The 52,838-nt window shown below is 38.3% G+C and overlaps 1 protein-coding gene across 2 annotated transcripts; it reads left to right on the plus strand.

Moving 5' to 3' along the window:
• Positions 1 to 5,875: 5,875 nt before the first annotated feature.
• TRPM2 (transient receptor potential cation channel subfamily M member 2) lies at positions 5,876 to 49,200 on the plus strand. 2 transcript variants are annotated; one of them, XM_087725578.1, is made up of 33 exons: positions 5,876 to 5,974; positions 11,818 to 12,103; positions 12,496 to 12,581; positions 13,539 to 13,707; positions 15,006 to 15,186; positions 15,533 to 15,696; positions 16,258 to 16,438; positions 17,617 to 17,678; positions 19,148 to 19,348; positions 20,383 to 20,485; positions 21,822 to 21,943; positions 24,144 to 24,488; positions 25,754 to 25,891; positions 26,282 to 26,411; positions 27,277 to 27,422; positions 28,988 to 29,100; positions 30,341 to 30,554; positions 31,301 to 31,419; positions 32,061 to 32,193; positions 32,321 to 32,492; positions 33,240 to 33,423; positions 34,304 to 34,485; positions 36,712 to 36,844; positions 37,547 to 37,634; positions 38,203 to 38,290; positions 39,116 to 39,267; positions 41,655 to 41,731; positions 41,950 to 42,051; positions 42,952 to 43,038; positions 43,658 to 43,763; positions 45,590 to 45,691; positions 46,852 to 46,968; positions 48,196 to 49,200. In XM_087725578.1, the coding sequence occupies exons 2-33, from the start codon at positions 11,900 to 11,902 to the stop codon at positions 48,319 to 48,321; spliced, it is 4,527 nt and encodes a 1,508-aa protein (XP_087581704.1). In that variant the 5' UTR covers positions 5,876 to 5,974; positions 11,818 to 11,899; the 3' UTR covers positions 48,322 to 49,200. The 2 variants fall into 2 exon arrangements, with proteins under 2 accessions (XP_087581704.1, XP_087581703.1); XM_087725577.1 differs by lacking the exons at positions 5,876 to 5,974; positions 11,818 to 12,103 and having other exon boundaries at positions 12,500 to 12,581.
• Positions 49,201 to 52,838: the final 3,638 nt, after the last annotated feature.

Genomic DNA, 52,838 nt, shown 5'->3' on the forward strand with positions numbered 1-52,838 from the left:
AACTATGAATTGATGGAAGCATAAGTAGCAAAAAATGCTAAGCCTCATGCATAAATAAGATAAGTAAGAGTCTTTGAAGAATGACACAGGGATGAACTATTCAACATCTAATTGATTATACATCATCAAGTTATTTCTGATCCTTAGGAGCTTTGTGGATTTTTTTCAAGACAATAGCAATAGCAGTTAGACTTATATACCGCTTCATAGGGCTTTCAGCCCTCTCTAAGCGGTTTACAGAGTCAGCATATCGCCCCCACAGTCTGGGTCCTCATTTCACCCACCTCGGAAGGATGGAAGGCTGAGTCAACCTTGAGCCGGTGAGATTTGAACCGCTGAACTGCAGATAGCAGTCAGCTGAAGTGGCCTGAAGTACTGCACTCTAACCACTGCGCCACCTCGGCTCTCCATAGTACCCCTAATCTGTTCTTTCATATTTCCTGATAGTGCTGAGTTGGGCTGTAACAACTCAGCACTATTTGCTGGCTATCTTCTTCTTTTCTTTCCTTCTACTTGTAGGAAGTTATCACCCAGCCCTCTCCCAGAAAAATAAAATATCCTAGGAAATATTGAAAAGGCAGAATATTTCTCTGGATGTGAAAAGAAAGAAACATGTTTTAAAAGACAGAATAGCTGCCTGCAGCTTCCTGCCCATGCCCCTTTGTCAATGAACCATTAAACCCTGAGCTAGTCCACTTTACATAATAAAGAGTTCTCTCCTTCAACTCCAGAGTGATGGGATTAAGGCATGACCCTTTACCCAACTCACCACATGGCATCTGAGAACTCAACCAAACCTGGATTCAAAACGCAGCCTAGAGAGTTGCCCCTGCATGGCTTCACGGGAGTCTGACAACCAATCAGAACACAAGCTCAAGATCAAAGGCCAGAGGGGGATAAAACCAGGGACTCAGCTTCTCTTCTTCCCTTTTGCCTTCCCTTCTCTTCTCCACCAACATTGAAGCATGTGATCACCTTTTCTGTTCAGGACTCAAGCCATGTGGTCCTGTCCACCATTAAACCATCTTTCCAAGCAGCCTCCATGTCTCCAGTGTCTTTTTCCTCACTTGGAGCCGAAACCAGAAGAACATTTCTTCCAACATACATTTCCCAGCATTGGAGCCTTTTTCCAATGAGCTGAGCCTTCACATAAATGTGTCCAGAGTAGGATCATTTGAGATTGGTCATTTGTGCCTCAAGTGAGAATTCTAGATTGATTTGTTCAATGATCAAATCAGTTTTCTTGGCCGTTCACAGTATACTCAGAGGTTTTTTGAATATTCTTTGGCTTTTTTAATTAACCAGAATGCATCAGCAATAGCAATAGCAATAGCAGTAGACTTATATACCGCTTCATAGGCCTTTCAGGCCTCTCTAAGCGGTTTACAGAGAGTCAGCATATTGCCCCCAACAATCTGGGTCCTCATTTTACCCACCTCGGAAGGATGGAAGGCTGAGTCAACCCTGAGCCGGTGAGATTTGAACCGCTGACCTGCTGATCTAGCAGTAGCCTGCAGTGCTGCATTTAACCACTGCGCCACCTTGGCTCTTAGCTGTAATCTTATCTTCAGGCTTTTTTAAAGCCATCTTGAGAATCTCTCATCTCTTCTTCCATCTAGGGCCCTAATCTTAGTTGTCTGATAGTAAGCATTATTTTGCTACCATGTGTAATTAAGACCATTGTACAATAGTTTACACATCCTGCTGAGACTCCTTTTTTGCATTGGAATGTATATTGACCTCTTCCAATTGATTGGCCACTATACTGTTCGCCAGATTATCTTGATTAGCATCTTGCGTGGTTTTTCTTCTGTTGCTTACAATATTTAACTAACTATCCCATCAATTCCTGTTGCTTTCCGACTTGGTAATAACCAGAGTACTGATCAAACACCACCTTGTAGTACTAGAGATTCTTGTAAGTAAACAATATCTTGTAAAGTATCTTAGATACTTAGAAATGTTGATATATTTATTATATAGTGTTTCAACATACTAGTTCCATCTTCCTTTGATCTCTTTTAAAGCAGTTACTGTTAGCTGACATCCTTTAGCAAACGAATTTGAGGTTGGAATCTCCTGAGTTCAAAGATATTTTGAAAGACTAGACTTGTTTTTCCATGTTTCTTTATTTTTATTTTCAGTGTCTTTATACAGATGTTGTTGTAATACTGGTTCTTGTCTCTTCTGTTAGTTCTTTGAAACTCTTTAAGTTCCTAAGATTTTTGTCTTTCTTGGCTTTGACTTCTCTTTTTGGCAATTTTAATGGTTTGTTCTGACATCCAGTTTGCTTTCTTCTCTTTTGTCATTTTAGGAAGTTTTTTATATTCATCTTTAACTCATTCTTTAAGTTCCTTCCATAATTCCTTTGATTCTCTGTCAATGAGGTTCAGAACTTCAAAGCGAGTCTTGATGTTCTCCTTGAGCATGTGTTCAGTAAGTGAAAACTTACTGGCTTTCTTATTCTTCTTAGCTTAACTTGGAGCTTGAACTCAGCAGTTACTGATCTGTTCCACAATCAGCACCTGGCCATGTCTTTGATGCTATCATTGAGCTCCACACCCTTTTATCAATAATATAGTCAGTTTGATTTTACATATGCCCCATCTGGTAATATCTATGAATAGAGACATTCTTTTCATTGTTTGGATGCATTGTTAGCTGTGAAGAAATTGGAGTGACAGAAATTGATAAATTGTTCTCCTGTTCCCTTTTGCTTTCCTAAACCATACAATCCAACCTCTTTCCTTTTTCATGTTTTTAACTTTGAAAGTGGGGTATAGGGAAGGAGTTTCTTCCTCTGCTGCATGTCTCTACCCCTTTCTTCTTGCTTCCCTTACTTCCACACATACTAGAGAACACTGGCCCCAAGAGCACCCCATCACTGTCACAAGCATGGGTCCCTCTGAAGGTTGGCTACATACAGTGGTTGCTCTCTGGGAGGTCAAGAGAGAAAAATAGAGACGGTGAAAGATCTGGACTTGCATAGGGAGTGTGGAGAGGTAGGCAGTAGAGCATGAATAGCTTGTCCATAGGCCAAGAATTGTTTTTTAGAATTAAAATAAGAAACAAGATGTGCTGTACAGCTCAGGATTGATCTTCACTAGCTGCTGGATCTTTACCCAAATTCCTTTTCCTTTGTCTTATCAGTCAGAGACAAGCAGTGAAAGTTTAAAAGTGAAAGGTAGTAAAACCTCCCCAGAAAATCCAAAGGAGCCAGGAGCTGGTTGCACTTACAACAGGAATAGATAAGAAACCGATAAGAAATTGAACTGGCTCAACTGCAGTAACTATGAGAAGGGGGTCCTAGTGAACAACCACTTAAGTATGAGCAAGGACTGTCCTCCAGCTGCAATTGCCAAAAAAGCCAATGCAGTTCTAGGCTGCATCAACAGCATCAAGATTCATACTACACTGGTAAGCACGTTTGGAATACTGCGTTTAGTTTTGGTTATCACATGTTGAGACTCTAGAAAGAGTGCAGAGAAGAGCAACAAAGATTATTAGGAAACTGGAGGCGAAAGCATATAGCACTAGCACTTGGACATATACCACTCCACAGTGCTAGATCCAGTGTTTTCTGGACAAAATGGCAGCCTTTAAGAACCTTGTTTTTCAAAGATGGGCAACTTTGTGTACTCAGCAAAAAATGGTTTTTATTTCAAAAGTTGTTCCTCAGTTGTTCCATGAGGTCAAAATATGAAAGGAAAATTGGACTACTTGAAAACAATGCAATGTGTAGAAGAGCCCCCCAGAATATTCTTCCAAGTAATTTGCTGAGAATGCGAGGTGATTTGCTTTCTGTCACCATCAGGATGAAAAGCTCTCTGTTCTTTAAAGTGAAAGTCAACATGCCAGACTCTTGTTTGCCCAAAAGTTGCTTGTGGGAATAATGGAAAATGATAGGTTGCACTCAATCCTGTTTGCAGCTTTTAGTTTATATTTCATTCTTTGGATTATGTGCCTATTCTAAGTTTTAAGGTTAAATTAAAGATTAGTTTTTACCAGTGGATAATATTCAGTATAGGTGTGCAATTTTTAGTCTAAGTCTTCCAAACAGTTTCAGCTGATTAAGTGAAATATCAAGTTACATCCTGACCTTAATATGTTAACCTTTGTGGCAAAGTTTTATAGAATTGAGCACATGGATAGGAAATACAAAGGAATACTAGACTCAAAATAATAATAGCACTTACACTTACATTGCTTTACAGCCCTCTCTAAGCAGTTTACATATGAGTCATCATATTGCCTCCAACAATCTGTGTCCTCATTTTACTGATCTCGAAAGAATGGAAAGCTGAGTCAACCTTGAGCCAGTGAGAAGCAAACTCCTGGAGTGAGCAGTGAGTTAGTTTGCAGAACTATATTCTAACCACTGCACTACCACAAAATGCTTGTGTATTTGTGAAGTTAGCAGGTAGAATAACTAATCCATATTTTGATGAGCAAACCAGACTTGGAAATTAGAAGTAGTGCTATGTAATACAACAAAACTGGAGCTTGTAAAAGGTTAGGGTTTTGGTGAATATCCTGAAAGTTTGGAAATCCAGAACATTCAGTTATCAGAAAATTTATAAATTCTACTAAGTGGAGAAGTGACACACATATACCACCTATAGTATGTATGTATAGGATGAATGCATATTTGCCTCTCTTTAATGTATTTAATATTTATGTGTAATGCTGGCCATATTTTCCTATACATAGCCATGGCTCCTCTGAAAGTCTGTATATATTCATATGATATATTCTATGTTTCCATTTTTCACAAAAGCAAGAATATTCATGTAATTGTATCCTCCACATTTTGCGCAAGATGCAGATTGCCAAATTAATACAGTACCATGAAGGAAGAGAAGATAATAATGCAATAATATTTTTCATTCTATTTCTTATTCTATTTTGTCACTGATTCGTTTAAAGATTACATTGTTAAAATGTGTATGCTATTGTAGTTATTTATATAGATGTTTCTTAACGTCATATTCTTAATGCATAATGTTGTAATGTCAATCTGGATCTTAAAAGAACTTGGTCACTCTTATCCCTCCCTTTTAATGAATCATTAATAAATAGTTTTAAAAATTAAAAGACTACTTTAATTAAATATTGTAAATACTGGAGGGGAGAGGAGGGGAGTTACATTCTATCTTTTTTCAGTTATTTATGACAGTTTTAATATTTGTTTAGGCAAACAAATTTTAAGATCACAAGATCAAACAATCTGACAAATATAACAATCTATGTCCACTCTAATGGATGGAGAGGGAGGGGAATGCTGGGAATGCTAAGAGTTTAGTCTTAAAGGAGCAATTTGTCTTTCTGCTTTTTATCCTGAGTCATTCCCTGCATATTTTCCAAACTAGTTTGTCTTTTTATACAGAAGTAGCTAAACATTCATCCTATGTAGATTATTAGTCTATTTTTCCAATTTATCAAATACCAATTTAATATTAGTTGAAAAGGGAGAAAGTTTTGAGAATGCATTCAAATATGCGATAAAAATATTATCCCAGAAGATATTACATGCAAATCTGTTCCTGAGCATCTTTATAAATATTTAAGACATAATTTTATTTTATTATAATCATTCTGAAAAAAGCTACATTTGAACAACTTAAAGCAATTTGAATTTAGCCACCCTTTTTGTAATGTTCAATCAAAGAACAAAAGGATAATCTGCTTTCTCTATAAATCAAGGCAAACAAGAGTCATTTGCTATTTAGCCTAGGAAACTCAATTCACTTGACCTATCCATCCCAGGCTTCTGTGAATGACTAGGAGCAGCTTCTGCAGTATGATTTGCTGGCAAAGTGCAGCCCTCTGGATTGCTGCCTCTTCCTCCTCCTCCTCTTAACTGCAGTCACTTCAGAAAAGCTCCCGTAGACTCCTGGCATTATTCAGCAATAAGGTGATGAGTTTACAGCATGAAACAAAAATGTGTCCTTCACAGCTGACTGGCAAGGAATATGTGAGTAAAATTGGGATTGGAAGGATGCTGTTGGACACATATTTACAGCCATCTGGGTTGTTTTCTGTTGTATATTCTAAGATAGTACCCTGAAGCATCAAAAAACCCTGGGAATGTATGTCTCAGCCAGTCTAGTATAACTCTGACCCAGGCTGAACTGGCAGTGCAAAATTGCTTAGTAAGCGTTCTTTCTATACTGAGATAATTCTGCATTGCAAGGTCAGAAGAAATCCTTGTCACGGTTTAAGCAAAGCTTGCTGAGCATGTGCATATGCAAGTGGATCTATAAGCACATGCATTGAGTTATGCATTTGTATGGAATCAATAGTGCTCTTTATTTTCTCCTTTTAAGTTGTACATAAATGTGTGGATGTGTTCTGCGTTCAGTATAATGTATTCCTAAATGTGATGGTTTTGCAGCTTGTGTCTAAAGAGAATGTGCATTGTGATCATAAGGTGCTCATTTGTGGTATATCCAGGACAAAAAAAAAATCAGATTGGCTTCTGAGACATTGAACTAAGTTTTCCCGAAGCCATTCTGGAATAACTACAGGATCTTATAATAGGTCTGTAGCTTGGTACCAGAACATTTTTGTTTGTTTGTTTGGGTGCAGACCTTATTCCTAGCATCTAAATAAATTAAGGAAATAATCTTTTCTGTAACCCTGGAGAACCATTGGTATCTATGGGCTTGATAAATTAGTTAGCTTGCTTGGTCTGATGTTCTTTCCTTTATTTATGTATTAACATATTTCAAGCATCCAGCTAATCAGATAACTATTTGGGTAATTTCATTTTATGTCATTTTAACCAATGGTACACCTTAAACTACTCTAGTGCATAACATTTGTATTGATTTGAAGGGCACATATTAGTTCCTGAACATCACTTAATGCTGTGTTTTCTTTTCTATATTATAATTTGAATATTTTATCTTATAGCCTGAATGAAACTTAATCCTTGAGGGAATGTCTTGTTGAAGCAAATGATGTAATGATATAGAGAAGATTCACCAAACTGATAGCAAAAGTTAAGATTAAATTAATTACTGAAGTATTTTTTTAAAGAAAACAATGCATACAAACATTTCTCTGTAGTTAGTGGAACGTGGAACAGAAGTGTCCACTTTCTGCTTCATTGATTTCAGTCAAAAATGCCACACATAACTTTTTCTGGGTTACCATACAATATAATCCATGTTCAAAGCACAACAATACGCAGCAATACACAAATAGTTAAATATATTCACTATTTGGCTTCTTTTGATAACATTGTCCCATGTTATGGCTTCTTAAAAGATGCAGCATAAGCAAGACCAATTCTGTGTCCTGAAATCCAGTTTCATAGCTATTGTTAATATTACTATAACAATTGTTTTAAGTTATTAATTTAACTAGATATCCCTGGGAAAACTGCAATGTCTCAGCCATGATTACAGAAATACTTTACAAAATTCTTGAATACTTGGCATTTATTAATATAAATTAGCATAAATACTGAGACAACCATGCAAATGAAAATAAATCAGTGGATAGTATGTAGTTGGCTACAGGGTATTGACAATATTATACATAAAAGAAAATTTATATTAGTACAAGAGTACACACATGTTTATGACCAAAGAGGTGGCAACATCTGGTTGTCAGGGCCAAAGAATTAAGAAAAAAAATGTAGCTACTTCAGAGTAATTTCTTTTATTGTTCTTCACCTATGGACAGAATCTTGCCGGATTAAAGCAACTAATAGCATAACTACAGATATACTCTGGGAAAAATAAGGAGGGAGCCGTTTTAACCCTCTTTCTGGTAACTGAGTTCCACTGCCTTTTTGCTCTCTGGAAAGCAGCCACTCCCTCCTGGGAATCCAGACTACATTCCAGCACATGGTTGACCTTCTCTGGGTCCAGAAACTAAGCAGAGTCAACCTTATTTAATATTTGGATGAAGAATTCAAAAGAATGTAAAACCAGCAGTAGATTAGATTGGGAATTTTTAAAAAAAATAGAAGTAAACTTTGAAAAGCCATGCTCATCTTCTACTAAGACAACAGCATAAGTATGTCCATTAAGGTACCAGAAGTTGAGCTGAATATGAAGGAAATTTGCCTTTTATATGTTCATACAGTACCTAAAGTCACAACATTCCTAAAAGATTCATTTTAAATGATTTAAGGTATCCAGGTTGTCAAAAAACCCTATTGAAGAGCCTATAGGGCAGGGTTCACAACTGAAGGGCATGTAGTATAATTGTTTAAAGGTGTATAATAGTCCTATAATTTGAAAGGTTTTTCCAAAATAGTTTATGTCAGCCTCCTATTTATTACCTATTACAGTGTCAAAATTTTGTAGACCTTGTACCGTAGTCAAACAAGTCTCACTTGCCTCATAAATCCTCTTTGGACCCTATAAGAGTACTTCAGTGCACCAGCATGTATGCTTGTTGGGAATGGTTCGGTAAAGTCTCTGACCTATATGCTCCTCTGTTGTTCCCTTTACTGGGACTCTTAAGATGATTCTTATCTACCCTATCCTGAAACATTTCCAGGAAGAGAGCACAACTTTAATTTGTCCACCCATTTACAATAATCACAGTAATTGTATTTAGCTGTTTAATGTTTCTGCTAGTTGTGTATGGCAGCCCAAATCCACTGGAGGTGAGTGATCAGTAAATTTAAACAGCAACAATAATAAACTGTCCTACAAAAAAAAAAGATTAAATGAAGAATAGGAAAGAGACATGGCAAGGCAAAGAATTACATGGCCAGTACATTAAAAAAAACCACAGGCAAGTCGCTTAATAAGACCTGGAAATGGCTAAGAGCAGAAAAAGGACTGGGAGGGCGGGCTAATTCTAGCTCCATAAGGCCAAGCCTTAAAAACAAAGCCAGAATTGATGGGAAGGCAGCAATAGACAACAAACACTGGCTCTGCCAAGAAGTTGAAAGAACAGTGGACCACCTCGTTAGCTACTGCAAGACGACCACCCAGGTTGACTACAAACAATGGCATGATAAAGTAGCAACAATGGTGAAATATGATAAGAAATACCCTTTGCCTACAAGCAAGAATTGTTAGGAGCACAAAATAGACAAAATTATAGAAAATGAAGAAGTTAGTGTGCTGTGGGACTTTAGAATTCAGATGGACAAAAATTTGCCACACAAAACCTCAGACTTAATAATTGAAAGGAAAAAAAAAGTCTGCATCTGCATAGTGGACCTGCAGTACCTGGAGACAACCAAATAGAATAAATATAATCTTTATTGTCATTGTACTTAAATACAACAAAATTGGTTAGAAGAGGAAGAACTGGAGAAAATCAGAAAATATATAGACCTGCAAATAGAATGCATGTGGTAAAGAATAGATCCTTTTGCTAACATCCCAAAACAACTGGAGCACCACTTGAACACCAATGGCATTGACAAAATCACCATCAATTAATTGAAAAAGGCTGATTTACTTGAAACAACTTACATCCTCTGACAATTTCCTTTAACACCATCAAGCATCCCAAATCCTTGTAGATTTAAAAAAATGCTAAGTCTAAACAATGGCTGACTATGCAATTAAGCACAGCTTGTATTTCATTTAATCAAATTTCACTTTTGGAATGTTCCTATCTTTTACTGACTATTACCCAACTCAAAAACCAAGGGTGTTTTGTCTGAGCAAAGGTTGTGCTCTGCTATTGTAGATCATTGCCAATGAGAACAAACAATATTGGAGTGAATGGCCTATTACTATGGAGTAATATTTCAAAGTTGCATATTATTTTGACTGGTGTTTGACATGTTGCTATGCTAATTTTTAAATGCTGTTTCTCTGACACCTGCTTAATAGTCATTCCCTGCAGGGAGGGGGATGTATTTCTTGATGGAATATATTTTTGAAGTGAAATATTATATTTAGTAACTACTTGCAATAGCGTTTTAGCACCAACTGTTAAGATTTTTTTAATTGTACTGAAAGTGTTTTTATCTTCTATAAAATCCATGTCTATTGAATCCATTCTAAAAGAGGTTTAGTTGATCAATGTTGAAGAAAGAGGTATTTTACTGAAGTTACAAATGAACTACTTCTGGATTTGAAACAAGCATGGACATCTGCAAAGAGAAGAGGGATGATGTTATCACACAGACATCTTGGCATTAATATTTGCACAAGATGTTGGAATGTAAATATATAATAGTGGGTTTTATATAATGACATCCCCCTTGAGTGCCGCTTCAAGCACCTGCTTCATTTTGGCATCATTGTGACTTGCTGCAGTCATTGGAAATAAACATGTGTTTCTATTTTCTTCATGGATTACAGTGTATGAGTTACTTTTCTAAGTTTATTGCCATTATGCAACTACCTTTGGATATCTACCTGGTTTTCCATATCAAGGAACTAATGACAGCCCTATCTACTATATGAGATATGCCTTTAAAAAAAAGCTTTCAGAAAGAGGCTAGGCACAATTGGTATATTGCATATGTCAATCATTTGAATATCCACATGCTGACTCTCCTGATTGTATTGAATGAATTTAAGTAGTAGGGGAACGTAATAAAAAATAGAACATAATGCTTAATGAAACATGAGGACAACCTTAAAATTATACTTAGTTTATGCTAGTCTATGATTGTAATAAAAAATTGATATGATGTTTAGTTTTCTGATAAATAAGGGTGCCAAATACATTCTATCTAAAAAAGATCTTGAGAAATATAAGGTGTTCAATGAATTCTTTTCTTCTAATGGCTTAAGCAGAGGATATTTATTCCTGTAGCTCAAAGTGGTTTCAAAACATACAGTATTTATGTACCCCAAATATTTGGAGTAACTTTTCAAGTTGACAGGTTTTCTTAATCAGAACATTAAAATCATTAATACATTTCCTGAAACCACATGGCAATCTTTTTGGTGTAATTTGGCAGTTTATTCACACTGATCAGCTAGATAAGAATATACTGTAGAGTAGAATGAGGTCATATAAAATAGTTGTGTTAGTACCATCACTGGGTCATTTATTAGTATGCTAATGAATATGTAGCTTCAGTTTCAACTTTTTTCTTTTCTTCCACAAATTAATCATCTATTTTTAAAACACACACACGATGACTTTGAAGCTAGTAATTATTGTACTTTTATGACACTATGACTCTTTCTGGTCTTATAGTCACTGACTACCCATTCAATCTAAATACAAACAGTATTAGTGACATATATATTGTTGTTATATAGAGTCGTGGTGGCACAGTGGCTAGAATGCAGTACTGCAGGCTATTTTTGCTGACTACCAGCTGACTGCAATTTGGCAGTTCGAATCTCATCAGGTTCAAGATTGACTCAGCCTTCCAACCTTCTGAGGTTGGTAAAATGAGCACCCAGATTGTTGGGGGCAATATGCTGACTCTGTAAAAATCTCTGAGAGAGGGCTGTAAAGCACTGTGAAGTGGTATATACAATAAGTCTAAGTGCTATTGCTATTGTAGTTTTCTATAGCAGAGTCAGTTTGATCTAATGGTTAAGAATTAGAATCCAGGAGTCTGTAAGTGGTAGTTCACCATTGGGCAAAGAAGCCATGCATGTGTCCTGTACTCTTGCAAGAAGGTGCTGGCAAACTACTTCCACAAATATGGCCGAAACTGCAGATTTATCCATATAATCACTAGGGGTCAAGGTTGACCTGACAGAACATTAAAAAACAGTATTCTCTTAACACAAAAAAATATAGCAAATATATCCCAAATTCTCAAGTAAAAAGATAAGGTCTTTGTGAGAGGCTTCAATCAGGGGGACTTTAAAAAAGAAAAGAAAAGAAAAACGTGTCTTTTTGGTGTTTTATGAAATCTAGGCAGAATACAGCATTTGCAGTCCATGAAGTCTGAAATGGTAGTTTCAAGAATTTGTCTTCCAAATGTACTTGAACAACTTTGATGATTGATCTAACAAATGTAGCCATGGCTGGGCCTGGTCTGCGAATACCAATGGAGCTGAACAAGATCCACCATGATGAAGGCTACCCTCTTGACCTTGAGAGCTACCATGATATCACTCTGGTTTCCAACTTCAGAAGAAGCACCAGTCCTTCCAGTAGAAGCAAGCGCAGGGCTCACTTCTCTCCCAGCATAAATGAAAAGGCAAGTTTAAGAAAAAGGAAGAGCTAGATGATGGTTTGTTTTAGGGCTGACCTACTATGGGTTAGAAATTATAAACTTAGATCAGAAAAGGATGGGAAAGAAAAAGAAAATAGGGGAGACATTCAAATTTGTTGTTGCCCTAGAGTATAAAATGATATTGTACTTAGCCATATAAAGTTTATACCTTGTATGCTTGTTACTCTCCTTAGATGTGATAATCATTAATCTTTTAACAAATAATTGACCACATGTAATATTGAAATTGTTTTTCCTCAAAAAGCAGCACAAAAACCCTAATGTTTTATGCATAGAATATGATTTTGCTCTGGGAAAGAAATGATTTTATGTTTTCTAAGTAAGAACTGATCTTTTGCTCCCTGTTCTTTCCACAGGAAGGTCTCCGCTTCTGGATCCCTGAAAACATTCAAAAAAAAGAATGTGTTTATTTTATTGAAAGTTCACAGTTGTCAGATTCTGGGTAAGAAAACTACTCTGATTAACTTTATCACCAGGAAGACAACCAGAATTATCAGGGAGGTTTAGACTGAGTAAAGGCTGGAATGTTGGAACATTTTACCTTAGAAAGCTGTGATACTACAGACAATCCCAACAATATTTCATCCAGGGGAAAATTACCACAAAACACATAATTGGAGGCAGCTTTTTAATATTTTAGATGTTGACAGAAAAGCTTATTGCTTCTTTTTACAAAGGAATGATGTTTATGAATTTAATTTCAGGGAAAAACATGATGAAGGATTATGCTAAACTATTTTCAGTCAAATGGAAATGATTAAAAGGCTAAGGAGCACTGGAATATTTTAGAAAAATCATCTAGTATTATTTTTAAAAGTGAGAAAGGAGGCTCTAATGTGTATAAACAAATAAAATTGATATGCCTAAAATATTCAAATAACACTTGAAATGCAAGTAAATAAACCTAGTATAGGCATATTGAGCAGTGCTGATGTTTACTTTTGTAATGATTGGGAATTTAGAGAACTCCAGTAATTAATCTTCAATAATCTGATGTTTTGAATGGCATCTTGCAGAATTCCGAACCAGCTTACCACTTGCTACTTTATTCTTGCTATCTAATTAAAATGGTTATAGCACATCGGATATTTCAAAATAATTGTTCATATACAATTTGAACGATCTATTTTGTGCTGATTCTGCTTGCAAATATTGCAACTGTTAGCACACTTCAAAATATGTCGTGTTTGTCAAGATCTGTATTTGTCATGTGGGAATAGAGTGCTTGTATAACTATATTCAACATAAACACAGTATTATATGCAGCAGTGAATTCAGCTCAAGTTTATTTTAGTGATTGGAGTCTCCTTTATTCTAATCTCCATGTTTCTTTTGTGTGGTTTATGTCACTATAGCACTTTCAATATGTATTTTTTAAGTTACTTTTGCTTTTGTTTAGGAAAGTGGCATGTGAATGTGGTTATCTCAGGGAAGAGCACTTAGAGGAAGCCATAAAACCTGTCATGTTCCAAGGGAAGGAATGGGACGCCAGAAGACATGTCCAGGAAATGCCAACAGATGCCTTTGGGGACATTACTTTTACAGGCTTGGGGCAAAAAGTTGGGAAAGTAAGTTAACAGGTGATCGAAAGTGAATCTTCAAGGAAGGTAGTCCTTGGCCTGCCCTACGACCACAATTCAGCCCAACATTTCTGTTGCTAAGCAAGACATTTGTTAAGTGACTTTTGCCCCATTTTATGACCTTTCCTGCACAGTTGTTAAGTGAGTCACTGCAATAACAGGGTTGTTAAGTGAATCTGGCTTTACAATTGGCTTTGCTTGTCAAAGGTTTACAAAAGGTGGTCAAATGACCCCAGGGACCTCTGCAACTGTCATAAATATGACTCGGTTGCCAAGCGTCTGAATTTTGACCACATGACCATGGGAAACTTGCAATGGTTGTAAGGGTGAAAAATGGTCATAAGTCACTTTTTTCAGTGCCATTGTAACTTTGAATGGTCACTAAATGAACTGTTGTAAGTTGAGGACTACCTGTAGTTGGTTTTCTGAAATTGTATATACTGTTGAACTTTATGTACTTATCAACTTTTCTGAAGTTATAAGACCAAACCACAGATGTATCATTTCTGGATTTATTACCTATAATTTAGGGCTATGGTATGTAGTGCTTCAGATTCATAGCATTCACATAGCATTTGCATAGCATTCTTGACAATGCCTTAAAGCAGACCCATTTTGTTCCAGATTCATGCAGTTTCAGTGCAATCCTAGGAAAGAATGCCTTTGTTTTAAAGCAAGGGAGTCCAACCATGTCAACTTTAAGAGCTGTAAACTTCAACTCCCAGAATTCCCCACCCAGCCATGCTTATGCTGGCTGGAGAATTCTAGGAGTTGAGTAGGTCAAGTTGCCAAGGTTGAACACCCTGTTTTAAAGAATTACTGAAATATATGTCCACACCAATGCTTCTTCCAATTCGCTGTTTTCCCTTAAATCTACAGTAGAACACTGCATATCCCAACTAGAATATCCTTGATTGTATCTTTAAATAGCATGTTCTATAAACTCCCTGCCACCCCATTAGAATGAACTATCTTATCCTCATTTAGACCTGCTGAGAGAAATGGGAAAGTAGAAAGTGAAGAGTTGCCTCTAATGTGGATACCAGACAAGATTTCTCTAGAAAGTTTTCAGAAGATTCCCTCTATTGTTTCCTATTGCATCAATATTCCTTATACACTGCAGTATCTGTTTGGAATATTGCATTGATTGACAAGATTCAAGTCATTTTGAATAAGAAATCCCACATAGCTCCGTTTGGGTCTTAGATGGTTCTGGATATGATTGCGTCGTGACCACTATCTGAAATGTTCATATATTCCTCCTATGTTTTATTTCTTTTTTGTAGTATGTGCGAGTCTCTTCCAGCACTTCTCCAAAAACACTTTACCAGTTGATTACACAGTACTGGGGGCTTGATATACCCAACCTCTTAATATCAGTGACAGGAGGAGCTAAAAACTTCAGCATGAAGATGAGACTGAAGAATATATTCCGTCAGGGACTTGCCAAAGTAGTACAAACAACAGGTAAAGCAATCACTGGCCAAAACTAATAGTGTATGGTGAAGTTTTATGTCCTTATCTAAACTATTGTAGCTTTCAGCTCAGATAGGATCCCAAAGCAATCTACGATAGTTAAAAGCACACAAAATACAACATTAATTAAAGTGGAAATCGGAAGCTAAGTTTAGATTTTTTTTAAAAAATACACAGCGGAGGGTCGAAAATTGCTGACCTAACCTAAACCAACTTTGGCACAGATTCTGCTTTAAAAATAAATAAAATATTTTCTCATGGTCCAGAGAGAAAAAAAAGAGAAATAAAGCATCTTGTCTGTTTTATACACTTAGTTGTTGGGATCTTTGTTCTACAGGTGCCTGGATCATCACAGGTGGTTCTCACACTGGTGTGATGAAGCAAGTAGGGGAAGCACTCCAGGATTTTATTATGAGCAGCACCTATAAAGGCGAGATTGTCGCTATTGGCATTGCATCTTGGGGGACAGTACACAACCGTAATAGCCTCATCTGCCGCACGGTGAGCCAAAAGGGTTTTCAGACCATGCTATTAGAAGAATTAATTCATAGTACAACTCCATATGAATTTATCTTGAAGAAAAGTGTGTTGTAGGTAGATTGAGATGAGAGATAATACATACAGTACAGTATCTCTTGTACAACTTTGTATTTCTTTATACTATTAAGGATGTGAAGAAAGACAATGGTGAGATACAAACAATGCTTGTAGCTTATATAAATAAATAAGGAACAAGGTTTTGCTTTTTTGAATTATTTGAATGAAAATTTGTGTATGGAAATTCTAACTCAAGCAAATATAGAGCCCCAGCTGGTGTGGCAAGTAAAGTGTTAGGTTGGCGTCAGGAAAACCTTGATGTCAGGTTGTCATCAGCCATTGATACTTTCTGGCTATCTTTAGGTCAGCCATTCATTCTCAGTAAAGAAAAACAGGGTGATTGTGGGGAAAAGTAGGAGGTGGGAATGGTATAACCCCGCTTTTTACTGCTGGAAGATGGGATATAAATCTGCTAAATAAATATATAAATTTGTGTCGTATTTTTTCCAACCTGTTTATTTTTAGGGTAGTTTCCCTGCAGAATATATTTTGGATGAGGAAACTCAAGGAAGCCTTTCTTGCCTGGACAGCAATCATTCACACTTCATTCTGGTGGATGATGGAACACATGGGAAATATGGGGTGGAGATCCCTTTGAGGACCAAACTTGAGAAATACATTTCAGAGCAAACCAAGGTGAAAGAAGGTAATGGCAGCTTGTTGCTGAAAAAATGTTATACATCAAGAACATTAAAATATTTTTGCATAGACTGTATTGCTGATTATGGCATCTGGATCAACTCCTAGTGATGAATTCTCCACTTAAACCTTGCTGATTTCAAATAAGAAATTTACAGTATGTACTCAAAAAATCTGGAATCCTAGGATGAATAACTAAATTTCTTTAACAAATAAAATTTAACACATCTGCAGGATATCAAGCTGGGAATGTTATAAGAGGGTATAATTAGGACAGTACAGACAATCCTTGACTTATTACCACAACTGAGACCAGAATTTTCATTGCTAATCAAGGCAGTTGTTAGAACTTCTTATGGTATGGTTGTTAAGAGAACCATTGCAGTTGTTAAGTGAATCACATGGTCATTAAATGTGTCTGGCTTCCCCCATCTGGCTTCCCCACTTTGCTTGTTGAAAACTGGTTGGGATGACTCAGGATGCTGCAACTATTGTAAATATATGCTGGTTGCCAATTCCCCAAATTTTGATTATGTGACTGTAAGAATGCTGTCACAATCGTAAGTGTAAAAACTGGTTGCAAGTCAAATTTTTCACTGCTGCTGGAACTTTGACTGGTCAGTAAATGAAGGATTGTAAGTCAAGAACTATCTGTACTACTATTGGAGATGTAGATTATAATATCTTCATACAGTGTATCTTGTAATATGTAATTTCTTCCATTTAGTTTCACAATCTGGAGAAGACTCACTAATTCTGATGCCAAATTATTAGGAACTTTATAGCTACGGAAATGTAATTAAATGATAAAAGGATCAATAATAAACAATTTGTCAATTTTATAAAATAAGTTGGGTTTCTGTTTTAAATGTTCATCTACTTACTATTTATGCTATTTTTTTTCTAAAAAAAATAAAGGGACTGACTACTAGAGACAGACTAGAGACCTACAACTCTCAGTAACCTGAGTGGGTTTATTTTTATGGTATTGCTATGAAATATCTAGCGTGTTATTGTTTTCTAATCTATTTTTTTAGAATCTTGTCACTAATTAGTTTCATAACTGCCAATCTGGATCAATATCTGTGTGCATCACAATATCCAGCTGAAATGAATACCGGGATAGGAGGAAGACACCCATATACATGGACAATTGACTGAGCCTTTTATTTTCTTTTTCCACAGGAGTTGCCATTAAAATACCTATTGTTTGTGTAGTGCTGGAGGGTGGACCTGGGACTCTTGATGTAAGTATTCTGTAGGCTGTCAGGGTAACTGGGTGGTTATGAAGGCAATAGGGGTGTTAGGAGTTCTTGCTACTTCCTAAGAAAGTGTATCACAGGGAGAAGGATAGTTAGGAGTTTTTTGTAGTATAAGGTTGAATGATGATAGTTGCTCAAGAGAAATGAAAGCAAGTTAAGATCCTGTTGAGTTCTCAGTGAGCTAAAAAGACAAGAGGAATCATTGTAGACAAGGGAAAAATGACAAGCCAGTCATGCTAATATTGATGATTATAGAATCATAGAGCAGAAGGAGGGTCATTTAGCCACTCAACCCATGACCCTGAACTGAATATAAATCCTAATTAAAATATTCTAGGCAGTTATCTTTGCCTTGCCTCCATATGAACATATCCAACAAAGAATGCCCACCATCTTTTTTAATATTAGTTCAACTTTGTTAGAGAGAGTAAATTTTAACATAACATTACATTAAAATGTGTTTTCCTATAATTTAATGTCTTTTATGTAATATTCATTTGTGGATTTGAAGAAAATGGTCAAATTTCAACCCTTATCTTCTCTTCAAAGCTAAGCATGCCCCATTCCTTCAGATTCTCCTCATAGAAATTATTTGCTAACTATTATTTCCCATAATTTGAAGCCTCTATGTTGACTGAAGTACTTTAAAGTTGAATTTGCCCTTTTCGCAGCCACATTACTATTGCCAGAAGTCTTTCACAAGTATTATTATCTATATATATTTATGCATTTGATTTTTTGATTAGTTAGTAGAAAAACTTGTTTCATTAAATTTCATCCTGCTATTTTCATCCCATTTCTGAATTACAGTCAACACAATCATTTCAAACATTATTTGTTTTTTAGCTATTCCACCCAGTTTGACACATCTGCAAATCTTTATCCAAATAATTTAAAATGTTCAAGAATAGATTATAACTCTTCAATCGTCACCTCCTTCCAGTTAGATGAGAAACCATTAACTAATTAATTATAATTCTTGAAATAAGTTTTTTGACCCAGTTACTGAATGTATCTACATACAGTAATTATATTGCCTTCTAGTCCACATTGAACTATTAATAATATCATAGAGTATTTAGACCAATATTTTTCTAAAATTGATAAATATTACCAAGCATTCCATTATTGATACTTAGCTGTAATCAAAATGTTGTCCAAACAAAACAATTAATTAATTAAGTTAACCTTGACAATTTATTCCTGATAAATCTATAGTGTACAGGCTTGCTGGTGGCTGCAGCTTTATAAAAATATTTTTACCTTCCACTGAAATCTACATGGGTTGGGAGAGTTTTCTTTTTCACTAATTTAAATAAGCTGCAGATAATGAAAACAGCAAAAACTCTAGGTCATCCAGAAGTGTATTGACATTGGTACTGCCGCTTAATTCAATAGCAATATGAAATTACGTGGCCTCAAATGCTGACTTACTCCAATTATTTTTTCTGCAGACAATCTATAATGCAATCAACAATGGCACACCATGTGTGATTGTGGAAGGCTCTGGTCGAGTAGCTGATGTCATTGCTCAAGTGTCTAATCTCCCCAGTCATGAAATAAGTATTTGCCTAATTCAAACAAAATTGAGTATATTTTTCAAGGACAGCTATGAATTGTTCACAGAGAACAAGATTGTGGAATGGACTAAAAAGGTAAGTTTGACCATCCCAATCATTATTCAAATTTTGGTGATATTGTATCATAAGGAACTTGTGAACCACTTATTTATATTTGCATGATATAGAGGATATAAATTGGGAATACATAGCTCACACACCCCTTTATGGAAGCTTTCAAGATGGCTGTTATCTTTCCATGATTCCTGAGGGAAAGCTTACTATATTATTATTACTGTATTTGATCAGAAATGAAATAGCATTGATCCTAGTTGATGTATTTGACAAAAGAGCCCTTTCATATGGTGGCACTGTGGAAGTAGGATAGAAGAAGGCAGTAAGTGAAGCCTGCATTGATGTAGGTTTTAGATATGGTTTCTACATTTAGTGCAGCCTGTTGTATTAGGAGAAAGAAAGATGGAAAAGTGAGTGCTGGAAAAAGAGAGAAAGAATGGATAGCTCTTTCCCCTTCTGAGTCGGTCTCTGCTTTTCTTCAACCTCTTCCATTGTTTCCTAAAAGAGCAGACTCCAGGCAATTACTGCTGCAGGAATATGGGCTTCCTTTCATGGGAGGCAAATATGTGGTCTGATTCAAATATATTAAGTTGGCACAGCTCAAGTTGGCAGCAAATGTCTTGAGTTGGCACCAAATAGATAAATGTAGCCAGCATGGCATTTTGACCATAAACTTAGCTTGTCGGGCTCTTACCTTATCTACACACTTATTGGTAGCTTTAGGTAACTGGTCTTCTGTCAGCCTTGTGTGCTCAGGATACACTAGTCTCCTATGAACAGAAATTGTGACTTTTTTCACTTTTATGTATGTATATGAAGTGTTTCAATACTTGAATTAACAAGTATGAAAGTATTCCTATTTCTTCAGTCCAGAAGAGGCTTTCATTATGTGTTAGGAAGAACATAGAATCAGTTTCAGGGTTCAAAAAGAAAAACAAGGATGATTATTCTTATTTGAAAATATAAAGGTGAAAAAGTTGAAAATTATTTCTTGCATTAAATAAAATTGTGACAGATCAGTTTATTAGAATTGTATATTTTTTTTTTATTTTCAGATCCAGGATATTGTACGAAACAAGCAGCTCCTGACCATCTTCCGAGAAGGCAAGGATGGACAGCAAGATATTGATGTGGCCATTTTGCAAGCAATGCTCAAAGGTGAAAGCAGCAATTATTAAATTGTTACATAACCTGGGTTCATTTTGAAGAGAGAGTTGGACTTATTGGCCTAAATGCTCTTTTTCAATTCTATGGAAGCAGGATAAAATGGCCCATAATCCTGCCTATTACCATAAGCAGTGGTAAAACTGTTGCACAATATCACACTCTGAAGTGGTGACATTGCAAATAGAGGTTGAATAATAAAACCTAGAAAACTAAAAGGCGATTTAGCAGAAATGCCTAAATGTTTTATTTGTTTGGTAGCTTGTTAACTGTAATAGGGAGTCTGGGATTTTACAAATACATTGTTTGGACTATTATCTGGAAATCAAGTTATTAGAATATGCCAGGTTGCCTAACCCTACTCCTTATTCTCATGGCTAATAGAGATTCGATTAGCAACTTTTTCAGAACAAAATTGTAAAATCCTCATTTATTTGATTGTACAAAATGTATAATTAAAAATACATTAGCATGAACACATGCTTTCTTAATAGCAGCATTAGATATACATTTATGGTAGAAAGTCTTTTTCTGCCTGGAACAAACTTTTGGAAATCAGTATTAGGTATTGTACATATGAGATAAATTTCCAGAACCATTGCCCGGAGGAGAAGCCTGATCCTGGAGCACATCTGCATTGCGAGACAAATATTTCTATTTTCCTAAAGTTTCCTGCTGGATTCTTGAATTATGTAAATAGAAGTGATGGAATGTAGTCTGCATTCCCAGGAGGGAGGAAGTGCATTCCAGAGGAGCAAGACTCAGCTCAGACAGTTTGTGTAAGAGAAATAAGGTGAAGATAGCTCCTCCCCAATAGTTCCCAGAATATATGCTTTTACATCAGGGGTTTCAAACTCAATATCATTGAAGACTACATCAGGGTTGTGTTTGACCTTGAGGGGCCGGGATGGGCATGGCCAGCTCGATGTCACTTGCGTTGGCGGTGCCTGTGGTGGCCCAAGTGCTCTGCCAGTGAAAACAGGCTCCCGAGCTCTGTTTTCAGCTGTGATGGCCTCCTGCAACCCTTCCCGAACTCTGTTTTCGCTGGCAGAGTCACTGTGGACCAGTCCTTTGCTGTTTCCAGGGAAGCTCTGCGGGCCAGATCTAATCACCCCATAGGGCAGATCCGGACGCCCGGGTCTTGATTTTGACATCCCTACTGTACATGGATGGTAGTTTAGTTTGTCAAGTATATGACTATAGGAGTGGAACAAAAAGAAATCTGCTTGGAAGAATCAAAACATGCCTTGGTTTTTGGAGCCTGGCAATAATCCAGTAAATAACACTGTGCTGCAATCCAAACCTTTTCTTGATTTTCCTTCTGTTGTAGCCTCACGGTCCCATGATCACGTTGGCCATGAAAACTGGGACTACCAGCTGAAGCTTGCAGTGGCATGGAACCGAGTGGATATTGCCAGGAGTGAGATTTTCACTGAAGATCATGAATGGAAGGTGGGGAAACGTCAGGTCATACTAATAGTGAGCATGTCCTCTGCTACCTATGTAATTACAGGATGATATTAGAGGACCAAGCTTGGTTTGACAGCAAGCTTGTCAATTGAGACCTTCCTTGCACTGCAATCACTCTGTGTATCTTTGCTTCTCAGACCATGATCTGTAGTATATCGTCCTGATGGACAAATTTATATATACCATATTTTTCGGAGTATAAGACATACCGGAGTATAAGATGCACTAAGGTTTTGAAGAGGCAATTTTTTAAAAAAGTAGGTAGGTAGATAGAGGGATAGAGAGGGAGAGAAAGAGAGAGAAATACAGTAGGTAGGTAGGGAGAGGGTAGTTAGATAGGTAGGTAGGTAGGTAGATGAAGGGGTAGAGAGAGAGAAATAGAGAGAGAAATACAGGAGGGATGGGGGAGGGAGAGAGTGCATGTAAGTAGGTAGGTAGGTAGGTAGAGGGATAGAGAGAAAGAAATAGAAAGAGAGAGAGAAATACAGTAGCTAGGTAGGGAGAGAGAGAGGGTAGGTAGGTAGAGGGATAGAGAGAAAGAAATAGAAAGAGAGAGAAATACAGTAGATAGGTAGGGAGAGAGAGAGGGTAGGTAGGTAGGTAGATGGGGAGAGAGAGAGAAAGAGAGAAATACAGTAGGTAGGTAAGGAGAGAGAGGGAGTAGGTAGGTAGGTGGATAGAGGGAGAGAGAGAAAGAGAAATACAGTAGATAGGTAGGGAGAGAGAGTGAGTATGTAGGTAGGTAGATGTTTCCAGGTGTATTTATCCATGTGCTGGAGAAGGAAATCACTGACAATCTGCAGCACCTAAGACTTTGTTTCTGCTGGCACAGCACTTGAGCAATCTAATTCTCATCAATCACTCTAACTAAAGAGCTTTCCGAAAGGGGGGGAGTTTTGGCACTTTGACCTCCCCAAAAAGGCCCGTTTTTTGCGAAAACGGGTCTAGTTTTTTTTTTAAAGGCATGAATAGACTTGGGGGGGATTGCAGAGTGCTCCTGGGGAGGCCAAAAAAGAGCAAAAAACCGGCCCATTTTTTGCAAAAATAGGCCCATTTTTGTCAAAAAAAATGCATGCATAGCCTTATGGAGGCTTATAGAGTGCTGCTGGGGTCGGGGGGGGGGGCAAAAACCACCCCCTTTTTTGCTCATTTCTGCCCTCCCCAGCCCCCAGGAGCTCTCTGAAAGCCTCTGTAAGGATATGCACAGCCATTTTGGTGAAGGAGACGGGGCTTTGGGAAGCAAAAAAATGCTATATTCGATGTAGAAGATGCACCCAGATTTTCAGCCCCTTTTTTGAGGAAAAAAGGTGTGTCTTATATTCTGAAAAATACGGTAATATTAAGCTAAAATTTGTTTGGTGAGAGGGGAATTTGTGAAATAAGGCTAATTTGAACTTATGGCTTGCTTCTGGTCAATGAATTCTGATTTATAATATCATGGTTTGTTCTATTTGAATCCACAATTTTGGTTTATTCCCCCCCCCCTTCTAGATACTATGAGGAGGAAACAAACCAGAAATTGATGTAGCAACCTAAAGTCAATTGGCTCATTGGCAAGACTCTGATTACAATGTTTTAAACAAGCCATAGGAAAATCAGCCTTAGTTTAGCATCATATATAGATACAATCCCCTTATACCACCGATTTACCAAGTTATTTACCGAACATTTCTTTTCCAGTCTTAGTACTAACGTAATGCACATTTAGTACTTGTGTAATGTATAATTGTCTATAATTAGTTACTTCTTGGAATAGGACACAGTTGCTGATGTTATAGACATTGTCCTTAGATGTTGTCTTGGCCTTTATGTTTGTACATCAAACAAAAGACTTTTAAGAGAGTATTTTTGCTGTATACAAAAATACTATGCTCTGTCAGCACCAGTACAGCTTGTATATGAATGCATGTGGATGAGAAGTAAATGTGGGCTAAATGGTAATGAGAATAGCTGGATATTGGGTGGCCAATTCCATCCTCTTATCTTTTTTTTTCTTTTTGCTTTCTCTGCTGCAGGGATTGACTTATAGCTGCCATTATCAGATGCTGACCTGAGTCATGCATGCATCCTCCCTTCCTTTGCACTTCTCTTTGTATTCTTTTCCCTTTTCTCCCTATAACGGGGAGAGCAATTTTACTTGTGTTGATATTGTCTCATTCTGGTTGTTTTCCTGGCTTAACAGCCTTTTGATCTACATCCAATGATGGCAGCTGCCCTCATAGCAAACAAGCCAGAGTTTGTGAAGCTGTTTTTCGAGCAAGGTATACAGTTGAAGGAATTTGTTACCTGGGATACTTTACTTTACCTCTATGAAAACATGGCAACCTCCAGTGTCTTCTATGGGAAGCTGCAGAAGGTGTTGCTGGAAGAGAAGGAGCGTATCGCCATTTCCAAAATGCCAAGGATGCAGTTGCATCATGTATCCCAGGTGCTGAGAGAACTGCTGGGAGATTTCACACAACAGCTGTATCCGAAGCTAAAGAACACTGAGAAACATCATCTTCCCATTCCTGTGCCCCAGAACAAGGTACCATGCATTTTTATGCTAGAAATCCCTTAAACCTTCCATGACTCTTGGGTTTCAGAACTGTAGAGCAGTTCATTCTTCTACCACTCTGCTTTCATTTTCTTAATATATTTATTAAAAGTTTTAGAGAGAACATAAAAACGAACGCAAGCCAATAGAGAGGGAAAGAAGCAAAGGAAAGAAAGACAGGCAAAAGTGTGAAAAAATAATCAACAAAAAGAAATAGAAAAGTTTCAAAGTTTAATAACACTTGTATGCCGCCCAATCCCGAAGGACTCCAGGCGGCTCACAATACAAATAAATCAAAAGGCATAGAAAAAAAGAAAAGATAGACTTAAAAACACACCAGGCACTCTATTCCAAATGGGGCTGGACCATATTTTGGGGTCAACAGCCCCAGGCCTGCCGGAACAGCCAGGTTTTAGTGGCCTTACGGAAGGCCGAGAGAGTGGGAAGGGTCCGGATCTCTGCGGGGAGATCATTCCACAGGGCTGGAGCAGCTACAGAGAAAGACCTCTCCCGAGTAGTCGCCAACCGGCATTGGCATGGAATGTGTAAAAATAATGAGAAATCCCTAAGCAAAAGTCAGGAGTGTCTATATTTCTACTAAATTACCATAGAATAGGAACTCATGAGAAAAAGAAGAAACAATGAAGGAAAGGAGAATGGAATTGAGTAGTCTAACTGCTGGAGCATTCTGCAACACTTGCTGTATTCATTTGGCCTATTCAGGTTTCATTTGCTATATTCACGTCCATTGTCTACACTCCATCTACTCCCTGATTTATTCCAAGACTGAAAGCATAAAAGGCCTTGTGCTAAAACCCCTTTATTACAACTTTTTGATCTCTGTGAAACATCCTTGGAAGACTTAGGCATGGTGAGAATAGATTCACATTTTTCCTCCTGTTTTGTAGCATACAACAAATAGTATTTTTTTAATGTGAGAGTTTGGGGAGTGGTGTCAAGCTGGTCACATCCATCCAGTTGGCCACACCCATCCGGTCAACCATGCCTGCCTGGCCCCTTTGCCCTCATGTGGTCTTCAATGAAATCAAGTTTGACACCTCTGTGCTAAGTTAACCATGTTTCTTTTTTTCCTGGGCTGCTGCCTCAGTCCTGCCCTTTTATTATTATGAGTGCTTTTTTTATATAGGTCTTTTGCTCTGTTACCTGACATGGATTGCCTTTCTGAGGATGCTATTTTCCTCCTGTAGGTGCAAGGAGATGTTATTTCCTTAAAGATGGTATTTCATTTCCCATAGGTGCAAGGGGTACATCTTCAAGCATTCTATAAACGTTCTGCTGCTCAGGGACCATTCAGCGTGGATCCTGTGCGAGATTTACTTATATGGGCAATTGTTCAAAACCGCAAGGAGTTGGCTGATATAATTTGGGCTCAGGTAAATTTTTCTACTTTCAAACCATCTCTACACAGGGCTGAATCCCAACTCTTTTGTCTTTGTGATAAAGCTGAAAATGTAGATTAGATGTGGTAAATGTAGCTTTGTAAATATTTCCATTGAAAGTTCTTTTTCAGCATCGGTGATTAACAGAGATTCATCAGTACATAAATATAACTAGCAATTAGAAGAGTTTTAGTTTAGACACAGATTTACCATTTCAGGGGAAATGGGTCATAGCCAGGATATAGAGCATTGAGAAGGACGATAGCACAATTCCCTGCAATCTGGGAATGTGCATTCTTTCTTCCCAAACAGACTGTCAAAATTAACGCAATTTACCTGGAGCCAGAAATATTGTTTTTGTGCTAACTTGTCCTATTGCTTCAGAGTCGAGATTGCATTGCAGCAGCATTGGCCTGCAGCAATATGCTGAAGGAAATATCTAAGGAGGAAAACGACACTGACAGTAGTGAGGAAATGCTAACCCTGGCAGAGAAGTATGAGCACCGAGCTGTAGGTGAGTCTAGGCTGGTTTTGTTGAGGTATTGTTATTACATTGTTCAACCAGGCTTTATTCAATTCCTTACAGTTTTATTTGGGACAGCTATTCATACACAACTCTTTCAGCTTCAAGCAAACTATAATCAGTGCTATTCCAGCTCCATTAATGTGAACAGCAGCTGCTTTGATTCCAGATAGGACAATTGCCATAGAGTATTTCCGTACTGAACTAATATCATAGTATTTCCCTATTTTGCTTTCCAAAACCTCAAGCAGTAAACAATACCCAAACAAGGAACGATCAACTAAGGTAAACAACCAAACAGTAAATAACAGCCTAATCAAGGATGAAACCACCAAGGCCACTCCCAACACTGACAGGACAAACATCTAGAATATAAACTGAGAGCAAATCCCACTCCTTACTGCTTACTGATGATATTACCTAGTTGGGCAATGAAAGGCCTGCAAAAAAACAGCCAAACTGAGAGAGCACCAAGGACTACAGTAATATTATCTGGGTTATCTGGCTAATAAGGCTTATCCTGAAGTTAATTTTTTTTAAATATAGTACTGGTTTTAATAATTATGCTTGTGGTGAAGAAAAATAAATGTTACTGACATAAATTATGGATGTCCTTTAATTTCTAGAATAAAGTTCATGAAATTATCTTTTATGATGAGATTGCCAACAAAATATAACTGTTACCTTTCTATTTCTCTTAGCCTTATCTATAAAAATCAGTTAGGTAGGCACAGGGATTTTTTTTTATCTTTCAATATAAGTTACCTTATAGGCTTTTGAAGCTAAAATGTCTCTGCTCTCCATAGAAAAAATTGGGGCAAAAATCAACTATTTCTCACCTTGCATGTTTTTCTAGGTGTCTTCACAGAATGTTGTCGGAAGGATGAAGAAAGAGCCCAAAATCTCCTGATCCGGGTCTCTGATGCCTGGGGAAAGACCACATGCCTTCAGTTGGCTCTGGAAGGCAAAAACATGAAGTTTGTTTCTCATGGGGGTGTTCAGGTGTGACTTACTTTCTTATACACAGTACTTTTGGTTTTATTCCAAATCAAGGGAAACAAGCCATTGTATTTAATGTGGATCAGATCCTATCTCAACTGTTATATTAAATACTGGGTACCATACATTGAGAAGAATTCAGATGAATTGAAGTAGCTTTAAAAAAAAAAGCAAGAAACACCAGAGGACTACAAGCTACATAATAGTGGAAAAGGTGGAAAAAGTAAGAATATTTATGCTTAGGAAGACTGATGGAGGATATGATTGTACCTTTTTGAAAATAGGTTACCCAGAAGGTCAAAACTTTTTCTCTATTATACCAGAGTGCAGAATAATGGATTTTAAAAGAAAATAAATAAATAAGTCAGATTACTACTGAATTTTTTTTTTAAACGTGGATCTAAGTAGTTCTTACCAGCCTTATTTATTGCAAGTTGTACAATATGTAGCCTCTGTATATATAACTTTTACTAAGGAATTATTGCATTGCTGAACAAACATCCCCCACTATTTCTTTTTTCAATTCGATTGCCTTCCTCTGTTACTCCTGCAGTGTCTTTCAACCTGGACAATGGAAGTGAACTTTAACTTCCAAAATTCACAGGAAGCTTGCTGGGGAATTCTGGAAGTTGAATTCAACCTATCTTCCAGGTTGAGAAACACTGTGCTGGAGGATGTACCTCTCTTAGATGGCAGTACTATGTATTTGTCTATGTATTTATATAGACACACACATACACACACACACACGCACTTCTGTGGCTAAACCCTCAAGAATATCTTAAATAGAATATCTTAAATGAATATCTTAAATAGAATACTGGTGTTTTCTTTCCACAACTACATAAGTGCCTATGTTATTTGCTTCTGTAGCTTCATGGTACAAGATGTTCCGTGCTTTGCACTACCGTACATAAACTCAATACCAGTGAGATGGCATTGGAGAACAAAGAATGATATAGAATTGTTGAGCAGGCAATTGAAGTTGAAGTGGGGATAGGGGAATGTTATATAACGGCATCACTGTTTCATAAGCAGTATTTCTATATCCAGATGATAGCATGACTCATTTCACACCAAAGAGACCTAGGTTACATTTTTGACACAATCAACTGCATTTCTAAGTAGTAGCACTTTAAAAAAGACATCCAAGAAAAAATAATTCTGGGGGAAAAAAACTCTTAAAATTTTGGAAAAAACTGAAATGCAACTTTTACAAGAGAAAACATTGCTATTTGGGAAGCATATATTTCTAGTCAGAAACATGGAGTCAAGCTATCACCTAGTAGCGCATCATGCCTGGATTATATTTTTCTAGTTCTCTTGCGGTTTGGGGAGATTCCTTGCTTATATCTCAGCTCAGCATTTTGTATCATGCTTGGTTACACACATGGTGACCTCCTCTGTCCTGCTAGAACACAACCAATGTGTATTGCACAATTAGCTATCCATTACTTAGCCTCATCCTGGTGGCTTCAGTTCCTTGGTGAGTTGAGTCTCATTCTTCTTGGCAAACCGATTTCCATATCTTGGATATCTAACTCTCAAAATGTCACTTCTCTTTTCAGGGCTTCCTAACCAGAGTTTGGTGGGGAAAGCTGAGTGTCGATAATGGGATATGTCAGGTCATCCTATGCATGCTGTTCTTCCCTCTGCTCTATACAGGCCTCATAACTTTCAGGTACTTGCAGAACTTGACTGTACTGTTTTATGGCAGTACAGGGAGATTTATAGGACTTTGTAATTTCATCTCACCTTGCCACTACGCAAGATAAAAATACCACTAGGGCAAAATTCAGGTGTGGGCAATCGACTAATTACCCTACTCTTCTCTAAAAAGATGATTAACTTGTATGTTACCTAATATTTACATTTATCATCCTTATACCAGATCAGGGGCAATTTTCTCAATAATAGGAACTGGGTCTGTTGTGGAGGACTAGCCAATAGTTCCTGGCTGTGCTTTGCCCACTCGCCTGCAAGGTCACCCGTTGACCGAAACAGCGGTGGGTGGTTGAGCCCAGGTTCCCTCATGCAATGGCTGCCTCCGCTGCCTCCTCAGGCTGCTCCAGGCAAGAGATGAGTACTATATGGATGCAACGAAGCCCTTTCTCTCCATGCCCTCTCATGGCCACCAGTTGACTGAAGGACCACGCAGTGACTGCACAGAGCCAGACTGGACTTAGCTTCTTCTCCCACCCACTTATTTACATTTGATTTCTAATATCCATTTGACCAAGCTGGAAAGGGACAGCCAAAGGGCCAGATGCTGCCCAGGGGCTGTAAAATGCCCAGATCTGTACTAGAGTAAAACACATCTTAGCTATTAGATGTGTTATTTTCCCCTCTGCAGCCATATTAGTAACATGCATGAAGCTGTTTCAGTTATGTTTTTCTACAGTGTGTGTCTTTCATAAAAGAAGTCAGCCTCTTCATTTTCTAAATTGTTGAAATCTATCTATCTATCTATATATATATAGAGAGAACAAATGGATAAATATTTCCTATTTTCTAGTAAAATGATCCAGCAATATACAGATTTATGTCCAACTTGAAACTAATAAAACACAGAATCAAATTCAGTTCATTAGTCAACAAAAGCATGTACCTGTATTTTTGCTACATCTAGATGTAGTTCCCATGATAACAAATGCTTTTTAAGTATGCATAACATGGGGTATTCTAGCTATTCTAAAGTTGGCACAATTTTTTAAGCTGGATATAAGCATTGTCAGCAATTATCCAAGGTGAATCTTGACAGTGAGGGACTGTGTCAAGATCATTGACAAAGAGTAAGACTGCTTATGTGGTATTTCTGTCATAACCATACAGTAGACATAGTGATATGTGGAAGAGGTATGCAAAAATGACTTCTTGCTGTAAGTACAGCCAGGCCAATCTGCCATTCTTTCCATTCACAGAAAAAAGAGGATCCAGCCAACTACTGGTTTAAACCGCTTCCGAGCGTTCTTCACTGCCCCTGTGGTCATCTTCCACCTCAACATCCTTTCCTACTTCAGTTTTCTCTGCCTATTTGCTTTTGTGTTGATGACAGATTTCCAGTCAACTCCATCCTGGCCAGAATATGTCGTCTATTTCTGGCTTTTCTCCTTAGTGTGTGAAGAGGCCCGTCAGGTATTGTTGCACAAATCAATACAATATTGCTCTTTAGCTTCAGACTGTTACTTGACCTTGACCGCTTGGAGACATTGCATTACCATTTCCATCCTTATTGGGATGGAAATGTCAGATGCAGATAGCCAGATGTTACACAATGGATTCCTAGTAGAGACTATGAACTCTATAGAATAAGATACGGCTAACCATATCTGACAATTCCCAGTAAAGTTGAAACCAGTAATGTTGTGCTTGATAGTGCTCAATATAATTGAAAATACCTCAGAGGACATGCTCCATGTAAAAATAGGGAACTCATGTGAAATGCCTATACATGGAAGCATGACATATATAGTATTTGTATCTATCTACTCTGAGATCTTAAGGAAAGGTGGCCTGTATATGTCATTTTGAGATGTTATTGATTGTTCTATATGGTAGGAAAGTTTTCTCTGTAAATGGGGGGGGGGGGGAAACCTACCTAACCATTTAAAGACAATGCATTCAATATCCGAATTCAAAATCAGATTAACCCATGGACTAGTTTTAGTGTAATAAAAACTGTGATTTAACAACTTCAGAAATCTTTTTTAGACGAGTGCATGAGATGGGAGAAGAGGGAGCACTCAAGCTTATTTTCTTTTCAATATGCTGTAGGGATCACAATGTCTGAACCAACCCATGGTAAATCCTTTCCCCCTTCTCTCTCTCTCTCTCTCTCTCTCTCTCTCTCTCTCTCTCTCTCTCTCTCTTTCTTTCTTCAGCTTTTTTGTGATCCTGATGGGTTTGGCTTGGTCAAAATGGCTTCTTTATATTTCAGTGATTTCTGGAATAAACTGGATGCATGTGCCATTCTGATCTTTATAGTTGGATTGGTCTGTAGGTAAGTCCCTATGTATGGTTATCTTATTTTTCAAAGAAAAAAATTGGTGGAAGGTGGGAGGATTGTTTCATTATGCTAATTACTATTTTTCAAAAAATCTACCTGATATAATGTATAAAAGAAAAAGTAATCAAAATGCAAATAATTTCACCCAGTTTCTTTTGCTGCAAATGCCCTAAGATCAGATTTAGGTTTATATCACATTCTTTCAACCTGTGCCTTAGAATTCAAATCCTTTCATTTTAACTCTACATATGAGGACGTTTCATTTATATGCAATTCCCCTTTGTTAGCTCTTTGATCAGTTGGACAGAGAATTGTCCTGAATATATAGCCTTTCTGGCTAGTCTTTTCCTATAAGAGATTTAGTATCCTGTTAATCCACAATTTCTCTGAGTCTTTTTCATATTTTGGTTAATATGCTAAGCATGCCATGAAATATTGCTGTAGAGGGAATGTATGCATAATCCTTTTTGTGTGAACGATTGTTTACCTTAAGAAAAAATATTACTTCATTCTGCAACCTTTGGCAACAAAGATGTCCTTATAATTAAGACCGGGGATCTTTGGGAACCTCGCCCCGATGTTACATTGGTAATACAATTAATATATGTATTTTTGTTTCTATCCTTTGCACTAAGATGGTTCCCAGCAACTTTGTACCCTGGAAGAATTGTACTATCCCTAGCTTTCATTATTTTCTGCCTGCGCCTATTGCACATATTCACAATCAGTAAAACTCTTGGACCCAAGATTATTATAGTGAAGAGAATGGTAAGTTGTAGTTTCTATTGATAAGACACCATGGAAACTTAAAAGTAATTTTTCATAATTCACTTTTTTTCCGATGACGATGCCTGATTCAAACACGTTCTCTTTGCTTTATTTGGTGGGTTTACAGATGAAGGATATCTTCTTTTTCCTCTTCCTCTTGGCTGTTTGGATTGTATCCTTTGGAGTAGCCAAACAAGCTATCCTAATCCACAACGAGAAACGGGTAGACTGGATCTTCCGAGGTGTTTTTTACCATTCGTACTTGACATTATTTGGACAGATCCCCTCCTATGTTGATGGTATGGAGTAGAGAATTATTTTATACTCTGGACCACCAAGGTTCAGTTTGTTTGTCTGTGATAATGACAAACTATTCATCACTAAACATCCCACCAATGACTGTCTCTGAGAAGTGTTTGTACAAATTTCATAGTGTGCAAAAATCAATAAAACTATGAATAAATGGCTGACAAGATAGATAATTGTGAAAGATGATGCCATACCAGATAAAGCTGCAGTACAAATAAAAACAATGCCATTTAGCTTGGCTTTATATGAGAGAAGTTTAACCAAATGAAACCCTCTCTTTTAATCCAGTTCTCGTCTGCTTAAATAACATATGAAGTATGTGCCTCATGATACACTCTTCCTTTATCCCAAAATAATTACATTGCTGTGTTCCAGGGCTCATATTTTAGACTGGCTATAAATAGCAAGCCAAATAACCACAAGGTCCTGAGATAAGTTGTGACCCATCCCTGGCAGCATTTCAATAGCAGCACATCTTAATAGCTGTTCCTTGTGTGTGCACATCTGAATCATGTCTCCTATTTAGCACTACCTTTTAAAAATCAGATCATAGAGAATTGAGTCATTCATCCCAAGCCTTTCTATTAAAAACTTTTTAAAAAGCCTTTATAATGATAAATGTCTGTTGTTCGTATGGCAATACAGTATGTTACTTATCGTGCATCAGGGAATTAGATGACCTTTCTCAAATTGCTGTAACACCCAGTGCTTGTTGGCTTTGCTATGTTTTCTAACAGGAGTGAATTTCAACTTTGATCAATGCAGCCCAAATGGGACTGATCCATACAAGCCCAAATGTCCAGAGAGCAGTGAAGCCAACAAGAAGCCCATTTTTCCAGAGTGGCTGACAGTAATTTTGCTTTGCCTCTACCTACTCTTCACCAACATTCTCCTCCTCAATCTCCTCATTGCTATGTTCAAGTAAGTTCCATATTCTGGATTCTGTATTGGCTGCTCATCATAAAGTGCCCCGAGGCTCACAAGAAAAGAACATGAACATGTCTGCCCTCACATTGGTTATAACAACTATAAGCCAGTATAGAACAGAAACAGACTTTTAGTACAGAGCAGACTTTTAGCCATACAATTTGGGATGAACACCCTTTGGTGTGGGGTTGGGATAGGCTTTCGGGGGTTGGGGGAATTGCAGACTACAGGAACCAGGAGCACTATTCAGGTGACCCTGAGGACACAGATAAACCTCCAAATGCTTCAAGGACCCTCTAAAAGGATGCAAATGACCAGCTGTCTGCAAGGAATATAAATCCTTCCATTCCCCACTATCCTGTGAGAGCTGAAGAAGCTTAATTCGTAATTCGTAATTTAATGACTTTATATGCCACCCAATCCTGAAGGACTCCGGGCAGCTTACAAATACGAGATAAAATAAAATAACAAATAGGGGAGAGAGACAAAAACAGTTTAAAAAGCACAACATACATATGGCTTAACTTCTTAAGCTTCTTGGATAAGAAGCGAAATGCCTTCGAAAGAGAAAACAAGAAAGTCCAGTTGCCTTCTGAAAAAAGCACCTTTGGGACAACCATGACCTGGATGACTCAGAATCTCTACAGACTTATAGAACAGAAAGCAAATCAAAAATACTTGGCACATAGACAGATAAAGAGAGGCAGCTTTAATAAAGGCAGTAATAAACAGTTCTATAATATCCATTCTTCCACTTCCATAAATAGAGATGATGTTTCTGTACTGACCCTTAGATACATGGGAGAGTGCTATTATGCTCTGTGTCTTTATGAGTTACATAGAAGATTAAACTCAGTGCTTTTCTTCTTCCTAGTTACACATTCCAGCAGGTGCAGGAGCACACTGACCAGATCTGGAAATTTCAGCGTCATGACCTGATTGAAGAGTATAACAGCAGGCCACCAGCTCCGCCACCTTTTATCCTCCTAAACCACCTGCAGATATTTGTCAAATGTGTGTTTCTTCAGAAGCCAACCACGCGGCACAAGCAGCTCAGTAAGGCCCTGATATTTTGAGCCAGGCTGTAACATTGTTCAGCTTCTGCCTGTCAACACTTTATGACAACTTGTAATTCATTAACAATGGAAACAAAGGAAAAAGGAGAATGGAAAGAGGTGATTTTTAGAATATGGAGCATTAAAAAAAACCCATCAGAGCTTTTTGGATCAATTAGAGGTCTCGAAGCATACCAACATTCTGACTTAAGTCATTGGTACTTCTGTTTATAAAATTGTATGGGCTTTTTTTGTCACTGTACTTTTCGTTGTTGTTGTAGTTGTTCTCAGCAGAAAAGGAGGTTATCAGCCATTCATACAACAGAATCAAAGTTCTCCAATTTACTAAGTATGAACATGAACATGAACATTTAATATTCAAGCAAATTTTCACTTTTTATTTTCATAATGAACTTTTAGATTTTTTATAACTTTTATTAAAAGGAGTGTTTTTATAATTTAATTGTTTAGTCAAAAATCTCAGATTTGGGTTTCAGCTACCACTGAACTACCAATCTTGTCACTTACAAATTTGTTTGGTAAATACAAGTTAAACAAGTATGGCGACAATATGGACTTCCAGCTTATTCCCTATCTTATTCTGTTCTCTTTTTCTCCAAATTCAATTTTTATGACAGTTTCTTATTCATTGCAAAGGTGAAGACTTAAATAAACAAAACAAACAAACAAATAAGGAACAAAAATGGAAATACCAACTGACCATAACCTGAGGTGATAAATGTAAATCCTGGGTTAATGTGAGATGTTAAAAAAAGGACACAATGGTAGTGCCCCATCACATATTTAGTTAACTGTCAGCTGACTATAAAACAGTAAACAAAGCAGATATAGAGTTTTGTTTTCCAAGGATCAAGAAATTAATATAAATGAACAGTGTGCATAAACATTAAAGAGGAGCTAATTCTAGAAAGGCAATGACAAACTCATTCTAGACAACAGTTATAGCAAAAATAATTAAAGCAGTATTTCTTAGAGTTGAACAGGAAGGAAGGAAAGAAGGAAGGAAGGAAAGGAAGGAAGGAAGGAAGGAAGGAAGGGATCTTTAGTGAAACTTATTAATAATACTATGAACAAACTAGCATTTAGAATTGTGCAGCATTTTGGGATCAAAGAAAAAAAGGTGTTTCAGAGCATGTAGCACCTCCTTCCAATTCTTTTTTTCCATGATTAGGTGGCTGCTGGTATAAAATTTCAGAAAAAATATCAATATATTTAAGGAATTTGCACTACATTTCCGACTTCCAGTGTTATCTTTGGTACCTCCCGTATTCTGAAACACCCTTTTGACTTTGAATCTGAAATGTTTCACTATCATATCAATCTCAGTGAAAGTTTGAGAGTATACTTGAAATCCTGCAACTGTGTTTGGTGAATTAATAGAGAAATACAAGGATATGTATGTATGTATGTATGTGTGTGTGTGTGTATGTATGTATGTATGTATGTATGTATGTATGTATGTATGTATTAACATAGAGCAATTGCTCATATAAAGCCCAACAGTGCCTTGATGATGCTTAGCAGGCTGAAATCCAAATATTTGGGATAGGTTATGTGAGCAGATTATGGGGTAGAAAAAAATTATTCTTCATCAGACCAAGGAAAATAATAATATATAAAATAGATGATTCCTGGAAAAGATTCCTGGAATATTGGTGGATGAGCTACAAATTATTACTAAAGACAAGTTACAAAAGCAATCATTTTTTGTGCAGTCACTAGAAGGCAAACAAAACGCAAACTAACTTTTTAATGCTCAGTAGGTAATGCCTATCTATTTTATTATGGAAAGCAGGAGCAGTTGAAAGGGAGAATAGGGAGGCTTGGAAATGGTGATACTGATCAGTGAATTCTGATAGATGAGAAGAAATAAAGTAAGATAATGAAGAGAAAGGAGCAAATCAATAAAGGTTGATTTTGAAAGGTAGAAAAAAAACTTTAACAAAAATTGCTATTCCACCAGCAATTCTTTGTTTCTTAAATCCATTGTTACCAATGATTGAGTTGGGTCATTACTGAGCAGTGGCCGCCACAGGATCTAACATAATTTAATCTAATGAAATCTAATTTCATCCAAGCGGCAAAACAAGTGTCACACTGTCATGATGTGAGTCCTATCCCATTTGTACATGATTGTCCATCTGTGCTGTAACTGTCGAATTTCTAAGACGAGAGCTCTATGTATTATATTTGATTTGGCCTGCAGAAAAGAAATTTGAGAAGAATGAGGAGGCAGCTTTATTGTCCTGGGAGATGTACTTGAAGGAAAATTATTTGCAACTCCAGCAGTCTCAACAAAAGCACACCCCTGAGCAGAAGATCCAGCACATCACAGACAGGTGAAGACTGTCATTTCAATTTAAATAGTAATAACATCAGGTCAGCTCATGATCAAGATTGTGAAATATAATTCAGAAGAATGTGAAAGGTTTGAATAACCCTCCTAATGCATACCTTATTTTAGGTCGCCTGATTACTCCAAACCAGTGGTGGGATTCAGCCAGTTTGCACCTATCCGGGAGAACCAGTTGTTAATTTTCTAAGCAGTTTGGAGAACCATTTGTTGGAAGAAATCTCCTTTTGTTTTTTCCCACTTTACAGGGCTAATCCTGTAAGGAAGGCAGGAAGGAAACATTCTGGTATTGTTTCTAGCCTCATCTTTATTGCCCTGCTTACAGAAACTGTCTCTCTGGTTAACCCTTATTCCATTGCAACAGCTAAGGCGAAGCGCCCATCGATGTGAATGATGTTGAGTTGGCCACGCCCACATGGTCACATGATCACTGAGCCACGCCTACCCAGCTGCTCATTAGGGCAGAGAACCAGTTGTTATATTATTTGAATCCCACCACTGCTCCAAACCCATTTTTCCCTAGTGTTCCTATTAGGATTCAATATACAAATTAGTAGGAAAAGATGCGCATATGTTCAGTAGTGGAAGAGCAGCCTAACTATTTGAATATAAGTCACTTTATTATGTCACATAATGTTTGAGGGTATAATCACTCTTCTTCCTTGAAATACTAATCTTTTTTTTCCAGAGTGGATAAACTAACAGAAATGCTGGACCTTGATCAGGGGAAAATGATGAAGCTATTGGAACAAAGGATGTTGCACCTGGAAGAACAGGTAAAGCTGGCTTCCGAAGCTTCTTCCCAGCTCTTTTAGCTTAGCCTAGCTAGAGACAGTGGTGGGTTGCTTGCCCAAACTGGTAGTAAAAATATTTGCAACCCACCACTGGCTGGAGAATATTGAAAACATATGCAAAGCATGGGCCCATCCCATCTGGACATAAGTCAGCTCTCTCAGCGAACTGAAAAGCATATAAGGCTGCATCATGTCAGCCATAATATAGTATTTAAAAGATAACACTGTGTGCTTTCGGAAGTCAAGGCATCTCTGAGAATCCCCATATTCTAGTGAAGCTTTTTTTAGTCATTAAATTCCCGGTGTCAGGAAATATGGTAGGTTGTTGATTAAGCTATATAATAAGCTATATTATACAAGCAGGCACATAGTTCAATATGGATAACCAATTTTTAACAGTCTGTTGTAAAAAGATTATCACATGAACCAACACTATAAACACTTTAGAGTTCTTTCTTGGTTACCAGATGCACTTCCAACCTTATTTCTCAAAGGTCACTTTTTAATGAATAGAGTAATTAACACATGTAATGAATTGCTTCTTCCCTAGACATTCCAGTTTGCAAAAGCATTACAATGGATTGTTCAATCATTGTCTAACAGTGGGTTTGGTACAGAGGAAGATATTCCTGTTTTAGGTATGTTTCACTGCAAGCACATACTTCTGAGAACCATTTTTCATTAGATTTGTATTTTGGTGTGCACATATGTATCACTTTTCATTTCGTAAATAGGACCTTAATCTTTCTTTTCCACTTTATATTTTTTAAAAACCCAATAATGCACACATATGCTTTATAATGGAACTGTGGTGTCTTTTTATTTTACTTGCTGGAATTTGAATATAAAGTGTATCACAAGAAGTAAACAAAGAATTCTCACTATTCCAAGTTATATTTTGTTCTGCTCATTTGGCCTCATTTGAAGATGAATGTTGATTTTCTTCACTGATTCACATTATGTAATAATGGCTATATACCTCAACTATAGTGGCTTCAAGGGCAGAATTTTTCTCTAAGATAGCAGATGCCTCATTTGCTATATTACTTCCCGCAATAAATATTCACTGTGCCATGTTGATCCTTATTGCACTGCTGAGTCATCTTTGCCTGAGAAATTGTCTGATATAATTAAGGTACTGGATTGCAATGAGGGAAATTTCAGGTTCAAGTCTTCACTCAACTGTGAAGCTCATTGGGTGACTTTAGGGGGGGGGGATGGTTTTGTCACTTTCACAAATACAGCTTCACATGCCTGCACATGTGTGCACTTGCCCACCACTACCATGGCCCAGTTCCGAATGGGCTGTACCTGACACTGGACCATGGACTGGGAGTTGGGGATCCCTAGTGTAAATCATTAATGCTTCTCAAGTGCAAATAGAATCTATGCCAAAATTATGGAAATGCAGAAAAATGTTGGATTGATTGATGATGCATAAAAGTACTGTGGATTTTTTTTAGTCCCTAGCAGGGCTGCTGAAACAAAGGAGCAGCAGGCAAAGGAAGTCTCAGAATATGTATTCACCCTGTCTCATGTGAGTTCTAGGAACCTCTTGTATCCCAAGTCTACTGCCATTCGTTTTCCTGTGCCAGATGAGAAGGTGCCATGGGAGGTAGGAATCTTAAGAGCTGGTTCTGTTATTTTGATAAATGCCAAATGGATCAAGCATATCAGGAGTGTTTATTTAAATTATCCACTTACCAAACAAATCCAAATTCTGTGCTACGGATCTCCTATACTATAACAAGAATTCGACACAAATTCACCAGTCTACAATTCTGAGAATTCTGGAAGACTATAAACTAAATACCTATAGAATGGAATAAATTCAGTGGGATTTAGTAGGATCTGATCACCCTATTTTAAAGGCTTTAGCTCTGAACTCAGTTTATAGATAAGGTGACCAGATGTCCTGCTTTTGGCAGGACAGTCCTGATTTCTAACAATTTGTCCCGTGTCCCACGGCGTTTTAAAAAACTCAGAGATTTTTGGAGAGAATGCACGATGCAGTCCTTTCCCCCGGCACCCCACTGATTAAAATGCTTTCTTTCGCCTGCATCAGAGCTCGGGCGGGCGAAAGAAAGCACTTCACCCCACTGATTAAAGAGCTTTCTTTCGCCCGCCCAAGCTCTGATGCGAGTGAAAGAAAGCAAAGAGCTTTCTTTCGCCCGCATCAGAGCTCAGGTGGGCGAAAGAAAGCGCTTCACCCCACTGATTAAAGTGCTTTCTTTCACCCGCATCAGAGCTCGGGCGGGTGAAAGAAAGCGCTTTACCCCACTGATTAAAGCACTTTCTCTCGCCCACCCGAGCTCTGATGTGATCCCATCTAATTCAAGAGATCTTAATCCATTAATTGGCCATTTTAATGGCGGATGGGATCCCTAATTTAGGGCAGCTGCCACGAAGAACAGGTGAACTTCAATTTAAACCCACTGGGTTTCCCTCAAGTGGGAATTCTCGTCTTTGCCTGTCCTAATTCAGACACCTTCCTTTTCTTTTCGGATCACATTCTCTTCAGCCGATTAAGAGGCATGCTCGGAATCAAACCCAGCTCGTGGCTGAGGAAAAAAGCGCCGGTCATCCTCGCCAATTCCTTGTGGCTGCTGATCCCAGAATCACCAGATCAAAGCCCCGCATCCGCAGCCCTGGGATCCTCTGCTTTAAGATCTCCCTCGCAAGCATCAGCAGCCCCGATGACAGCTAGGCACACTTCTTCTTCTTCACACGCCCCCCCTCCCCTCCATTCTTTTCGTCAGTTCCCACGCCCTGGAGGGTCTGCACAAGTTCCTTGCCTAGTTAAGCGCGCCTTGGATCCCAGCCTCGGGGCACGTTTCCATGGTTGGCGAAGCTCCTGCTCTCCCCACAAAAGGCAGCCTTGTCACCGTCTCTCTGTATTTCCTTTGCCCACTGTCGGTTAAGAACAAAACCCACAGTGGGGAAGCTGCTTGTTTGTCTGTCTGGGATTCTTTGGTGTGTGTGTGTGTGTGTGTGTGTGTGTGTGTGTGTGTGTATGGCGGACATACTGCCAGAGCGGCCAAAAGCCTCTTTCTTGAAAGTGCTGTCAAGAAAGAGGCTTTTGGACCAAATTTTTAATCAAGACACCCCCCACCCCCCCCGTCGATGGTGTCCCGCTTTACCAATGTTAAAATCTGGTCACCTTATTTATAGATGGAAACATTATAAGGAGTTCAAATGCTGATAGAAAAATAATGGATAGTATCTGTTTATAGTGAGGAAATAATGCTTGCTGAAAGAAGTAAAAATGTTTGTGTAAAGAGAGTGCCTCTCCCCACACTTTGTTATTTGGAATTGAAAGTTGAATATGTTAGGAAAAATATAAAATTAATTGAACGAATTAGGAATGGAATGCTTTAGAAGTGGGTGTGATTAAAAAAAAGAGATTGGGTCAAGAATTAATAGGGCTTGAATAAAAAAGTGAAGGACAAGTAGAAAAATATATAGAGGTAACTTGATCCTATAGCAAAAATGATTAAGGATTGAATTGCAACAGACTACAGTGTGAAGAATGGGAAGTTCAGAAGGAGTTAATGAGATTCTTTAAAAGGGAAAGATGTAAGTTGAGAAGCTTAAAGAACACAAGCAATATATGAACACTATATGGACATGGCAGACGCAAGGCTAAAAAAAGATATTGAAATGTGTAGCAAATGGTGTTGCCTTATGTAGATTTTGCTTCCTTTTGTTTCTTTTTCTTGTTTCATGCATATACATATAACTATTACTCATGCATGAGCAACCATATTTGTTTTATTGTAAGTCTGCACATTTTCATCTTACAAAAACACAAGCACAACAAACACTACAACAATAGGGGAAAAATATGGTATCATATGATACCTGGACTGCTAGGCCTAAGGAAATTCCTAAAGAATTTCAGTTTTCACTTGGAATTCTCCAAAATACCTTGAACTTGAAATGAGAGTACATGTTGCTATGCAAAATTCTGAAGTCTAAAGTAGCCTTTTTCCCCCCTGGCAGACAGAGTTCGATATCTATAATCCGCCCTTCTATAGTTCTGAAACACAAGAGGATTTTACACCGAAGTTCCTGAGAGAGTAAGTGCTCTTATAGCTCCTTCCTATCATTAGCTTCCTCTCACTATTCCTGGATATTGTCTAGTTTTTTTTTTTTTTATGGGGCTGCTGCTTCTGTTTGCTTCTATCACAAATATTCTACTGATTATTTTTTGTTACATTCAGGTTCTTTAGTTTAAAAGTTGTGTTTTACTGGCCAAAGATGCTAAAAAGATAAAAGTTTTGCTCCTCTCTTCCAGCAAGTTGGAGAACCTTTCAAGAATAAACTTCAACAGCCTGGATGGAGATATCAACAGGCAGAGTTTCCATGGCACTTACACTGTCAAGGATGGCCTGCCACTGTGAGTCTGATAACACAGAAGGAATCTTGGTTACTGTGTCCACTTTGTGTGGAAAATTAGTTAACATGGGAATTTAGAAGACAAACAGAGTCCCATCGTGGATGTGCTGAATGTTTATGCTTGAACTCTGATATCCCATTTCAAGTGCAGCTGTTATAGCAGATAACAAACAAGCCATTTGGAAGTATCTTATTCAGGAAATTGCTCTCCTTTTCAATTTCACAATAGTTTGATCAAGATCCAAAATATCTTGAGCAAAGTATTGAAAAGGAAGTTGAAAAGGAGCAATTTCCTGAATAAGAGACTTCCAAATGGCTTCTTTTGTTATGCACATTCCAGAACAAAACCAGAGTCAAATTATAGGTGTGGTACATTTTGTTCCAGCATTTAAAAGAAAGTCATATTACTTGCACCCAGACATTCTCCTCCTTTGGCTTGATAGGAGATCATAACAATAAGGCTAGTGAAATAATGAGGTGGCCTCAAACCAAAAAGGCTCACAGCCACAGGTGCTGAACTTCACCTCTCAAGTTAAAAGAGCTGAAATCATAGCTTTGTGAAATACCTCCGATTCCTAAGAGACATAATCACTGTGATACTTCATTGGAAGGCAGCCTTTCTCTTTCAGCAGATAATCTAGAAATGGATTATTCTAGGGAAAGGCAGGCCAGTCCAATAATACTCATTTAGTTGGATGGTAGTCAATCCAAATGCCTTTTACTCAGTAATTCGGTTTTTCTTCAAGTGTTAAGTACAAGTGAGCCTTGGTTCAAACTAATAACTCCTTAGTTTATCATTCTCTGATCTCTCCTTGAACGTTTGTTTCCAGATGGGTGTTCCCAGGGGAAGAGCAGCATCCCAATGCCCTTGCTCATGGCAGAACTATTGTTTCTCTTTCAGAAATCCCATGGGCAGGACAGGCCTGAGGGGCCAAGGAATCCTTAGGTTATTTGGACCCAATCATGCCCTTCATCCAGTTGTGACACGGTGAGGAACTTCTATGTGCTTTCTTTGTTTTTATTTTAATTCCTGTTTTATACTCATCCAGAGATTAGAAGCAGACATCTTCTTTCTGCAGATCAGTATTGTGAACTACATTCCTCTTTTCACCACACTTCTCAGCCTTAGGTGTTGACAGCAGCACCTTTGCAGCTTAAGTGTGGTATCCATGGCAACAGGAGAGGGGGAAAATCCTTGGATGCTCATGATCTGATGTAGGCCATAAGAAGCTGAATGTAGTTTCAAAGGACTTTTTCTCACTATCAAAAAGCAGAACATTCATCTTAAGTTTTTAGGTTATGATTTCTTGAATAAATATTTGAAGCTGAATAGGACGAGAGATACCGGAAAAGTCTATCACAATGATTTTTAATTACTATGCAGAGGCCCATACCTTCTTTTTTTTGGGGGGGGGGGAGTGCATAATGAATATCTGACTGGTGTAACAGTTTGATTATATATTATAAATACAGTATATATTTAGATAATTACATTTGTATCCTCTTCTCATCCAGATAACAATCATAGCTCATTTTATTTTAGTATTATAGATTTCTTCATATACCTTAGATACAACAACAAACTATAACCTCTTTATTTTTTATAGTTGGCGGAGGAATGTTGATGGATCAATTTATAGAAAAAACTTGAAGAAAATGCTGGAGGTTCTAGTAGTCAAATTCCCTTTCTTGGATAATTGGGCCTTGCTTGGGGTAAGCATATACGAGGCAGTCTATGTTCAGTAAGATCTAAGTTGTCTAATTTAATAAAATCATGCCAATTGATAATATATACTGTTAAAACAACAAACCATATCTACTGATACTCCTTGACTTAAGGCTGTGATTGAGCCTAAAATTATGATCATGTCATGCTGGTAGTTAAGCAGATCATCCAATTTTACTTTCTCTGCAGTGGTCATTAAGCAAATATGGCAGTTCTAAAACAAATACTCTGGGCATTAAGCAAATCCATTGTCTGCAATGGGCATTTTTGTCTGAAAGCACAAGTCAATGTGTTTTCCTTCAAAAAAAAGTTGAAAATCATGATCACATGACCACAGGATGGTGCATAAATGTGGGACAGTTGCTAGGCATCCAAAATGCAACAATTTGACCAAGGGGAGTAGGGGTGGCCATCAGAATTTTGAATCCAGGTCATAAGTAGACCCATAGAGATCCATTGTAACTGTGAAGAGTCGCTAAGTGACTAATCATAAGTTGAGGACTACGTATATGAAAAAAATAAAAGTATGACTGCCTTCTGAAATTTTCCATAATGAAAAATTGAGTTGGGTATATTTTTCATTAAGTGGATAAGAGTATGTTCTGTGCTGTAGACTGGGCTTGATTCCAATGAAGTGGCATGTTTCTAAAAATCTTACTTACTTACCTCTTTCAATTCAACCACATAGCCGCAATCATGCCAAAGAAAATTACAATGACAGGTTCATTCAATCTTCAGGCACTATGCCTCAAGAAACATCCTAATCTTTAAAGATTATGAAATATCAAATGAATCAAACTCACAGCATGCCTACCCAGACAAAACCAGTGGCTTGGGTGTAAACAATTGGAGAAAGGTATAAAAAGAGCTTTATAGGAAGCAACAACATCTTGAAATGCACGGAGAAGCCTACTTGGAATCAGTGCAGCTCACAGAATGCAATATGAGCCTACTGAGGGGCACCCCTAGCTTGCTGCAGCTGATTTTCTATGTAGAGTTCACTGCAGTAATTCATTCAGGAGGCAATCAATGCACGAGTGATCTTTAGTAATGCTTTCCAATCCAGGAAACCACACAATTGGTATAGAAGACAAATCTATGCCCAAAGCCCTGACCGTGGCTGCTATCCATTCGTTGAGTAGCAGCCACCTTTCCTGGAGGATCCCCGTATTGTGTATCAATTCTGCCTGGGGCAAGGCAACCCTACAAAAAGCTACGGATTGTAAATCTCTGCATCCATGGTGCCTTAAAACCCAAATTGGTCCAATTTGCTTGGGTCAAGTTGAAGCATGCTCTTCCCTGTTCAGACCTCCACACTTCTAGCACCTCAACAGTATCATGAGACACCCTGGAGATAAAAGTGCATATTTGAAATCCTTGATTTTAATACCACAGCAAAGGATTCCAGAATTTTTATCTTGAGTTTCTAATACTGGATTTTAGCAGTTAGACTTAGACTTATATACCGCTTCATAGGGCTTTCAGCCCTCTCTAAGCGGTTTACAGAGTCAGCATATTGCCCCCACAGTCTGGGTCCTCATTTCACCCACCTCGGAAGGATGGAAGGCTGAGTCAACCTTGAGCCAGTGAGATTAGAACCGCTGAACTGCATTTTACTTTTCGCCAAGATGTTAGCTAAGGAATCAACTTACCAGCACCTCAGAGATTTATCATTTTATTAAGTTTATTAGAGTCGCCCATTACAAAAACTGCCAACTGAATGGAAATTTCTATTTTCTGTAGCATTACAGTTAATAGAATGTGTAAAGTGTTAGCTGCGTCTTACACTAAATAATGCTTTCATTCTTTCCAGGGCTCTCTTGAACCTGGGGAAGCATTGCCACAAAAAATAAAACAGGTCCTGAGACGAGAGTTCTGGGCGCAATTTCAGAAACTGCTGAATCAAGGAACAGAGGTATTTGGCCATCCAGCTGTGGCTTGATTAAAAAAAGAGATGAGTCATATAGAATTGTTCACCACTTTTCCCAAAGGCATGACAGTAATAGAGAATTGCACTGGGGTTATATAGTGTATAAATGGGGACACAATATAGGATGAATCATGTTTTTTAAGATTACTTTTTAACAATACAGAATGTTTGCATTTTGCAAACTTTTGCAGTATTTTGCAGTTTACCAAAGACAAAGCATGGGTCGTGCACATTATATTTATTGATATTAGGGAGAATGTATGTATGCAACTGATGTAACCATATTGTGTAAGGTTCCGAATATTTAGCAAAGTAGACTTTTTAATCTATTTTTCACATGCCTGTAATCCAACAATGATTTAACCAATATAGGAGAATGTATATAGATAGGATTTGGGTCTTTGTGCTAGCTTGGTTGCTTTTTTGTCAACTTTTCATTAACCAGGTTAGGTAACATCATTAGTGTGAAGGAGAGTGGAGTGGCTGGCTATTTAAATATAGTAGCTTGCTCTGCTGTTTTGTTGGGGATGTGTTTCTTCTTTGATAGTTCCCGGATTAGGGTATTATTTCTTCCCTGATCATTTATCTGGTATTGTTCTCAACTTATTTGTGTGTTGGCCGCTGGAGGACATACGGTCTGGACTGTTTCTTTCCTTCCTAGGTTTCTGATTGTCTTTTAAATAGTATATAAGCACTTTTGGATTTGCCTTGATATAAAATGTTAACAGTTCCCAGTTAAAATTGGGGTTGATTTTATCACTATAAAAACTCCTTAATCTCACAATACACATCAGAAACAGAAAAATTCCATCTATACTAGGGCATAAAGGTATTTTCTATACTAAGATAATAGTACCATCAACATCTTTTCCGGAAGATATGGTACTTTTTCAAAATTTACTACCATACACCTTTATGAGATTAATTCTTTAGATTAATAAGAAACTGCCCTATCCTATGATTGATACCAGCCTTTCTGTCTTCTCTCTGTCTCTGTCTGTCTGTCTGTCTGTCTGTCTGTCTGTCAGTCAGTTTTTCTGTATCTATCTATCTATCTATCTATCTATCTATCTATCTATCTATCTATCTATCTATCTATCTATCTATCTATCTATCTAATCTCCCTGAATCCTATCTTCTTCCAGATATATAAAGGGTACATGGATGATCCAAGGAACACAGACAATGCTTGGATAGAGACTATGGCCATCAGTGTACATTTTGAAGATCAGAATGATGTCGAAATGAAGCGTCTGAATTCAGTACGTGTTACCAGATCACTTCTTACCATCATGCTATCCTCAAGATGCAGATTCTAAGATTCTGTGAACAAAAATCCAGGGTGGTGGGCAGTGGTGGGTTTCAAAAATTGTTGGAACCTGCTCTGTGGATGTGGCCTCCTTTGTGGGAGTGGCTTGCCACCCATGTGACCAGATGGGAGTGGCTTGCTACCCATGTGACTGGATATGAAATTATGAATTAATACTTAGGTCGGTCCAAGTAGCTATTTAGAAACTTTGGCATTGAAGCATGCAAGTCTTAAAGCTGTCAAGTTACAAGATCCTTGCCAGTGGTGGGTTTCAAAAATTTTTGGAACCTCTTCTGTAGGTGTGGCCTGCTTTCCGGGTCCACTGGTGGAACCTCTTCTAACCGGTTCGGTAGATTTGACGAACCTGTTCTACCAAATAGGTGCGAACTGGTAGGAACCCACCTCTGGTGGTGGGTACCCATGGAGATAGATGAAGGATCCAAAGAAATTAAGGAAGTACTTTGAAATGAGAAAGATAAAATGATGGTACAGAAAGAAATGGACACAGAGAAGAGAGATTGTGCATTTGTGTATGTGTGTATGTGTGGACATATGTATGTATATGTGTATGAGATAGAGACATAGAGAATGGATCACAATTCCTGACAATGTAATAAGAGGAACATTCAGGAGTCTACTGTAGACACAATCATATACATATTGTATATTGCATTAAGCAAAGAGAAAAAGTGCAGATCCTAAAATGATTTTTATTCTCATCAATCTCAGATTAATAGATTTACTGAGGTTTTTGAGGTAATCTACTCATGGCTCAGTGGCTAAGATGCTGAGCTTGTCGATCAGAAAGTTTGGTGGTTTGAATCTCTAGTGCTGTGTAATGGAGTGAGCTTCCATTACTTGTCCCAACTTCTGCCAACCTAGCAGTTCAAAAGCATGTAAATATGCAAGTAGAAAAATAGGGAGCACCTTTGGTGGGAAGGTAACAGCACTCCGTGCACCTTCACCGTTTAGCCACATGACTACGGAGACGTCTTCTGACAGCGCTGGCTCTTCAGCTTTGAAATGGAAATGAGCACCACCCTCTAGAGTCAGGAACGAATAGCACATATGGGGGAACCTTTACCTTTATTTACTCATATCACATGTTTCCTTCTGGCTTTCATGAGGCTGTAGTGAAACTAATTGTAACCAAATTCCTGTCTGGGATTTCTTTCTCCAGTTTCTCCAGGGTGGTGACTTTGAAGTGATGGTGCGATGGCAGGTGGTGGACAAGAAGATCCCCCTTTATGTCAATCACAAAGAACTTCTGAGGAAAGCAACTATCCTTTTGGGAGCACATTTCTAATGGCCAAGAGCAACATTAAAATTTGCATTTGCATTTCGTCCTCAGCTCTTTCTAACTGCAGTAATCCAACCAGTATCCTGCTGTTCAGTGAATCTCTTTAGGACATTTTTCCATTCCAGCTGAATTTAGAAATGAAACTCTTCTTGATTTGGCCAAAATGTATGCTTGTTTGAACTGGAAAAAAGAAGGGTTAGAGCTTTCTTTCATTATACTGAAATCCTGAATAACCTTTCCAGAAATGCCACACATATTTCTGTGGATCATGTAGAAGTAATGGACATTAGTGGCCTCATAAATTTGTAAAATATATGTAATAAAGTGAATTGTAATTCATCTTGTAATACTATTTAATACTATTAATAGCAGGGGAATAAGCAATCTCTGCCTTCAAATTGCACACAGCATCACTTTTCATCCAAGAAGCAAAAGCGAATGTGGTAATATTCTTCAAATACTTGAAAGGAGGGCAGAAGGGCACAACTTCTCCATTATTGCATTATGCATACTAATAGACATAATTTACAGGACTTCAGTTGACTTTTAGAAAAAAAGATCCTAAAACAAAGAGTAGTTTTACAATGGAACTAATCACTAAGCTAATAGATTCTCCTTCACTAATTAAATGGGCCTAGTGGCCATGAGGGAGAGGAGGGTTTTAATTTGAACTATATCAGGCACTAAATTGGACTGGTTTTAAATGCCCCCTTTTGACTATATGATTCTTCTTGATATAGACGAATTTTTCCTGCAGAACCTTCTGGCTATTATACCAGAACAGTAAAAAGCAATTAAGCTCCTATATTCTTACACAAACTGTGTATTAACCATGTGGATATAAAAGGTTTGCTTTACGTTGGAAGTGCCATGATTGTAGTTATGTTTCGGTGATCCATCCATTTTTATATTAATCTAATAATAAGTGTCTAGCAGATTGTCTAGCAGGTTGTCCAAATAAAATCATTTATGTGAAGATTTGCTGAAAGAATGACAGATATGCAAAAACTGAGGTTTTAATATTTGTGTAGTTAGCTTCTAAATTAAAAAAAATTGTTACCCAAACATATATAGTTATTTTAATTATTTGAAAGCATTCATTATATTTTGTATCACAAGGCAGAATATAACTACAGATATACAGAAAACTTCTAAAAGAGTAAATTAAAAACCTTGACAGACATTTTATCTCTGTCCTGATTCATGAAGAATGTAGACCCTTAAAAGCCTCAAATCCTGAATTGAAGACAAGCATATATTTCCTGTTTTTTTTCCTTCTGAAGAAAGGCACAAATAGTGCAATAATCTAGTTCAAAGAAAACCATCTTTAAAAATCTAGGCTCCAATTTTATGGGTTGTGTCTTAACTATCACTTCAGCAGACAGTTAGCCATTATGCTCAATGTCCAAAGTCTCATTCAGTTTTCAGCTAGATGTGCATTGCCTTGAACTTCGTGACATCCTCTATCTCTGCCTGAAACTTTACAGCAAGCTACAGGTCGCCTGATTCACAGTTTTGTGAGTTTGTGAGGATCTTCTGTGAATATCTCATGTCTTTCAGTCGTGGCCTAATATTTCTAGGCCTCCTGAATCTTCCCATCTTTTGAAAAGAATGGGGATATCCCATGTGTACAACTGACGCTGCTGTTGATGGACACTTGTTTATTTAAAGGCAAATTATGTATGCAAATACATCCACATATTCAAATTCATATGCACATAAAGTTCTTCAGCTGAAATAAATAAAATACATGACTGCACACATAATATAGAAAATGTTTCAACAATTTAAACAGTTTCTTAAAACATTTAGAAGCCTGCCCCCATTAAAAGCACAGTGCTGTACAGGGACATGCAGTCAGGGGAGGCAGGGGAGGCGGGGCCCCACCAGTGTCATGAGGAAAAGAAAAGAATTTTTAAAATAATTAAAAAGGCTAAGGTAGTTGCTGCCAGACTCCAGAGTCACAGTGACTCTGAATCTGCTTAGTGCTAACTGTAGGGGGAGGCAAGAGAACTATGGGCCTCCTTTGCATAAGGAATTTTTCGCCTTTTAACGCTTGCTCAGAGTTAAGCAAGGGTTAAAAGGTGAAAAATTCCTTATGCAAAGGAGACACGTGATTCTCCCGCCTCCTGATCTGGGAGCAGCAAATCATGTCTTGGCAGCCTTGCCTAAGTAAGTTGCTTTTTTATGTAATTTTTTACATTTTCATCATGGCGGGTGGAGAAGAGGAAAGTTGAAATGCACAGCTGGAAAAGGTATGTGGATCGGACAAAGGGAAGGGGGGATTCAAAATTATTGTAATTTAATTGTGGGGTCGGAGGAGGCGGGGGGTGAGGCGGCGGAGCGCGGCAGTGGCAGGGACATTCTCGATGCTGTGTCCAACAGGCCAGGCATCTCGCGTTTATGTCCGCCATAAACACGAGACGCCTGGCCTGTTGGACACAGCGGTGGCAGGGGGAGGAATGGGCTAGGTGGGCTGGCTGGATGGGGAGGGGGGAATCATGGCCGCTCAGGCCCCAGCGGCAGGGCTTAAAGTGGCGGCAGTGCCCCGGTGGCAGGACTTTAAAGTACTGGCGCCATCCACCATAGAGCGAGACCCGGTCCCATTCTATGACGGACGGCACTGGGACTTTAAAGCCCTGTGGCCGGGGCCCTGCCACCACTTTAAAGCCCTGCTGTCCAGGACAAGGCAAGGAAGACTTCCTCGGTTGGGCCCAAGAGGGACGTTGGGAAGAGCTACATGTGGCGGGTGGCCTCTGGGGCCCTTGCGCTCAGGGCAGGAGCCCCCTCTAGCCCGCTCTGAAACTCCTGGAGCGAAGCAGAAGCCGGTCCACCCGGCGGTCCTGGGCTGCAGAAATGGGGTGGGGGGGGGTGATCCTGGCGGTACTGGCCACTACCTGCCTGACTCTTTTTCGCAGACATCGCCGCGGCACGTGTGCCATGACTGCCCTGCTGGTGCTGCCTGGCCGGCCGGCGCCTTGCTGTCTGCTCTCCAGGAGCCAGGACTCCTGGTCGTCTGGTGGGACCTCTTCACCAGGGAAGCACTGCACTGCTTCACGCTGGATGCGGGGCCCATCGCTCGCCTGGTCCTCTTGCCGGACAGCTGCAGGGTGAGTCGCAGCACCCGAGGCGGCTCCCTGGGAACTCAACCAGGCGGGCCGGCTTCTGCTTCGCTCCAGCAGTTTCGGGGCGGGCTAGAGGGGGCTCCTGCCCTGAGTGTAAGCACCCCCAAGACCAGCCGCCACATGTAGCTCTTCCCGACGTCCCTCTTGGGCCCGACCGAGGAAGTCTTCCTTGCCTTGTTCTGGGCAGCAGGGCTTTAAAGTGTCAGCAGGGCCCCGGTAGCAGGGCTTTAAAGTCCCGGCGCCATCCGCCATAGAACGGGACCTGGTCCTGCTCTATGGCGGACGGCGCCAGGACTTTAAAGCCCTGCCACCGGGGCCCTGCCACCACTTTAAAGCCCTGCTGCTGCCGGGGCTTCGGTGGGGCTTTCGCACTTGCCTCACCGGCCATGAAGCTCACCGCACGTCACTGGTGCTGTACATCAGTCAAAATAATAGATTAATAAAATGGAGAGAAAAATCAAGTGACTCAAAGCCATTGTGAAATGAATCTCAGCTAACAAAAACTAATTGGGCCTAGAATTTTTTTTTAAATAGTTATCTTATGCCTCCCCCAAAAGCACACTTGATGACTTAAAAATGCAAAGTACCTTTTAAACCACTTGCTCAAAATTTGTTTATCTACCACCTTAAAAGCTGCTGGAATTAAAGACTTAGAGCAGTGGTTTCCCAACCGTTTTTTGGACATAACCCATCTAACCATCTCTAAAATCCTGATGCCCTCCCCCTTGGTGACATATAATATTTACGATTCAAAAAGTGAACAACTACTCATGCAGAGGAAGCCTAAAAGGCCACTAACTTGGTTTAAACAAGGTTCCAAAGACCATGGCATCCATGAAAGAGAAAAATAAAAGAACGAAAGACAGTAGGAGGACTGAGGAACTTAAAAAATAATCGTATGAAGGGATATGAAAAAACAGCAAATAAAGTTTCAAAACATATAATAGAGAACTGAAATGCATAAACATAAAATAATTTTAAAGAAAGCTTTTTCTGACAGTCCAATGATCCTTAGTGGAAACACATCTGATTGGCTGGCAGTTACTCCATCCTTTCCCCCCTCCCCAATCTTTTTAGACCAGGCCCTAGAAAATGCACTTTTACAAAGACAACAATTGGTAAATGAAACACAGCTGTTTCATTTACCTATTTCATCACAAATATATAAGAACAATTAGCGGGCTTTCAAAAATTCAGTTAATAGCTCATTTTTGGATTGCCCCCATTAAAAATCAAATTGCCCCAATGTTGGGAATGACTGATTTAGAGGAATTGGCTAGTCACGGAAAGATTATGGGTCTTTCTTCTCTTCCCTCTAATTCAGATGACAGCTCCTTTTCCATAGTGTCTCAAAAATTGGGAAGGAGGCAATTGTAAAACTCCATTTCACCCTAATGC

The sequence above is a fragment of the Thamnophis sirtalis genome, unplaced genomic scaffold (genome assembly GCF_051295495.1).
Source record: "Thamnophis sirtalis isolate CommonGarterSnake01/CBP01778 unplaced genomic scaffold, rThaSir2_p1.2 scaffold_11, whole genome shotgun sequence".
In the NCBI taxonomy this organism is placed as follows: Eukaryota; Metazoa; Chordata; class Lepidosauria; order Squamata; family Natricidae; genus Thamnophis; species Thamnophis sirtalis.

Excerpts from the sequence above, each read along its gene's own strand:
- TRPM2 (XM_087725578.1), top strand. The coding sequence starts at position 11,900 with ATGATTGATCTAACAAATGTAGCCATGGCTGGGCCTGGTCTGCGAATA. Across the intron at positions 16,439-17,616 it reads GCAAACCAAGGTGAAAGAAG|GAGTTGCCATTAAAATACCT; the intron begins GTAATGGCAGCT and ends CTTTTTCCACAG. Across the intron at positions 43,039-43,657 it reads CTTCATCCAGTTGTGACACG|TTGGCGGAGGAATGTTGATG; the intron begins GTGAGGAACTTC and ends TATTTTTTATAG.